Below are 72089 nucleotides of genomic sequence, written 5' to 3'. Positions count from 1 at the left end.
ATGGCTAGTTAGCCTGTGTCTAGAACTAGAAGGTACAGAATATCAATGTGACACAAACTGGATATTTTTGCTTAAAAAAAAGAAATACATATGTATTTCATGGCAATAGTTTGACAAAATTCAGTGTTTGATGCATAAAACATTGCTGATATCCTAAGGCACCATAATTTCCATAACGTTGAATCTACATGCCACTATCAAGTTTTCAAATACCTTCTCTCTAGCTTCACCACCTAATTTTGCTGTGAGTGGTAGTAGGATTAGAATAGTCAAACTCCATACTTTCATAATATGTTAAGATAGACTTTTGTAGATTTTGGTGCCTGCTTGATCACATACGCTTATGATTATTGTCCTGTGAAGTAACTATTGCCTTGAGGACTGGATCCTTACTTGAGGAGATGAGCAATTATAATATTTACTTTGTCTGATAGATTCTGCTGGTAAATGTTTCATGGGATTCTGGAAAGGCAGCTCAAAATTATGGACGTTGAGATTTGCAGTTTGTAGATACATTAGTCTTGGTAGTTTACTCATAACAATTTCAGTTCCTAAATTATTCAGGATTTCAGATAACTTTATCCAGTAAGCCTAGAGTCTCTTGAATAAATACTCAGAAAACTGAAAGGGTATGTGGAGACCTGAGAGTTAACAAAGAATCTATAATAAAGCACAAGAGCAAATTGTCTCATTAAAAAGAAAGAATGAAGCATAGACGTCTTCTTTTTTTTTTTTTTTTTTTTTTTTCTTGGAACCAAAACTGTATGAACAGGCTGAGAGAAGATTGAAGACATTGTTTACTTAGCATATTGTTAGAGTTTAAACACTAAGAATTTACCATTGTAGAAATACATATACTTACCTTGATTACAGTGAATTTATGCTGAGTTGACCAGCAGTTCTCATCGAGATGTATTTACCATTTGCTCTATCATGGTCAAACAATTTGAGCTTAGGACATGCTGCTGAATCTGACAAAAAAGTTGCCATCAGCTTGGCTGCGCAGCAGAGGGCAGTTTACAGGCACTGTGGAGTGTGAGGTCCTAGGCCGAAATGAATGTGCTGTTTGCCAGGTAAGTCTACTTCTATAACCTTCCTTTATTGAATGTAAAAGCTAAACATATATTTTGTCTTCTAGAGAAAAGTACATCATGTTAATGTCCTGAGCCTCCCTTTTACAAAGAACTGTTCTTGTAAACTGAAATGGGAAGGGCACGGATCTGGTAATGCAGTTATTCATCCTGTAACTCGGTCCCTGGCACAGGTTTAGCCTGTGTAAGCTAGCAGTCCTCCAGACAGTGCTTGGGCATCATCCCAGATGTTAGCATGGTCTGGGAACTATTTCTGACTGACAGCTGGGATGTGGCTCTGCTGTTTTGGAAGAAGAAATCCTGGTTAACTTATGGATACAAGCCATGTCGTTGTGGACAGTCTCTGGTCTGGAGAACAGTCCCGAACCCATTTTGTTCACTAGGTAGCAGTTGCTCTAAAGACAAGAATCTGAGATTCCTCCTCTATATAGTTAACTCTAGGTTATTGGAATTGGAATCCTCTTTTGAGGACAAGAGAGAATCAAATTCTGCATTTAAGGTTTTTTTTTTTTTTTTTTTTTTTTTTTTTTTTTGGTAGCTGGTAATGCAGTAACACCTTGCCAAGAATTGGATTTTGAAATTAGATTCCAGTCCCTTACAAACACATATACTAACCGTAAAGCCTAAAATCAATTTTGACTTAGGTTTTTTGTTTTGGTTTGTCACTTCTTGCGCTCTTAGCTGCAGAGCTGCTGAACTACAAGAAGAGAGAGACCACTTTCAGGCCAAGCTTTGCATGATTTAGGGATGAAGGCACTGTCATAGGCTGCCAGGTCAATCCCATCGATGTGGCGAAAGCCTGAGCCTATGTTTCCTGCTTGCGATGTACAGGCTATAACCACTAGGCTGTTGCATGTAAAGCAGGCTGTAGTATTGTCCATGGAGAGCCCGTCAAACAGCCTGAATCCCAAGAGCACAGAGACTTCCATTATTTTCCTGTACTCTACAAAAAACGAAGCAAATGCGAGCTTGGTCAGAAGTTCTGAATCTGAAATTGGGACATCAGTGTCTCCCTGTTTTGGTCATCAGACACCTCTGCTTCGTTCCATTGATTCAACAGTGATTTGAGAAGAAATATTTATGGGCCTGTAACGTTGGTAAGGCATTGATGGAGTTAGGCACCTGAGTTAGGCTGACTGGAATCGCTCTGTAGGTTTGTTGTTTGTAGTCACTCTTCAGCAGAGGCAGCAGAAATAGTTGTCCTTGTTGACTCAGAAATCAACCTGTGTTGTGGTCCTTGTAGAGCTTTTCAAAGTCCCGTTTCTCAATAAAGGTCATGCTTGTTGATTAGCACGGCTGTCGGCAAAGCTCAGTATTTCTCTCCTGCAGATACGATGAGCTGTCCTTCTGACAGGTGATCTATGCCTATGGGCAAGAGCAAAGGTTTTTCAGCTTTTAACAAAATGAAGTGAAACTCTGACAGACTTCTGTGAGAGCTAAGGAAACAAATGATGTTGGGGGAAGCAGTAAGAATTTGCTACCATTCATGGAGTATTTAGGATCATTAATTTCCTAGTACTTTGCAGGTGGAGGTGGTCCTTGATTCCATTTTTCTACATGAGGTATATGGAAGGAAGACTTCTCTCATGGAAGGTCAGGGAATATCCCATGCCTCAAGAGAGGAAGGAAAGAATACAGCAAACCTTTTTGTGCAGATCTCCACTTGGTATATATTCAATGTTTTCTCCTGCCTGTGGGTGAGAGTTGAGCCATACTGGCAGAGCATGCCGTGGTGTTTTTGGTATGTATGGAGTATATTCTGAAATTTCCCACTACGTTTCCACGGAAAAATTGGGTGCTGTCAAATCAGTGATTGCCTTTGACCAGCACTGTACATTCCCTAAGTAAAATGTTCATTGAATAGACTACTTTAACAACAACAAGAACAAGAAAGGTTGTAATTTTTTTCCAAAGGTTTCATGAAGACCCGGTGTTCCTGCAAACACTGCATACTCTAATGGAGTGCTGTATTTTCTTTTCAGAGCAACAGGAACAATTTGTATGCCACTTTATTGGAAAGCACTTACGTATTTGTTACTTACTGTTTATCAAACATTGAGAGCACTGCAGAGAAAAAAAATGAAGTATCAGGAGATATTTTAGTAGTTAAGTACTGCTTCTCTTCTAGAATAATGTTTCTAGGACAACAGGGTTGTTGATGGAGCTATAGAGCTAGTTTATATTTCCTTTCCTACTCCTTTATTATTAATCAGCAAGGTAGGAAGAYCTCTCTGTACTACAGTATTTATCATAAAATTATTTTACATCAGTTATTTTTAATCTACATTCGGTTGTCCATATAGCTTGTTTTTTAGCTAGCAGAGGTTTAGTGGTATCSAAGAAATAGTATTTGTGTTGTTTCATGTTTTAAATCTATCTCTGGACTACTTAAAGTTCTTTTAATTTAAAAAAGTTTATGATTTAGATTTCATATTCATCTCATATGGCTAGTATGTCATCCACATATGACTTTCTTCAACTGTTAGCACAGAATTTTTCCTCTGTTCATATAATATGTATTTTTTGTGTATGCTGGTGACATGCTGTCATGCAARTGAATTTAAACTAAATTAAGGGAAATACTTTTCCCCTAGAATATATTCAGCTGTAAGACTGTATCTGGAGATGTATTTTCAACTGGAATTTGGAATTTGGCCTAAGAAGCCACCAAATTAACTATCATTGCCAATTTTAAAGGGCCCTTAGCTGCGCAAAGACACACCCATCTCCAAAATATCATAATCTATTTAAAATCTGGAGGAGTATGGTGAAATCTGCTTCTGTGTTTTTACTTCATATATTTGATTGTGCTTTGAATTTAATTTTTTCTGGATTTTTTTCTCCTCACAACAGCATTTTGAGAAAATGTCATTTTTTTTCAAAACCACAATTGCTGGCTGTCCATTTTGGAGACCAGTGTAACAGAAATACTGGCTGGGTCATTAGTGAAAAACATAGTTCATAAAACTGTACTGTTTCTTCGCTAAATTAAATAACTTGAGGTTTAATGGTGCTTCTTTTAAGAGAGCTGAGCAGTTTAGTACCTGCTGATGATGTATATATTTGTTTACTTCATGTTGAGATTTTAGAACTTAGCTTGATTAAGGCAAGAATCAAAAACATTCCTTCTCAGGCATAGTTTTCCAATGAATTAATGAGGTATTCTGTTYTCTTCTGAATGTGTTAGTTTTCTCTGATGCTAAGGGTTGGGTACTGTAAGCTAAAATCAGTATGTAGTCACTGTTGCAAACCTGTAATAGCTTTATTCACTGAATATATCTTTCCATCCAGTGTTCACTTATTCTACAGTAACTCCATGAAGACCACACTTCCTTTATTGATTTAGAAGGTGATACGAAATACAGTAAAAACAAATGTGCTGAAATCAATGTGATGATTACTGCACCTTCTCCGTATCTTATGGCTTTTTACCTTGTCAGAAAGGGAAATTAAGCAGGCTTGTTATGTTTTCTTTTCCTTTTTTGGACAAATCCATTTGGCATTTATTTGTTGATCTTTCTATTATTCCCTCTCAACTGAAAATCATAATCAGAGTCGGGGTGTTTTTGGTGTTTGGGGTTTTTTTTGTTTGTTTGTTTGTTTTTTTGTTTGTTTGTTTTTTTTTCCATATCTGGGGTTTTTCTGTTTCCATGTCTCTTTTTTGCTTTACATTCCCGGTTTCAGCGAAGTAAGAACAGTGCAGAGATGTCTCTATACTTCATTTTCCACTGCAGCCCCTGTTATTTAGTTATTCCATTATGTGGAGCATAGCACTACTTTATAGCCCTTTGAATAGCGCTCTCAGGTCAGTATTTGGCATAGGATGGGAGACGTGAGGAGCATTTTGCTGCTTCTGCTAAAGATTTAATTGCGTGGCTAAATAGACAATGTAGCCTTAGAGTATCCTTTTTTAAGGACAGTATTCTCATAGTTTTACTTTTAGTGTGGGGGGGAGGTTTTTTAATTTAAGGTTTTTTTAATCTGGAAAATGGTTTACAAATGTTAATGAACACCCAGTAAGGGATACACTTCCTCTCTTTTTTAAAGATGTGAATCCCAAGTGTAGAGCAGGACCGATTTGCTGATCCATTCATGTTCAACACCCATTGCAGTGCCTCAGGTTGCCTAAGGCATCTGCAGGAGCCTGGCAGATATGACACAGGGCTGAAGGAAAAGAGTTTTCTGGAGCAGGTGTTGGGTGATTGACAGGGAGCATTCATAAGAGTCTAAAATGACATTACATAGCTTTCCTTAAGCAATTAAATCCTTCTTTACTTTTCTTCCTTTTTCTATAGCTATGTGGAATTTCTTTGGTAAAGTCTGCAATGGAATTTAGGATATTTCTAGTTCTTCAGTGCCATACTCAAAATACGAGGTGGTCTCCACAATCCCGTCTGGATAGAGCTAGTTCTTGTAGCAGAAATACTCTCAGTCATGTTGTAGAAATATAAATTAATAATGGAAACGTTTTCCAGTGCTGAATAAAAAGCAAGCAGTAAGTGTCAAACCTTAATTAACAATGTGATGAGAAACTTCAGTTCAGGTGTGTGTTTTTAACAGAGTCTCTCTTCTTTGGTGCATTGCAGAAGTAAAAATGGAGACTGAGTTGTACAGGAGGATGAGGACAATCCAAAAAGTAAGTCAAAGATGACTACTCAGTTCTCTGTTCTGTAAAATAAAATCCATCTCCATATATATATAATTAGGAAAGCATTTAGCTTTCCTCAGCTCTTTGATTATGAGTGTAGCATATACGATCTATGGGCCACTCGTTTCAGGGCTGGACTAGATGATCTCCAGAGGTCACTTCCAACTTCACCAATTCTGTGATTCTATGATTCTATGTTTTGGGTTATCTGATTTCAAGTTGGACTGTTTAAGGCAAGTTGCAATAGGTAGATAATTCTCTCCCTTTCTCACTACTATGCCTATGCATAAACTTGCTCAAGATTGTATCCTGATGTTATCGTAGCCTTGATGGTGTGGGTGTGGGAAGAGATAGGTTTGTAGGGGAAAACTTTATCTCTTCTTAGACTGTCTCTGATAAAATCTGAAGAATCAGACCATCTATAGCAACACGAGAAGGGCTGGAAAGGATTTTTGGTCTCACAGACTTGTTTATAATCCCAGTAACACCAGTGGTTTAAGGAAAGCTTTAACCTTTCTTAGGGCTGCTGAGTGATTTTGAATATCTTTAGAACACTTACTCAGAGTACTGTGCACGTTTATGATGTAGCTGAGTTTCTTCTGTTTTGGGCAAGAAATACTGAGATGTTTTTCAGTAGTATTTTAGATAGCAAGCCTTAGAGGCAATCTTCTCTTTCTGACACAGTTATGTAAGACACTGGCAAATTTTAAAGATATAAGCTTTTAACTGTCTTGAACAGACCATTTCATATGGGGTAAGAACATCTACATCACAATTGTAATAACAAAACTTAATATAATTCTAAATTCAGTTTCACATTGGCTAACAAGTGGACTCATTAACAGATTGTGTGAAGTTTTCTATATATTGTTGTCAGCTTTAAATTATCTATTAACTCTCAAAATTGCTCCTCATTTTACTTTAACTATTAAGGGATGAGTATGTTTTTAACACTTGGGTTTTGAAATTATTGAGAACTCCAGTTTGTCAAACAGTCTTGATGTGTAGGTCTTTATTTATCATTTTTCTGTTACTTACATTAATGCCACTTTAATTTATACCTATGTTGCTTTGTCTGAAAAGTCTTCATAATTTTACAGACTCACTTTTTTAAGAGGCTTTCTATTATAAAAAAAAAAAAAAGTGATAAAGCATATGTCGGGCATATGCACTTCCTTCAGCATCATGTTTTCCACACAGTCTTAATAGCTATTGAGTCTCCACAAATACTCTTACTTCCAAGACCAGTTTTATGGCAATAAGTCGTCTTTGCTATGAAATTCTTGAAATGATTCATTAGGATGGTTGTGTCTCTTGAAAATTCTCTGAGAGTTCATAGTTAGAAATGCAAAAGTTCTTAACCAGTTTAGTTTTCTTCTCTGTGATACATGTTTCATAGCTCTAGTCAAGTTAGTTCTGAAAGTTATAATCAACTAATTGTCAGTATTTGTCCTGGCAAACTACTATTGCCCAGTGCCGTTTTCTATCCTGATTTCTGTCTTGGTTTTATAATAAATAAATACATACATTTTTTTTTTATTTAAGAATGCCATTCCATTACATTGGATGTATTTCTAGGTACCATACTAAAGTTAACTGAGTAGTGCCTAGTCAGGCAAAGAAGAAAAGCTGTAACACAGTGCAAGACAATGCTTTCTTATTTCTTAAGAGAGAGTAGCTCTTGCTTGAAACTGGTGCTGAAAACATTAAGGAAATTCCATATGAGAGTATTGGATGGCATGGTATGCACTGTAGGCTTTTTGTTGTAAAGAGTACTGATGAGAAAAGATAGCTTCTGAACAGCTTTTAGTATCTTCCTTTTGTACAGTGAGGAATATTCAGAGTTTGGCGATTCTCAGGATGCATACATTGGTCAACATTCATACTGCATCAACAGTTAGCTACTTTAATTATGTAGTCTGCGTTTCCAATTTGTATTTCTTCGAGTTTGTCATCAGAGATCATTTCAGAAATGACAGGATCTTATGTAGAAAAAAAATGCAAAATGAAGGCACAGTCTCTGATGTAGTTCATGATTTATTAAACTGCTAGGTATGCAAGGACAATTAAATTGTATTACCTCTGCTGTCAGTCTCTGGAAGGTGGCCAAACCTTCCGTAATCCCCGTGGCATTATGACAACTGAAAACGGCTGTTAAAATTGGACTTTTCTTTTTAATAGGAGTCAGATAAGAAAGGAAATCTTCATGCAGTCCATAATGAGTACTGTTCGTCTGGAATATCATATATACTGAGAAAAGGGTTCTGTGTATTTGCCAAAGCCTTCTGCACAGATGAGTTTAAAAAAAAAAAAAAAAAAAAACTCTGTGATATAGCAGAACTACTTGATCACCCTTGGTCTTAAAACTTCCACTTTTGTTAAATATTGCTGTTCTCTTTCCTTGATGTTTTCAGTTGGACCTCATGTATTGCACATAACTCCTTAGGTTGTTCTATATGGAGAAGAATGAATGAGTTATTTTTGTTTTGGCATCGGCAAGGTAGTTCAGGGGTTAACTTTAATAACCCGTCCTCCATGGGTAATTGAGGAATATCCAGGCTTTCTTAAAATATCCAGGCTTTGGAATCTTAGATGCCTGATCTTCTTTCAATACCTTTGGGAAACTTTCTTTTCTATCCAAGGTTATTAGTAGATTTATTTAGGCAGTCTGGTCCAACCTTTGCTGTGGAAAAGGGAACCTTGCATAGTTCTGGCCCGGCAGAGAGATCTCTATTTATACCATGCATTTTAATCAGGTGCTTTTCTTGCATAGTATAAACCTCACGGTTTTGGATCTTGTACTTCAAAATTATCCAAAATAGCTTTGGTTATATTTTTAAATACTGCTAATCATAATAGAGAATTTCTTCACTTAAAAGATAATCAGAGATTACCTTTTCTCTGTTAGATCTTAATGTGATTACATTGTGTCATGTCAAAATGCTCATTTTTCTTAATGTCTTAAAGAAACAGTAATATTGAGAACTATTCTATACATGCATGTGCATGCACAGACATTTTTAGAATTGGTGGAAGTCTCTGCTATCGTAAATGTATTGGAAATGTTGGTTGGCTATGTAAAGAGCATGGTGGTCTAATAAACTCACCAGATGAGGGGAAGTTTTAACTGGCAACTAAAATTCTTTTAACTTACGTACCTGTGGGAAGGCCACTTAATCATTTCTATTCTTCACTCTCTTATTTGTAAAGTGAGGGTACAATATCTACTTCAGAGTTTAGATACAATAATTCATACTAAAATTCTGAAACTTTCAAAGTACAAGCCTGATACCTGACCTCATGAGAAAGTCCACTCTTTGCACATATGTATAAGCAAATGGATTCCATGGAACCATTTTACCATTCAGTTTGGCAGGTTAAGGAAGTAAACGATGAAGAAGCTGTGCAGAGAAATGTAGCCAGCAATTGTTACGAAAGCCATTTTCCTCTTCAGATGTCTCTCTTTTCCCTCCCCGTCAGGATGGCAGAAAAGGAGGCAAACCAGCAAGAGGTCAGTGTTGCTGGATGTGCGTGAAGTGGCCATTAATGCAGGCGGTGTACTATTCAAAAAGAAACTTTTCATTTGACAGTGCAGTCTTCTAGATGACTTACAAAGATGAAACCACAACTTATTTTTTTATAAAGAGTACTTTTAATTTTTGTCAGATATGAAAGTACCTGCAAGTTTAACATGTGCTTTGCAAAGAGAAGAATGTGCTAAGTGTAGTTTTCAAATTTCCATTTAATGATGCATATGTTTATATTTTAATCAGTCTGTGTATGTTGGCTTCATATATGAAATTCTGGCATCCTCACAACACTGGGAAATTTGTGTGCACTTTTTAGGAGCACTCCTCTTGTCACATGAACAGGAGCTATATTGCTTTAGTGATCTCTGTTGGTCACTGTACTGCTCTTCATTGGGCTAAAGAATGGAATATTTATCAATTTTTTACCTTAAAAAAAAAAACACAATTTTTCATTTATCAGGGTTTTTTTAGGGGGTAATCTTACGGTTTACAGTGGTGCTTGCTGTGAAGTCTCTCTTAATTCTCTAGGGCAATGCATTCAAATGGGCACACACACACAGAGAATAGGGGAATGCAGGGTCTTAAATCTGCTGTTGTTTCTACCTGCATAGGCTGCAGTGATGTTGGTCTCTTGGTGCTGAAGAGTATCAGGCAGAAGCTGGGGTAATGATCTTAAACATATTTTTGTGGTGATTTAAGGTGAAAATATATCTTTTTCATTATATTAKTATTTTTGCATTGATAATACTTAACATGAAACTCTTTAGACTAACAAATCATCATTTGACATTGTTTAGATTGTATTTTCCCCTATCTGAGTCTAGCTTCTGTAGCTCAGGGTATGGGAATTCATATTCTGAAGGCCATAAATGACTCGCAACTGTTTCATACAGCCCTGTGTCACATTTCTTTATGTTAGTACTGAATAGTACTAACATACATGTTAACACACGACCTGCCAAATACGTTTAAAAGCTTTAGCCCTTAGCTAGAAAAAAAAAAGAGTTCCTGATGTTGCTGTGAACTGTTATATCACAGCCCATTTTCCCTTGTGAGGACACCAAGTCTTTGTGAGTAGCCTTAGCCATTGAGTCCCAAGTCAGTCCCATAAGGCAGCATGGTATGGACAGAGATAAGTCACTGTTCTAACAYTTGGTCTGTGAGAGGTGGAGGCTGTGCAGCCTATTTACTTTGAGCTCTGAAATCACCAATTCAACCTTGTGGTTTTACTTATCTATATGCATATATCCTACAGGGTTTCATTTTCTTTGGACTTTCTGATCCTTTATAGGAAAGGAAAAAATTCAAGATTAAAAAACAGTTCTACTTCAAACACCAAATTGTTACAGATCCTGGAAATGATGAACATGCCTGAAATGCACTCCTGCTTACTGTTCTGCACCCATTCTGTGAGACTGAAGTCTCTCTGGCCTTTCAGATGGGAATACTTTTTGCCTTTTTCCCCTTCAGTGAGGCTGCCATGTTGTAATGATAGAAATACATCTTCTCAAACAAGCAGCCTTCTTAGCTAACCAGCACAAGGACCAGACAAATGCTCAGGCTGGAAAATTAAAACCAGCTCTGAGTCGTAAGTAGGGCAATTGCTAAGTCAGTCTATGTCTGTGGTTCTTTCTAACTGATATTTGTATCCAAGATGCCTTACATACTTTCTGGGTGGGACAGGTTAGAATAAGCTGACCTTGTGTGAAACGAGCTATCTTCTGAATATGGATCCAACCTCCCAGTTAGAGAACAAAATGAAATACAGGATACAAAGAGGAAGTTCACAGCTTGATAAGTGTGTCTGTCACAAATTAATCACCAAAATCTGTATTACGGATTTAGATGTGTCCTTGAAACTTCAGTGTAACATAGAGGTTTAAATATCCCAGGTGGCTTTGAAGATCTCTTTAAGTTACCTTGCATGCAAGCACCTATCTAATTTAAAGCTTACCTTAAGAAATTTAGGAAATTATTTTAGTCCAGCTTTGGTGGTGGAGAGGGTGGACCGTAGGGAGAGTACTTTGGTGCCCCGTGTGAGCTCTCGTGGCTGGTGTACAGTAGAGCAAGGACAGAACCCAAGGATGCTTTCAACAGCTCCGTGGTTGACAAAGACACCAGAAGCCGTGTCACACTCCGCTCAGTGCAGTGCTCTGTCCAGTCGATTTAGTGTCATTGGAAAGCCAAATATATTCGTCTGAGCAAAGCACAGAGCAGGTGTACAGGTGCTGCTTCTGACACCCAATCTAGCTTATATCTGTGAATGCTGCTGTATTAAGTTATGCAAATACTCAAGTCCTGCCCCTCATTGCTCTATTTTACATGCGAAATGTCTGTATATTGCAAGAAAAATAGATTTATTATTAGGGTGATATTCTTAAAATTGTCCTTATCCCTATAACTCCCAAATAAAAGTGTAGCCTTATGTGACGGTTCTGTGTCAGTATTCTGTATTTTTGTTTGCCTATGAAGTGTAGTTACAACAGATAATACATACAATATACTTACACATGATATTGACCCAGGAAATCAGAACATCTTAAATTACATACGTTCAGTAACATCTTAACACTTTATTTTCCTACTGTTCTTAAGCAGTGCTGACTTTCCTCGGCGCGCTCACTAAGATCAACAGAATAAGTGTTTTCCTAATGGAAATTACTAGTTCAAACTTGTATTCAGTATGTTCATATGAAAAAGAATGTACTTTTGGATTCAAATTCAGGACCTTGCATTTTATTTATTTATTTTTTATTTCCTGATTTCAAAAAAATAAATCTCCTTTCTACTATGTATGCATAGAGGGGGAGATAATGGGCCAGATTATCTCGTTTACATTAGATAAAAATCTACAGAGATGATATTTAGAATTAACACTTAAAGCCTCATGGAAAATCTTGTAATTCAAAATACAATTTTTAAAAATCTTTGAATAGGGAAAGACGGTACAGATTTGGAGTTTAGAGGGCTGCATTCTGGTTCTACTCCTGATCTGTAAGCTTGTGCACGTTGCTTTGCATTTCCCTGCTCACTTCTCCACTCAGAGAAATGTATGCTTTATTTGCTCTGTGTAAAGCATTAAGATAAATGGTTCTAGTCTCGTGTGTAAAAGCTAAGAACTACTGTTTTTATGGATTTCAATAAGCTTGCTTAAAATCCCTTTTCCTCCTCACCCTCGTCTTCCCAAAGTATTCCCACAACAACATGTAGACTTTGTTTCTTTTCCAAGTGATGTGCTTGACTGATACTCTGTAGCTGTCTAAGATAGGACCACAACCACAGAAAGCTTCAAATAAAGAACACAGTTGTGCACTGTTTCTAATTCTGTTCTGTATATTCTTACAAAAAATATTCTTTACTCGTTTTACCTTACTGGGTGAGATTTTAGAAAATGTTGACATTGTGGACCTCTGTGGAGTACTTTACATTAATACTGGCTAATCTTACACATTGACCAACTGGGGCTTGCAACATGATGGACAGATGACTCTTTACTTATAGCCTGATGATGATCAGGGAAACATGATCTGTATCTCCAAAAACTTACTGTCAGGCTATCAATAAAGTACTCTAATACTGTCTTCAGAAGAGAAGACCTGACGTGCCAATACAGACTGCTGTCAGGGTTAGCAGTTMGGGTTGCCACGTTTGCCGCATAGCACGGTAAGTATGAATCTCTGCAGAGAGAAGTTCTTGGGCTGAAAGTCAGCCAGTGTTCAAAATGTGAGGAGTTGATTCAGACACTCATTAGACTATGTGGATGCAGTGTTCGAGAAGGAAAATGCGTTGACCTTGCACAGCTAAGTGGTGCAGAAGCAGTTTGGTTCAGTATAGTTAAATCACTACATTTAGAGGAAACAACTATCCAGTGAACATTCTTGCTTAGACACAGCTTAATACACTGATCTGTGGCTCAGTAACCTCCATTAACATTTATCAACGTCTGGCCAGAATCCCACAGATGGAACTGAGGAAGTAGATGATAGAAAAGGTAAAGTCCTTGGGCTTTTTGTTCTGTGCTGGTCCGTCACCCATGGTGATAATAATCAGATAGGTTCCTCTGATGGAGATTCTGTTCCTAGAAACCCAAAGTGAATGTGCTCTTTGACTATGGCTTCTGAGCACTGCTGTGTTTCAGTACAGGAGTCTTAAAAGCCTTGCAGCATGAAAACAAAATGTAAAAGCTACGTACATACTGAAGAAAGGATGGGACGAGGATTCCTTGCCTTTAGTTTTATCCTTTTTCTACGTGGATTTCTTTGTCTTTTGTCTGAGGCATTTGCTTTCTTGGCATCAGTCTCTTCCCTTCTCTGCTGTTAGCAGTGACATCCATCTTTTGCAAAACAGTAAAGTTTATCAAACCTCTTATGTTACTAAGAAGCTGTTCTTGCTGTATGATATCAGAGCCATCCTTGACCTTCCTAATACACACACCAACATTGAATTTGTTACAGAGTCCTTCAGGAAGTAGAATTTCCATCCTGTGGAAGAGTTTTCATATCTGACTTTCATGTTTTGCATTAGGGAGCTTGGGCTACTCACCCTAGGGCTGGCTGGCAGCCTGGCAGGAAGCTAGACAGACTGGCCTGCCGGCCAATCTTGTTGCCTTTTATAGAACATTTTGATGAAATCAGCACATTTCCATGCAATTGCTGTTTTGCAGTGTAAAATGATTCCATTTGAAGATTGCTTTTTGCAGCTCTGGTTTTATTCTGCAACTTCCTACTTCTGGAAAACTATTGACCAATTTTAATAATTAGTGTCGAATGCAAGACTTGCGTTCTCAAGAAGATAAGTACTCCAGGAGCAAAAGGATAGGGGGGAGGCCTGCTGCAGTCTGCTTTCTACTCTTCCTCTCTTCCCCCTCAACTGGTAATAATTTATTGAGTCTAATTGCAGTTAGCTCCCGTCACAGTGCCAGTCAGCGTTTGGTGGTCGAATCAAATGGGAACGTAGCAGTGTGCACCGTCTTTTTATGTTTTTCAGTTTTCAGGCCCCAAAAGAGTTCATCATTCAACTAAATATTTAGAGCCAAATCCTGTGAGGACACTTTAGCTTCTGAGGCAGTCTTCATGTAAAACATTTTTAAACAGTATTAGCATTTACTGGCTTACTTCTAGCATCTCATCTAAAACCCTCAAATCCACTGTTTCAGTTGAATTGAGTATCCAACACTTCAGAAAGATTAGACGTGTGTGAGACATTACTTCGTTTGACCTCCTTCTTTTCAATAAATGAATCCGTCTCTTTGGAAGATTCTTTGCATTCTGAAGCGCTTCGAGGTTTTGAATTTACAATGAACCACCAGTTCAGTGAAAATAATTTCAAGCAAGATTGTACCATGTTTAGTTAAGTAAGTGCTGTTTTCAGGAGAAACATTAATACAGTGTTGATTCTCAGGAGAGCTCGCGTTAGAGTGGCCTTTGAGTACGTCCAGGCTGTGGATCTGATGTTTACACACAGACTGTACACCTCATCAGTGTCATTTAAATGAGTTGGTCTTAAATGGAAGTCCATCCATTAGGGAAGTATATATTTGAAAATGCAGAAGACTTCATATGCTGTTTTTCTGTGGCTCTTGTCACTCCAGTATTTGCAGAGTTGCTGTAAGAAAGTTACCTGTGTAAATTACATCAGAAGCGAACCTACAAAATACAGACAGTGCTAACAGAAGAATAAATTCCCTTCATGTAATTAGTTTGCACAGGTTTGTTTTTTCTTGTGTATATATAACGTAACTTCACTGGAGCCTATCCAGATTCACAATAGAGTAAGTAAGTCCACAGAAATCAAAGGAGCTACAAGCTTGTAAAACTTGTACAATAGGAGAATTTAGCCTTTGTATCCAGAAGCTAAACTAGTTAAGCAAACATTTAATGTTGACTTGATTACTGAGTTTGATTTGACTTTGAGTGTAAAACTTATCACCAGCAAAGTGAAACATATCCTTTCTTTTAATATGTTTAGTTTTCTCTTTAAAAAGCATGTGTTCCACTTGCTACTTTTTTTCAGAAGGTAACTATTTTAACTCACTCTGTGCTTAATTTACTTTCTCTACTTCTGTTCTCGTGCTCAAAAAATATAGGGAACTAGAGGTCAGATAACAGCCGTTACTTGCATAAAACTCCTGTAGAGATTCAAGAGGAGTTGCAGCCTATGGGAGTCAGCTCTGCAAACTGTTTTTTCCATACCCGAGAAACATGAGTCAGATTTTGCGAAGTGAGTCAAATCTATCCTCAGATTCATTTGAAGACACTGTAAGGGATATATAATTTGAAACAGTATTATGCATAGAAATAGCTTATTAAGCTAATTTAGTTTACAGTATTAAACTAGTTTAGTTTACAGTATACTCTCTCTGAGTGGAAAAGGAGTTGAATGGATCCCTTTCCAGAAGCAAAAGGGAAATGTGGAAGAAATGGCAATTTAGGTGTAGCTCAGTCCTCAGAAACACTGCATGGTTTATTTGCAGACTGCATACCCTTTTGGGGAAAATACAGAAATAGTTTCCTTTTTTCACTATAGTTGTGGGGACTGCGAGGGCCTGAGAGATTGTTAACTAAAGCAGGTTTATCCTTGGTGATGTTGCTAAACTGTGGGCTTTAGTCTGACAGCAGTTCAGTGCAGGGCTTTCAAAATACACCAAAAGCACAGGCCTACCCTTCCTTTGACATACGCACCGAGGACTAAACATCTGCCCTCTCCCACAAGAAGGACAATATCTTCCTAACATCATTTTTTAAATAAACTCATCTCCCTTTGCTTTGCATTCCTTCCCTTTATCGCACCTGGGCAGTGTTCTGGTGCATTAAACTGTCCTCTTCCGCCAGATATGTCGGAGTGCAATCCTTTAACAGGATGTGACTCTTGCATGTTTTGCTGGCTGTGTCATGCAGAAACACTCCCTTTCCTCTAAAGGAATTAAATGACAATTAAACTTCGAAGCACAGTAGCCTTCTAAGTCTTAGTTTCCCCTCCCCTTCTCTGTTCCTACGTTTAACCCCAGCTTTGAGAAGTTAGTCTCTCTAGATAGTGAATTTAGAGCAGGAAACTAATTTAATGCCTCCATTCTTAAGCATCGGTCTTCGACTGGCTGCAGTCAACATCCTAATATTGTATTCAGAAGAGTGACTAATACCTCCTGTCTGGCTTACATCTTGAATGAACTAGTAGACAGCCATGAGTTTATTTTTTCCTATTTCTCTGTGTAATCAGCCCAGAAAGAATTTTTAAGATTTTCTTCTCCAATTTTTGGTGGAGACTCTGAGGAAATGACAGTGGAATTCAAATGCAGCAGTTCAGGGAATATATTTGCCATTACGTATTTCTAGTACAAAGATGGAAGTGGCAGCATCAGATATGTAGTTCCCTGACTGATAAGTACGATCCCTAGCAAGAGTCTTGCTACTTCTAATTTTGCCTRTAAATCAAACAGCTCTGTTATCTCCACTCTGAACAAAGAACATTGTGTTTTTAGAAATGTGCATTTTTCTTAGGTTATTCAGGTTTTTCATAACCTTTTCTAAAGGTCTTTGTGCTTCAACAAGTGGTGCCTGTAGAAGGCTGAGATTCAGGAATCTTAACAGAAATTATTTCATTTTTTTCTTTACCTAGTGTAAGTTTCTGCCAAAATTTTGTGAAATGTGTATTTTGAAAGTGCTCAAAAAGTGCTGCATGAGAAAAAGCATTTTTAATAAGCCTAAGTCTTAGTGTATCTGCACAGAATGTACGTGGTGTCAGCGCTGCTGTTTGTTGCATGTCCTGCTCAAACAAGACTTCTCACTTCTTACTCCTTTTCTATCCAGTTCCTCACTTGAATTTCTTTTGTACAGACATACGATTCCATTACCCTTCTGCATCTCCAAGTCTTCCAATAACTAAAAGGTTAATCAGCAAGAGACTATAAGAGCAACAAATTTGAGATTTTTGAAACTAAGATTTTTTTCCAGAAACCAATATATTCCAGAGAAAGTACCTTGTGCCCAGAGCAATTAAAAACTTTGCTTCACTGTGATGCTCACCTGCAAAGCTGTTTCTCTCCTTGATGTTCATGTAAGTTCACATTTTTAAGGAATTTAACAAGATTCACGGTTGGCAATTGCCTCTTTCTGACAGTTAAGAACATAATTTTAATTAGACTTAATTTTGGGGCACCTGTGGTTGACTAAGATACAGTCCTGATAGACACTAACTCACCAGTAAACTAGTTGCTGTTGAAGAGTCTCTCGGAAAGTGATTCCTACGTATCTGACTGCTATATCCTATTCACTGTACATGGTTAAGGATCCTTGAGTTCCTACCGTGAAAGTAGGTTTATAATTAAACATTCCTTTTTGCTTAAGATTTYTCACTTTCTGCACTGTACTACAGACAGTTACTATTCTTTTGAAATTATTTTGCTTTGTCTTAAATCTTTCTTGGGGTTGTTGTCACATACGCTGGAGATAGATCTAACACCTTTGAAGTACAGGAAAACACCTGAAGATCTTGTGTTTAAAGGATATCTAAAAACACTTTACAAACTGCCAGCCACATTTTCAGCTACATGTGTTATCTGTCAGCTGTTCGCATTAGTACCCATGAAGGAAGTGTTCCCTGGGTTCTCTTCAGACTGTGCCTTGCTGCTCAGATTTCTCCATGCAGAGTTTTATAATAATTTACTTTTTAACATTTTTTTTTACTTGTTCACTAAATGCYAGTGTAAAAAATACTTGATAATATCATAGAGACCTATGTATAAAATTAACCCAGTTGATTCCCAATCTGCTGCTGTATAATGTAAATAAACCRTAAGTTGCTTATGACTCTAACCTAATAAAATCAATTGTCATTTGTGTTTTTAATACGTGTACATGTAAATACATACGCTTATGTATGTATTTCGTGTTTGTCAAAAAAGAATAGAGTCCTTCACTATTCAAGAGATTCGCTATTTAAGTCCTTCACTTACTAAAAGTGAGCTTGTACCACAGAGCCTTTTTTTTTTTCCTCCTCTTTTCCTTTTTAGGTCAGATGATTCAGATTTTCCTCAGTGCTTTTAACCCCTTGCTGACTGAGCTAGCTTTTCTAGGGACAGCAATGCTCCTAGTCTGTTACTGAAAAAAAATTACTGCCTTTGATAGGATAGTGCTGTCTCACTTTGGTTCAGTTATTTTTTCTCTCAAATTCTCATTCCTTTGTTACTTTCCATTTTTCCTTAGCACTCAGGTAATACCCTGATAAAAATCCTTCTTCAGTTGTTCCTTCAGCTCTCCAGTTGCCCCTCCTAGCGTAGAGGTCTATACATAAGATACAGAAAAAGATGAACTGTATCTCACCTCATCTGTCTGCTTTCCATGAGAATCTAGACTTGCTTGCTGGGTCTGGGGCTGCTGTATTTTGTTCCCCCAATAATAAAGTGAGTGTACGCTTTGATCGCACAGGGTCACATTCTCGACTCGGACTTGCAAAGCTGCTGCAGTGGGATACAAACATAATTCAGGTTAGAGTGTCTGTATTCACTGTGCTCCAACCTAGTCACATCCAACGCCCGTAGAAGCTTCTGTTCCTGGAGAAGTGCTTTAGATGTCAGCAGTGATTCTGGCTTCCATATTACACCAATAGAACCTAAAAATGCAGCAGAGTCCAGTACTTCGAACAAACGGGCTGTGCTGAGTATCACAGTGTCACGCGACACTGAAATGGGGTGGTCTGGACAGTCCTACTCATTTAGATGAGCTGTTGTGCTGCATATATATATGTTTAACCATGCTTTATTGCACAGAACCCTTTTGAATTTTTCCATTATGAAACACTGACTTCATTGAATTCTGAAATGGCATAACTTCCTTTACGAAGCAGAAGAAATAGTTTCCAGTGCACTTACAGACTGTCCTGCCTTTAAATACTTGAGACAGATTTTAAAGCATTCATAGGAGATGAGAATATATAGACTGGCAGTAGGTGGCTGGATTGTTTGAAGGAAGAATTATTAGAGGAGACATGGCAGAGCTGTATTTAAAAATATTCTACAAAAAGATTCCTGTGATGCTTGTCCGGTATGGCAATTCTGTACCAAACTGACCTTTATTGAAACAATTGCTTCGTTCATAAAGTACAGGTTAAATTCTAATATAAAATTGCTCTATGTCTTTCCATGGACCAAATACTTTGTTTTGAACTGAGTAAATCTTCCTAAGTCAATGGAGTTGCACAAGATTTGCATCAGTATAAACGAAGGCTGAATTTGGCGCTTTATGTTCTGTGTTTTTTAGTCATGAGATAATCTTTCCATAAATCATGCACTTGAAAGGTTTTCTTGCTTCCTGCTTTTATCAGTCAGATAATATAAAATGCAGATGAACTGATCTTCTGATTTATAAGCATAAGCAGAACACCCCCTCTAAATTCCCATTTGTCACACCAACCCCATTTCCCTTATTTGAAAACAAGATAGCAAGAATGACAGACTTTGACTAACATAGCGGAGTTTTYTGGTCTCCTCCCTTTTTCATTTTGACCTGTACTTTGCTTTCGTTATAAAGTGAACATAGAAATTACCCGGTGGGAGTGGTGAAACTGCAGCAGAGAAACTAAAACTATTTGGATTCATCTGAAAGCTATTCATTTGCTTGCTCTTCTTTTTATTAACGGCTCGAAGCATGCAGTTTGTCTTGTTCTGACTACGTATCTTTCAACAAGAATGGAGGTAACTCTTTGTGTGTTTCTTTCCTTTTAATGGTGCTTTATTTTTATCAGAAATGCTGCCTGTATTTTTTTATCACAATTCATTATTTCGGCTACTTTAAATGTGTTTACACAGCTACACAGCAGTCTGATGGGCATGTTTTTATCTTGCTGTAAAACAGCGAGCTCCTTTTAAAATAGCTTMTTTTTTTTGATTGAGTAGAAGAAAATGAGGCTTTAGATTCTTAGCCAGGTTACGTAGGTGAAAATTAGAACTCTCTGCACAGAAGGTTGCAAAGCTGCTTCCAGCAAACATAAGCATATTTGCAACCAGAATGTAGTCTGTAGTGGGTTTTTGTTTTAATCATCCACACAGTACAGAGATGTTCACCTAGGATACTGGTATCACCAGCATTTTTTAGGTTTGGGAAAGTACATTACTGTAAACTGATGAGCAAGTTCTCCTCGCTATTTTCTCTGAAGAGATGAGATATTTTTAGTAGGTAATTTCAGAAGTGTAGGGCTTCCTGATAGTTTCATTGTTAATTCCTACAAACAGAAAGTGCAGGATCGGCAGCATTTAATTCTGAGAGGATGGTTCTCACAGAGCATGAAGTGTGTTTTTGGTCCCTCACTGCAAGTGCGCGTTGTTTTGGTTATGTGACAAATGGTTTGTTAACCCTGTTACGTTTGGCTAGTGTCTGAAGTAGGAGTCTTAAGAATGTCTCTTAAATATTGTAAAGTTAACTTTAGCCTCCTTATGGCTTTACAAGATCTTTGCACAGAGAAGRGGGAGGAAGGACAACTAGAAATCCTTTAGATCTTACTAAGTTTACTAGTAGATAGCCACGTTTGGAACTCTTCCAGAAATCCTTAATTCGATGTATTTCTCTATTTTTTGTGGGAAAGATTCCCCGTCCTCCCCATGTGAAGTCTTGATGCTAGGAAGTCTTCAGCATATCCAGCACTAACCATAAGCATGGCTACTGCAGGTTCTCAGAGTCAGAATGTTCTAGTTCCGGGTTCTGGATGGGTTCTGGGTGAGTTCTAGGTATGCTTCTGAGTGGCCGCCCAGTGTCTCCTAACATGCTGTGTGTATCTGCAACAGGCAAGAGGAAGCTGTGCTTTTATGGGAAAGGGCAAAATGATGAGTTTCAAAGAGACACAGTGAGAGAAAGACAGACTTTCTGGTTATGCTTCTTTGCTTTAAAGATGTTACTAAGTGTTTAATAATACTTGTAAACGTAGTTTCTAATGTTTGTATTAATTTTTATGGTTGAAATACGAGTCATTAGGTCTCTGAAAATTTAGATTTCTGAAGTGCTCAGAGTTCATTGTATGCTGCTCAGTGGAAGTTGTGTTTGTAGCAGTATTGAGCATGGAAAAATTGCATGAAAACCTCAAAGTTGAAATTCCAGGTCTCTGCTGTGATCTTGGGCATATCATTGCATTCTTCTGTGCTGCAGTTTCCCATCTGGAAAATTATGATTAAGTAATACTTACTTCTCTCCATTTTCTTCACACWATTTCAATTAAATTTAATTAATTGATTATCACCGTGTTGTGTTAAAAATACTCGATAAGAATTGAGAGTTATTATCAGCTAAGAATTCTCAATTCTCCTATGTGACTGTAAAAATCTGATGGTTTGTTATAATTAATGGTTAAGCTRTATTCCTGTAGTAGTTAATTCCAATTCCTTCCATGGAGTTGCAAGCAGGTTAGATCCTAAAATTAGGCTGGTTGAAGAATAGGGAGAATTTACATCCCTTATAGTCATTAACATCAGCTGAGTAAGATTTTTTAAATTAACAAATGCAGTAATGCACTATTGTATATTCTTGCATTTCTGTTACTATATTAATTGAAGCACTCAGTTAACTGAGCAACCAGTTGATCTGACCTCAGTAGGACTTGGACACTTTCAGTGTCCAGCCCAAGATGAAAAACCTCAAAGATGAGTTTGCCGTCATCAATGTTCTGTTAAATGATTTTGTGTGTGKGTGTGTGTATGTGTGTGTATATTTTCTTCTTTAAATGATTATTTCTCTGGACTTTACAAGTGACTTAGCTTTTTAAAGGYTAGGTTCTATTTCAACCTGTTTAACCAAAATTTGTAAATGTACTAACATATCTTTGCTACATGTTGTCTGAAGCTGACCAAGTAGAGATTCAATGTACTGCAGGTAAACAAGGTCATATTGTCCTTTCCTACTCTATTTTAGTTGTTTCTGCGAGCAATACATCAGTGAATTATATATTTATATATATATATATATACATATATATATATATATATATATATATATATTTTACTGGCAATCTCCCAGTAATTAAAAAAGAGAGAAATTGGCCTGCTTTTAAGGCAAAAAAAAAGTGGAGATAAGAAGGCTGGCCGGATAGACTTCTGCCCTTGTGTCTCTAACTGGCTTGCTAGGTCATGGCTGATAAATGAAGCTTCATGTGCTTCAGTTCTACTGTCAGTTAAAAGAGGTTAGTATTTGGAATTGCTCATGGGATCACAAATTCTTCAGTAATTCTAAAATCTTAAAAAAACCTTAGGTGCACAAATTTTTGCAGACGTTTTCCAGTGTTTCTGCGTCAATTGAGAGCAGCTTACACACATGAACTAAAATTTTGCAATAACAAATTGCACATGCATGCAAATAATCTACCTCTTTTTTTGTCCTTTCTTTCAACTCTCTCTCTTGAACCACAGCACACATCAAAGTATTATCAAAAGTTTGAGGGCAGGAATTTATATTTGGAGAACATTATCCATAGATGACTTCATGTTTGTTCCAGTCTTCCCTATTCTCAGGTTCTGGAAAGCTTTTGTCATTTTTTTCTGTTCAGATCCCTCCTTTGAATTGAAGCCATTTTGAAACAGAAAATTATTTTGAATTCTTYACTGAAAACTTTCAAAATTTATCTCCAGTTTAAATAAAACTCCTGTAACTCTCCTTTCTATACTGCAGAACACACAGAGAATGAAAATAAATAGAAACTGGCATGTTTCTTGTTTTGCATTTTTATTGATGTACATACTTGTTCATTTGTTTGTTAACTTGTAGAATTCCATGATCTTATAAAGTGGTTTGCGGTTTGGTTTGAATTGATGAGACTTTCTTGTTTTTCACATTTTAACCATTACTGGCTTTTTCATGTAGAAGAAACAATGCAGCAGCAGAACGGTAATTTTTTGAGAATCGCTATGAGATGCTGTGGTGCTCTCTGTCACTGTTTTTACAAGATTTTAATTGTTTCTTGTTGGAATTTTTTGGCATATTTTTATGAAGTGCTTCAGAGGCACATGATTCCTTTGTAACTGCATGCCCAGTTGCCAAAAGTATGCGAGCAAATTGGATGACAGACACATTCCAAAACATTTATTTTATTCGCAACTGATTTATAGGAGTGGCTACAGCACTTGTGGATTTTTCAGTATAATACATGGGTTGCTGCTTTGAAGAGTTCACCCTTTATATCCATTTACAGTTAAACATTGCATCTTCTCTGCTCTTAATATTAAAATTGAGACGAGATTGGCTAGTGTCACAAGTGCGAGACTGAGTTGCCGCACAGTGGACTAGGTTTGATCAGACCTGTGTGACTGCTGGAACATCGATTTGAGCATGGTGACATATTGACAGCTGTATTTTCTTCTGAAAAGCAGCATTGCGTGCTGTACACGCTGTAACAACAATGCTGCTCTGAAGCAAGAGGTCACATTGATCTACAGCGGAGTTTGCTGGTACTGAGATTTTTACTGAGGTCAGTAGTGAACTGAAACAACCTTTCCAGCATTTGCTTTTCCTCTTAACAGTGCCAGCGGAGGAGCTGGGAACGGCCTCCTGGAGTTTTCAGGGAAACTCATTGTTCACGTAAACCCTGAGAAGGAATTTCCCTCCTTTCTTGGCCTGCTAATGATGCAGTGAACCGTACAGTGTGTTTTAGCTGCGTGCCATCTGCATTTTATTTTTATTTTGTTTACTGACTTTCCACCCATGTGTGTACTTCTTTATAGTGTCAGTGTAATGTTGTATATTCCACCTTCATTAATGGCCTGGGTTTTGCCACCCCTTTGTTCACGCTGAGCGCTATTGTTTCATGCAGGGAGTTCATGCTGGGAACAGAGCTACCCATAGAAAACACTGAAATTGGTGGAAATTTCACCTGTATTGTGTCTGCAGGATAATGGGCTTTGACTGTACTGATTGCTCTAGGGCTGTTGCTGTTTGTCTGGCATATGTGTAAACTATGTACTTTGTACTTGCACAGCATTGTGTGCTAGGACCTGTAGTCCCTGAACTGTATTGCTCTACTGAAGATGAAAGTGGCTTGCTTCTTCCCTACCAGTTGTAGCTCTGGTCAGACCCRGCTTCCCCCTCCACCTTTTTTCCCCCCTACCTCACCGAACAGTAGGAATTAATTTCTTCCAGAGATGATCCTAGCTTCAGACACCACTGCGCTCATGAGGATCCGGACTTGATATTGCCAAAGGGAAAAACAAAACAAGCCCCTCAGCCCTACAATGCCAGCAGGGGTTTTCTGCTCTTGAAGCTAAAGGAGTCTTGTTATATAGTCAGTTGTGTGATGTCCACAAACAGACTGTTCGGGTGCTGGCTTTACTGTGGCCAAATCTGAGAACAGTTATATTGACTCTGGACTAAGTAACCCTCGCGTTGGAGGCTTTACAGAGCGCTGTGCTCGGACACATAAGCTGTCTGCATGAACCAGCAGGGCTGAAGTGCTGTATTGGAGGAATGTGACCACACAGCTTTGGGACCCGGCTGGAGCTACGTGTTTACGCAGTGCAGCGGCCAAGCTAATAAAACCACCCAGAGATTCCAGGAGCTGGCTTTGCAAAGAATGGTATTGTTATTGATAGTTTTTCATTAACTAGRTTACCCCAGCTTCCTGTTATCAGACATATTTGAGAGTTGACTATTATATTATATTAGAGTTCCTTACTCCTACTTCATGGTCTAAAAGTTTGGCTTTTTCTTCTGAAATAGCATTAAGACATGTATTTTGTGTCATTTGTRATCCAAATTTTGCAAGATTGTTTTGATAGACAAGCCTTTATTATAATTGTAACTAAGATACAAGTCACCACTTCTTCAAAGCTAGGTGAGAGTGAAAAACAAGTTAATGTTCATTGAACAAAATTTCCTTTTTATGTATAGAATTTGCATCCAGCACTAATGTGATCATGGGCTTGCACGACCACATTTAGTAAAACAGTCTCCTACCAAGAGTTTTTGCTGTTGGGTAAATCAAAATGTGTTATTCAGAGGGTGACTCATGGAAAACGAAGTAAAAGTCTTTTAATTGGATCTCCTGCAAGTGTTAAATGGTACATTGCAATAAAACCATTCACGTGTCCTCATATAACTCGTTTATGTGCTGCTAATCCATTAGTAAAGTGAAAAGAGCATTCAATGAGTATTTAGTACAAGAAATTCATATTTGATTACATATGAATTTCTGGCTTTTTTGTGATTTGGTTGGGTTTGAGTGTACTATCTCATTTTAAATCTGAAGATCCAACCTGAACCCAACAGGAAGTTTCTCATGCGGAATACTTGTCAAATCCTCCTCTGCCATAGCTTTTGAATATTCTGGATGACATTAATTTTAAAACAGAAAGAAGCTACAGAAAATGCATTTTGCTCTAGTTCTTTGGAGTGAAATTCGGTCTGTATTTGCAACATGCAGTACTTTGGTCCCCAACATTATGGTCTTCAGTTTCCTGCTAATTGATCTTCTCCTTCACATGTGCATCAATTCCAAGTCCTGAATTTTCRTTCTTGAATACTTACATGCTGAAATCTGGGAGATACCTTCTGCAGCTTTTAACATTTATCAGTGATGGAGAAGAGCTGACATATAGCAAAGGACTGGTGAGGAGTTTAGGATGAGATAGCTAATCTGCTAGCAATACTAGGAATGAAATGGCTGGATTCARTTGGCAGAATCTAACCTGAGAGTTTAAGGTCTGTTTGCTTTACATATAATAGAATTGTCAGCTGTAGAAGACAAGAAGCAGATTCATTGAGGTTACAGCATTGTATATATAACTATGTGAGTTAGAGTAGGCTGAATTACACACTAAATTGAAGTTGGCTGAAAACAGAATTTAGGCTCACCCAGAATCTGAACTATTACTCCGGGGAATATAATGACTTATTAAGAGCAGTATGTCTGGGAGGAAGTATACAGTCAAATCTTCACTCATACTCAAACACATTATTGTRGATAGTAAATAAAGCAAGCACTGTCTTTTTGAGTGACCTTTCTTTAGTAGCGCTCATCTGTCTGATCCATATTCTTACTCCTTTCAGAAAAGAGGAAATAACAGGGAAATAAGGAAGATAYCACTAACTGTGCCAGAATAAATTTGCTTATACACATGTAAGCATAAATGGTATTACGAAATGGAACAAGTGGAGCATAGGGAATTTCCAGATCCCAAATTGAAAATAATTTCAGGGAAGTTGAGACAAGTTTGAAGCATTACCACTATAAACAAAAGTTGCTAGGACCTTCTCTACTGCCACTTATTTCTGCACCTTTTGACAGGAGAGATGCATTTTTTTAATAAGACACAAAAACCATGAACAAGCCTGCATGTGTTTTATTGGACGCATTATACTTGTACCATGGGATCAAAGGATAATTCAGGTTGGAGGGGACCTCAGGAAGTCTCTAGCCCAACCTGCTGCTCAGCGTAGGGTCAGCTCTGAGATCAGACCAGATTGTTCAAGCTTTATCTGATCACATTGCTGTAAATAAATTCTAAAAAGTAGTTGTGACTATAAATAATAAAGCTGCCAGTCGGTTAATAGTTGGGAACATTGTTCAAACACGTGTTGTAAAAATAACATTTCAAAAGCAGGTGTGTGTGTGTTCTCAGTGATACAGGCAAAAAAGGCTAAAAGGAAGAACAGACACACAAATAGTGAACTTACTTTGACTGATCACCCCAGTATTGATTTTTATCACTCATCAAATTATGTCTTCGGTTAGATTGTAAGTTATTTCAGGCAAGCATTGTGACCACCTTCTGAGACTCTTGTAGAGTTCCAAAGTCTGTTCACTTAGTTAAAGGAGCCTGATCGTATGGGACTGCTGCAATTTGAATGATAAGCTTGGCATATGGTTTGTCTCTTAGTTTGCAAGATCTGTGAGTTCCATTAATGAACCTTGTTTGAAAATGTCGTATTTCTACATAGCCTTAATTGCCAGGCTTTTCCTTCTGACATGGTGGTGATGCGAAGTACCTTCTACATTTAGGCAAGGTTGCATGTTTTACCATGGGTTCATACTTGTGTGGCAGGCTGGCTTTGTGCCACTGCCCTCTTCCGGACAGACTGTAGCAAATCAGTTTGCATCCGTATCTCTCGTTCACTTCATAGGCCTTCCCCTTTTTTGGTGTCTTTGGCTGCATCTTCAGAGTCATCTTCATCAGGCATAAGTCCACACTGCCACTGAAAGGGATCCAAGCTTGTGCTGGCTCTAGGATTTGTGTAGACGTGCAGCCTGATGGAGCAGGAGCTCATCTGACTGAAAGCTAACTGAACACTAGGGCTGGCACAAGAGTGTGGATGGCAGGAGAACATGCCAGTAGGCCCCTGTCAACAGAAATTTGGGCTTAGATCCTATTAAAATAACCCCAGTGGAAACAGTGAATTCAGAACTTCACGTTCGCTGATGATGTACATTAGTTTTATGCTGTAGATATGGCCTAACAAGCATAGTTGAAAATAAATATCAGAAGCCGTGGAGAAATTATTATTATTTTTGATCAGTTTCCCTGCCAGCATGTTCAAGTGGAATTACAGCAGCCTGGAATTGCCAGAAGCATTGGATATCTTGTTAGTCCTTACCTAGCACAGCATTTTAGGTGTATCAGGAGTCCGCATGAAGTTAAAATGTCCTTCTTTCTAAAAACATCTGTTTCTGAAATTCCCATATGATCCGAAAAAGAAAATAGTCACCCGTGTTTCTTACGCTGGAGTATGATTTTTAAAATTGAATACATATTCAGATGTAGTGGACTAACTTCAGAAAGTCTTGAGTACTCCCAGAAAATACAGAGGAGCATTATTACTGAATTTAAATAATACTTGAAATGGGAAATAATGCAACACAAATAATGGACTCTAGAAATAAATGGGAGACTGGATTTTTCATGTATCTAATGGAGTTAAGGAGAGGACAGAGTAATCTGCTGAGGCCTGTGGAGGGACATTGATAGACTTGCTTGAAGGAAAGAATTACATGACAAATCTTAGAAAAATCCAGGAAATTTGGAAGAAGAATATAGATAAGCGAATTGGAAGGTGGGAAGTCGTACATGTTAAAATTGGTCTTTGCTGTGAGTTGCAGTTCTCGAAACTACTTGGCACTGCTACTTGGCCAAGCAGTATCTTGGCACTGAAGCTCAGGTTGACCAGGAAATGGTTCTCTCTCAAGTTTAACGTGGAGGGGAGGCAGCTTTACTTCTGTTTGAACACAAGCCTGGTAAAGACAAATTTTAAAATGATTCTGCTTGAGCAGGTTTATAAAAATTTGTTTGGGTGACAATAAAAGTTCTTCAACTTTGCCCTGAACAGCCGCTTCCTTTGAAGTTGTTGCAACTTTGTTATATGATGTTTACATTGTTGGGAGAAATATGTCAAACAGACTTGCAAGGCAACTTCTATGTTATAGAAAAAGTTGGAGGGGAGGAGAAATAAAGTTTCATATAAAACAAGGACCCTGATCCCAAAACAAGACTTAAAAGATAGAATCTCATTTTCCTCAAGATTTTAGACAGCATTTTCCTGTGTTATCTCAGTCATTTTTCAATCTTCATAAAACCTTTGTCCCTCCCTACTCAGATTCAGCCTGCAAAGGATTTTCTATTCTTGTTCTTTTCATTCTGCTGCAGTGGAAGAAAAGGGGAATATCTAAAACTCTGTATTATGACCTGGTTCTGGGGTCAAATAGAGGTAAAAAGGTGCAGCTGAGARAGAGTAAGGTTTTAATCTTAAACAAATTGCAGCAGTAGCTAGTAAAAAAGAGCTAGGAATCAGGCCTTCGTTAAAAGATACGCTCTGGTGTCCTGTTGGTTTCAGTTGGACCTCTAATAGCAAAAGTGGTTGAAGAGTGAACAATACAGAAGAGATTTAGCAATCGTCTTTGGGATCTGAGACCTTTGTAGCCAGCTAGGATCCCAGCCAGGATCCCAGCAGTACACTGCTCGGATTTTGGTGGTTTTTTTCTTTAATTTTCTTACCTTTTTTTCTTCCCACAGTGTATCTCTTTGGCAGACTCTAGTTCAGGAAAATATATGATATCCTGGAATTTAATCCAGAAGACTGGGGTATGCATTTGCTGGAGTTTTCAGTGATAAGCACTTCCAATCATTCATGGATAGCTGATCGCACCAGCTGATACCTTTTGTTATTTGACACATGAATACAGCAAGGATCAGGCTGGCTAAAGGGGATTTTGTTAGAATGGTGTGGAAACAGGTACCTGTCCCCTGTTTACGTTTCTAAGTGTGCTGTTGCAGAACAATAATGCCAGTGCAGGATTGTTAACAAGGTGTTCTGCAATTAAAAAGAAAATATTCCCTGAGGCTTTCACTTTCTGTTGTGAAATAGGTATTGCAGTCGTGAGGAAGGGAGCTGCGGCACAGGCATTTTATAGAAACTATCTGTTCCTATAAACAGCTTTTGGAATCATCTGAAATGTCAAATGTTCAAACTGGATATAGCGTAATTGAGCAGATCAAGTAGAAAACTAGCACTCTGGAGATGTGGATCCTGCTATTACATTTGGCATTCATTTTGTTACTTAAGCACATTATTTTCTTCGTGCGTTAGTCTCTGTTCTGCAAAGTGAATCTAATGGTTCAGCCTGTAACTGTGGCTGAGGAAAGCACAGTACAACACGGGAATGGAGGACGTGGAAAGATGGTGTTGACTGAGCACTCCTAAATAAAAAGTATGATGAAAGGTTGCTCTCGGATACTGCAGGTGTTAATGATCATTAACAACATCTAAAGATCGAAGAAAGACACATTTTAAGCAGAGTTTTGACTAAAAAGATTCGCTAAAGATGTCACAAAATTGAATGAAGACTTTACCTATTCCTGTATTTGTATAGGACGTGATTAGATGCTGCAGCAGCTGTTAGGTGGGAAATTTTAGGTTAGAATTGTAGGTAGATAGATAGATAAAAAGGACAAAAGCTATAATTACTAATTTCTGTTCGGAAAGTACCATCATATTATAAAGGCCTCCTCAGTATAGCAGAGTGATGCCAAACAACTGCAGTGAAGCCACAGTTTGGTGCCAGTAATTCATATCCATTTTGTGGAGTAGCTTTGAGATCTACAGATGATATAACTGTTAAGTATTATTATTAATGATTCAGAGTTTCTGGCTCCTTTTCTTATACATAGATCATCAGACTGTCTTTCCCTGCCATTTTAACATAATAGTCTGAATAACCTGAGAATCTTCAGAGTAGCTTGAGTTTATGTTCAGGCTCAGACTTTACAAATGAAATCTTTCATCTGATATGCTTAACTTTAATTTTGCTGCTCTAATGGGATTCTCTTTCCCTAAATTTACATGATTGAGCTTGCAGTCTGTTGAACGCGTTCTTCTCTTCTAGTGATAAATTTGCCTGAGCATCTCCAGTATGTGTAGAGAAACACGTAGGTAGCTGTTTGTGTGGCATTCGTTTCCACGGGCAGATAAACAATGAAGGGCTTGTGGGCCTGTAGCTTGAACAATACTTCAGAAAAGCGCTGTCCCGCCTGGCTGTCAGTTCTGTTGTTGTACTTTGCTCTTGGTGACATCATTGATGGCAGCTAAATGAAGTGCATCAATTGTTAGATGCTCTTTGACCAAGGATGTTGACTTTTCCTGGCAACTAGTCATGTTCTACAGCCAGTTTTGTATAAGAAGCTGCTAATCTAATATAATGCAGTAATTCAGTAACAAATAGCAGAAGAAACGGAGTTGGTCTGTTTATATAGGTGGGAGATAGATAAAAGCAACTAAAGGAGCCATAGGAATTATTTTAAAATTCTTGAAGTCTGATTGAAATTAAAACCTTATTTTATGTTAGAAGTTACTTGTGATGCATCTGAGGTTAGGGGGGAATAATGCTTTATTACTGTATAGCTTCTCCAAGGTGAGGATTTTGAAGCGCATTAGTAACATTAACAAACCAACACTTGTAATTTGCCTGTTGTGCTCTCCCCGTCAGTGGCACAGTTCTCTCAAGATTTCAACTGGACATAGTCAGGCTCATACCATGGCCCAGCCACTGTCCTCGGGACACACTCTCAGCACTCAGATGAAAAGTTCAGGATCCTCCTGCAGAAGTGGTTCCTTGTGGTCTGTCCAGTTTCTTCAGAAGGCTGTGTATATAAATGTGGCTATCTGCTGAGAAGATCAGTTTGGGTGATGAGGTTAAGGAAACTCTTTTTGCTAACATTTTCTTACAGTTACTGAGATAAGGAGAGCTGGCCAGGGAGTTTCCAGTTGAGATACTTCAAACGAAACAGGGCTGCAGAGGCCAGAGCAATGTCATGAGTTTAAATTCTATGAATTAATAGCCACAGCCTCCTAATTGTCCTTCGGATCCATCTGCTTGGCAGTTAGCCCTCCCATACAGGCCGAGCTTAATCCCTCATGTTATGCACCTGAGAGGTCTCTTCAGCAATGCACATTTAATCTTCCCTGGAAGATCTCCTTCCATGATCATGTCCGCTCCAGAAATCTAAGTCTGAGGGAGTCTGCAGTCAGTCATGGTCTGTTTGTCGTTGGGGTTGGAGACTAACTGATTAGCGAAAGTAGGAAATACAGTCCAGGTCTGGTAGTGCACTTTGAACGTGTTACCCTTAACCATAAGACTATTCTTCCTTCCTCACAAACATCCTTTTATTAAAGCAGAAGGATATTGCATAATCAAGTCTACTTTCTGCTCTTTATATTACTGTGTTCATTTTGAAATTATTTGAGATTAAAAGTAATCACTTTCACTTTGCACATTACCTGATTTTTTTTTATTCTCTTACCGTATTCTAGGCCAATGCTGCAGTATTTCATATGGGAATGTGAACAGAATTCTTAAATGAAAACTAAAAGAGGAAACATTCTTACCTCTATTTTTCCACTTAAATGAGAAGGTGGGAAAAAATCTGTGCAAYAAGTCAAAGACCTCCCATTTTATGTGTCTTCTTTTAAAGTAGCTTAAAGCAACATTTGAAATTTGATTCCCTCGTTATTCGTCTGGCAGGACTGCTGAGTTCCCAGTTTCCCCTTTATGAGGGAAAACATCCCCAGATAACTGTCTAAAATAAGCCAGGTGAATCATGTACTGGAAGTGCTGGTTTCTTTTCACTAACTGTCAAGGGAATGCTTGTGGCTAACTTGGATGCAAATGTCTACGCTGGAAGTAAGCGCCGTCCTAGGCCCCCATTTGTTAAGTCCGCCTCTCTTCCGCTTGGGAGACAGAATATTAGGAGATCTCAGCATCTTACAAAAAAAAAAAAAAAAAAAAAAAAGACTCTGCAATGGACTTCCAAGAATTTTAACTTTAATTTATAAATATCTTTCTATTCTTTTTTCCGAAAGATTTTGCAATGGGGATTGTAATTAGGCTGAGAAATCAATCCAGCTGTCAATCATGCAGTTCTCATTTCAAAGCAGTCAGAATATATTGTAGATGTGTATTTGGAAGAGGTTCAATGTTATCCAGTGGAAAAAGTGCAGTCATACTTTTCAATAAGTCCAAAAGGCTAGCTKCAAAATGCAAAAATTGTCCTAATTGTCATATTCTTCCCAGACTGCTGGCTTCATAGCGTTGACATGTTCTCATAGTAATAGGAGCTGCACTTAAAGTGCAMACGGAAGGGACTGAAAAGATAAAATTGTTGTTTGAAATTAGTTTTCCTTGGGTTGTTTGTATATTCAAAACAGAGTGCTTACTGGATGATTTCTGCAAGATACTGCAATTGTGTGTAGCTGTGTTGGCTGAGTCTGTAGACATCAACACAGAAGTGTACTCCTGTGCTTTTGTGGGAATATTTGCCCAACAGGTTGTAGCTCGGTAAACATGTATACGCAGCATGAATATGTAAATACAAAAATAGTGCTAGATTGACAGATCTAGAAAGAGCCAAATTCCCAAAGAGAAAGTCCAGGATGGGCTGTGTTACTTCAAGCTTTCGTRTGCTGCTTCATGAATAGCTTTTGGTCCCTGACTGAAGCTGATCTTTGTCCATGAGGGCAGCTCAGTATCTGCGCTGTTTAGTTCTTGGCATCCTTTTGGAGTCAAATCCTCGGTACTGGAGGGAACATGAAATTTCTTCTTGTAGTGCTGGGGTTCAGCTCTTTTGTCTTGGAAGAAGGAAGACATTACTRCTTCTTCCGTCCCAAGAAGTAGTACTCCTTGTCATTGCCCTTGGCATTTGTGAGTGAAATTTCTTTCCTGTTCCAATTTGAATTGACAGTTGTTTTTTCGTTGGTGCTAGTGTTGGTTCCAAGGCCTGAGTTGGGTGTTGAAGTGATAACAATAAATTTTTTAATCCTCTTCTATTAAAATTACACAGGCAGGGAATGTGGGGTGCGATGCCATGACAAGTACTGTCTCTGAGTGCCCAGCGATCGTTACATTGCTGCTGAACTGACTTGTTCTTTTTTCAGGGAATGTTAGTTGGGGCAGATACATGCTTGTGCTAACGCACTTTTAAAATGGGCTGAGTTAAATTAAGCAACTGGCAGCGAGAACAAGCAAGAAGCCTAAAGGAAACGGTGCTGCCAAACACTGGCGTTTCTGCCAAGGCCAGTACATCAGGGCACAGCGAGGCACACTCTGAAACGTGTCCGGTGCAAGAGACGGCTTGCCCGTGAAGGTGATTCAGTGGGTCGTGGACTGCTGCTTTTGCGCTTACCTACTGCTGTGAAGTGCTTGAATTGGCTTTCGTAGGCAGCAAAGTGCTTGACCCTTTCAGAATAGCTAGTTCTTGAAATGGAAAAATACTGCGTTGTGGGTTAGTTAAATCTTCATCTTTTGTAACATTGTGCCCTGAAAGACATGAACACCCTCGCTTCCATCACATCGCTGCAGTTATGCTAGTGATGTATTTGAGAGGATGTAAACTGGCTTTGTGTCTGTGTTAGAGCTCTATCAGAGTTGATCTTTCTGTCAGTAAAGCAATCAATGACTCCATCATGCTCAGGAAAATGGAGTGAAAATATTTGAAATTGTATTAATACCAGGTGCCTGTGGTTCTCAGAGAGCTAAAGGCTCYTCAGTATTTTGAAAGCCTTAAAACATGCAGGTACCACAGAGGTACACGCTTTTTGTATTCAGCTCATCATATACATCGACTTCCTCCATAATTTCAGTTCTGCGGGCTACATTCAGGCTTACAGAGCAAGAAGGAAGGGCGCAGCAGGGTGGAGAGAGGAGCAGAGCGTTGCTCAGGTTGTGGTGGAATGAGATGCTGTGCCTCCACGGAGCTGAAATCCCTGAAGAGCTGAAGCGTCAGGCTCCTTTCCCATTTCCCACCTCTTCTCTCCACTTGCTCCCCAAATACACACAGAGACTCCYCCAGGACCTTGAGTGATCTGCCAGGGCCACACCAAGATCAGAGTTAGAAACGTTAGCTCTCGGGACTCCTTCCCTAGGCCTGTGCCCAGGTCACCTTCCTGCGTATGCACATTTTCAAACGCAGTTGTCCACATATTTCAGTCCTTCAGCTGTTACATCGTTTTACCTGTCTGTACTTTTCCACCCCAGGTGAGGACATGCAGCAGGATAAACATGGTGTGAAGCAGTGCAAAGTCTTCTCGGCACTGGAACCTCACTGACCTGCCAAGAGTTTCAAACCTGCCATCTAGCGGTGTGAACAAGGAAAATCCCCAAACCCTCTTCCCCTGCAACACTCACRCTTTCTAAAACACTCCCTTGTTTTGGACAGAAATGGATGCTTCTGGTCCCTGTTCCTTCCGGGACGGAGCTAGTAAAGATTTATTAACGAGAAGAATGTACAAGATTTTTCTTTTTCATGTATGTCATAAAATAATGTGCTAGCTTAAGAGGCCTATACCTTGATAGCAAGAAAATACAGTTTACCAATTTTATGTTGCTACTGCCTCCCCTTTGGGGAATTGARTGGGCCTTGAAAACACAATAAATCTAAAATTACAACACCTTTGCTTTGAGGGAAGAAGGAGATAACAGTTAACTTTTCTGTARTCATGCAGTAATTCATCAACAGAGTCAAGAATAGAGCCTTGTCATGATAACGCCCTGCATTTCTAGATTAATACTAGGACATGCTCCACACCAGCTACTAAACTGAACTACTCTGTTTCATCTTTCTCTGTGCTAAAGAAGGCTACTTGGAATGGCTAAACCAAATTGTGAAAGGTTTCCAAAGTCTGACTAAAAACCTACATTCATCACCAAGATAAGAGTAGGCCTTACAGCGAGGAGTGTTAAAAGGCTTGGGGTTTATACCGCAATTTGGCATGTATGTGCAGTGAATTATGGTCTGAATTAAATCTGTCTTGAGTGTTTGTCCTTACTGTTATCTTCAGTTCAATTTCTGGCACAGAATTAACATTGCTCAGGTTGAAGTTTATATGTGCTTGCTGTTCCTAGGATTTTTACCTAGAGGTCATCGTGTCCTTTTCTCTTATTACCAGGAAACTTTCTTGCTGTTTGGACTAAACTGTGTGATCTGTCTGTTGTAGCTACAACAATAAGCCAGGAGAGCAATTCTGTACTTCCGCACATGCCCCTGAAGTTGTCTTCTTCGTATCAGTATTAGAATGCAGCTTTTTCTATCAACTCGTGCAGCTGAAGACTATTTGTGGATAGTCCTGAATGCAAGCATGTGAGAGCAGATCTAAGAAACCTGAGATTTTCAACACTGTAAATGCAAACTTGAAATAATACTAGAAAGAATAAGGAGAGTTAAAAATCTTAAGAGTGGCCAGCAAGCTAAATGGGAACAAAACTAAATATGCCAGTATTAAATGCCAAAGAAAAGTAAGTTTATCTTTTATAAATTAAGGTCTGCTTATACAGTTTGGATAAAATGCAGAAATAACATTAAGAAGTCAAAAGCTAGACTTTGCACTGTTCAGAGAATTCTTTTTCTGTATAGGATACAGTCCTGTAATCTGATACTCCTCTTGCATATGCTCTGTTGTATATGTCAAAACTCAGTAAGAGGGGCGAGAGAGCCACCATTCAACTCTTGAAAGTCTAACCTCATGTGCCCCACAGCACACTGCTCGGCTGTGGGGGTTATAACTGACTTTCCCAGTAAGTGATTTAGGAATAGAAAAATACTCAAGTGTTGAGCAGCATCTCCTGAAAAGTTTAGTGTAGTGCTTCGTGCTTCTTAGTACTATCTGGGTGTTTTAAGCGTGCTTGGAGCGTGCAGCACAAYGTTCTGAAAGGTCTGGCTGAGGTATGCCGTGTTCATGAATTTTGGATGTGGCACCTGCAATACAGTCACCTGAATGCTTGGTCCAGCTTTGCTCCCAGGTATGGATGGCAGCAAACCTTCCTGTACAAGGGATGTTTCTGGCCCAAACCTCTGTTTGTACAGACTTCAGGTACATACAGGATCCCTCCCATAATAATTTAATCTTAAACAAGTTTTAAATTGCGCCTGGTTTAGTCCTTGAACCAGCTGCTTCATGCTTGCGCAAGATGTAGGTGTGAGCACAAGGGACACGGCCAAGAGAGAAACCCTGGCRTTTGTCAGTGAAGTGCTGTGGAATGTGGCAGACCGATCTATTTATTTGTACGTAGACACCTAAATGTCATTGAAAAGGGTATTTTCGTCTCACCAGCTGTGTTTGGAGCTGCGTATATATACTAACTGTATCCACTCCAGGGAGCAACACTTAGTCCTCAACCCACATCAGACAAATTTTTTTTTTCAAAGTAGACTGCCTGCGTTAACACYGTATATCATTTAGACTGACTCTCCTCTGGGCCACATGAAGGCCATCATAGGACAGTATTTAAGCCCGTATATACGTCTTTCTGTTTCCTTCTGTATTGTTTCAGTGTAAAGTACCTGAAGTAAAATGAGTGTGGTGCTACAGTCCACCAGTTCAGAGGTTTAGTACTCAAAGTGGTGAGAGCTTGTGTTTTAAGACCTGCGTGTTCAAAGAGCTTGGTTTTAAGACCAGATTTTAATCCTAAAGCCTGTGTTTGTGTTTTGTGGCTTGACAGTATCTGGGAGTCCTAGAAAGCGTAGCTCTTGCTACAGGGCTGTCGGAGGACTGTGTGAGGCCGTGGGAAGCAAACCGTGCCGCGTCCTCAGGAGGAGCGATCCCTGCAGCCACACCTGGGTCTGGCCCTCCTGAAGGAGAATAAGAGAATAATAAACTAGCGTCGGTGTCATGCGGACAGTCACAGGTCACAACACAGAAAGCTGTGTTGCCTGGCAGTGCTGACATACCTACCAGCAGGGTGATCTAGTCCAACAGAACAGGAAAACCAACGTACCTATGGTTAAAAAAAAAAAAAAAAGCATTGAGAAAGTTTGCCTCTTGCACTTGAACATATATATATATATTTTTTACCAACATTAAATCAGATTTGCTGATAAATATTATGGATATCCCGCTCAGACTTAGGCAAGGATTTAAGACAAACCATTCCTGCTACTATGTGATTTTTTCTTTAAAGCAAGTATTTTTGTATCAGAACAGCATCTGCTTCTTACCTATCGTCTTTCCACTTGCTGAGTAGGTTTTGATTTTATGACAGGAAATAGTTGAATGTTTGTACTGGTAGGATGCAACATGTGACTTTATGACTGCAATGCAAAAAGCCTTTTATTAGTAAAACTTAATGTGTAACAGGATAATTCCGTTGCACCTATTACTGTACTGGCTTGATTTTTTACAAAATAAGTTTGTACTTCCTTGAAGGCCTTATATAAGCTTTAACTGGGAATGAATCCAGCGTGTTCACACACAATAAAAGAGCTGCTTCAGAACTGGCTCTTTTTTAGAAATAGTCATAAACAAGTTTATATATAGGTACTGTTATCATGTACAAAACTTGGTGAAGAAGCAGTTCCTAAGAAGAAGCAGTGGTTATAATACATGCTAACGGCATGCTCTTCAGCCCAAGTCACGAGCAAACCTGTTGTAGTAACGCAAGGCAAGTTTTAAAATATTCAGACCTTAACGGCTCCCAAATCCTTATGTACAAAAAGGGCTGAGTGTTGAGCAGCTCATTCCTGTTGATGCAAGCAAGGCATTCGATAAAAAGGCTCAGAAACTTCAGCTGGCATCCTACATATGCAAATGCAGGTGCCGTCGTGTGTTATATTTGGATTTCAGTGTTTTTTCAGATCCATTTCAAGGCGATCTGTAACAGCCTTGCATGGTTTGATCCCTCTCTTTCATCACCCGTGCCCAGTTATTACACGAGGTCTGTCGGCCCCCTCTCGCTGGGAGTCCCTGCGGCTGGACACCGGCACGTCTGGGAACAACGAACCGGCCGGGACTCGCTAGGTTGTTCTCTCTCTGATCAAGCAGATCCCCAAATTACTGCTCGTCAGAGCTCACTGATCAGGCCTGCGTCTGGAGCAGGTACGCTTATATCCGACCGGTGCCAGGGTTGGTTTTATTAAGCTTTGTTGCCGCTTTATGTTCTGCATCATTTTTGTGTGTGTGTGTTCTTGCGGAGTTTAGGATACGGACCGAACAAAACGCAGAAGTCATGCTTTTATGCTGTTCATTTTTAAGGATAATTTTTAAGGATAATTTGGCATTTTGTTCCTCGCCTCCTTCCTAATGAGCTGAATTGTTAAAATATGTTAATGTGAGTAGACACATGAGAAGGGTGAAGCAATATACTGACACGTTGAATAATTAGATCATCTCCTGCGCAGCAAAAAACCCAAGTACGAAACAGGAACAAGAAGTCCCTCCCTCCCCCACTATAGAGGCATCAGGTCTGGCTCTTTCTGCACACAGAAGCAGGTTAGACAATTAGATTTTAGTACTAATTCCTTTTTGTGAAACACCTGAAAATTCTGGGCATTATGTATACTAGTTGTTTGGGGTTTTCTTTTCAAGAAGTTGGAATCTTGTTTCGGACGGCTGAATTTGGGAGCTGCGTATCCGTGATAAAACAAAAAATGAACGTAGCTGGACTGAATTCTTAAATACCTTAGTTGTTAATCAGCCCTTCCTCTTAGCAATCGTTGCGGATTTTGTCCTCGGTAGGGATTAGGTAAAGGGAATTTTATAAAGAGGTACAAGACATTGTGACTGCATTTCTGATAGTATTTGTCATTTTGACAAAGCAATGCTTTGTAATTCTTAAAATACTTATTTCTTAATAGCTGCTTAATAATCAGTGAGATTATCAGCCTCGTGACTTAAACCAGCTAGGAAGGCTAGTGACAGCAATGCACCTTGACTTACCTGAGTAACCACTCACAGGTTAAGTTTCCGTGTTTGAATAAATGTAACGCTTTGCTTTTGTTCTCCTATTTAATCATTTCCTTCGAAGAGTTAACTTTCTAAGCAGCCACAGATTAGTTCTCTCAGTTGTTTCAATTATTTTTCTTGTCACGCACAGTGAAGGTCTAGTGTTTGTGAAATGTCTTCTTTTCTTTTTTCCTGTCCCCCCTTCCATTGCTGCTCCAGTTATGCTGGCACTGAAAACTAAGCTGAAACACTTTCTGCCGATGGTCTTACCGTTTTTACGGATTTCACTTTTTTTTTTTTTTTTTTTTTTTTTTAATTGTAGCAGTATGGATTTTAACACTTGCCTTCAAGACAGTCTGAGTGCTCCAGAATTTTTTATTTCTGAAAGGGATATGTGAGACTCCTTAGCAGCTACTCGCTACCAGTGGGCTTCCATGTGCTCCCAGCTGACTAATTTCCTTTTGTATCACTGACAGGTGACTCAAAGCAAAAGCTAGCAGATGGCTACGTCGTTAGGCTGTGGCCAGAGCCCTCGGAGATGAGTTTTGGAATTTCCATCAAAGCAGGGATTAGGTTCAGGATATACCAGTGGCACGGAGCATGCTGTGGGAGTGTAAAACGAGAGGAAATCATTCATAGCGAGTCATCTTGTGGTTGGGTGATTCAGGGGTCTGCTGTTGGTGGTCAGAAAGGCACGTGGCTAAATCTACATCTTTGTCTGCTATGCAGAATGCAGGCTGGCTCTCAAAACTGATTCTGCCCTTTTGATTTTTGTCCAGTGAGTTATTTCCAGAAAGGGATTGCTCTATTTTCTGGAATGAGTATTGTGAAATTCTTTTTTTTTTTTTTTATAGTGGGCAAGTTTTCAGATGGTGATTTGTCGACAAAGTATTTTAAAGGATCATAGCTAAAAGTTCTTAAAAAAAATACATATATCCTGTGCAATAGGGAAAGTAAAAGCATCTCGGTTTCCAAGTGGTGGAGGAATAACTGAAAAAGCTCGTTCTGGGAATAGTAGATCCATTGGCACTAGTTGGTGATTTCCTGTGCATTTGCTGCAAGAAACATTCTGTGATGTGAGTAGGTGGTACTAAAGGGTTGTTACGAAACCAATTTTCAAGCAGACGTTTTGAGTCATGTATCGGGAAGAGGGATAGCAGCTTCAGAGCTTTCTCTTTGTCTGAGCAGAACGCTTGCAGTGCGCATGCAGTATATCCTGTGTTTGCATGGAACARGGCAGATTTGGACTAGATCTGGTGTTACGTGCAGCGCACTCCTGCTTGTCACTAACCGTTTCTGTAACTGGAAATGAGAGCGTGGGCTAAAAGAACTGGAAGCAGTGTGCAAGGTGCATAAGGAGCAGTTTTCCTGACTGTGTTTTAATTGTAAGTATTTTCTCATAGTTTTTCCCAGACACGAGAGACAAAATGGAGTTTCATCAATGACTGATGTCTGCACCAGAACAAGATGGTTATTGAAGCAGTTCGGTTCTGTTCTGAAAGCAGATGGGCTGCCACTAGCAGGAGACAGTTGGCTTTTCCATCAGGAAAAAAGAAAGGGGGGGGGTGTTTAAGGGAATTGGTCTGGCTCCTAAACTGAAGGAATTGTTGACCTACTGACTCAGTTACGAAGAGTTAGGGAAACAGTCTTACTGTGGTTTCTTTTGTTGATGGCAGATTCAGAAGACGGCTGTGATCGTACGGGTATGGCTAGCAAAGGAGAGAGGGCTCTAGTGCCTGCTGCCTTGTGGATTTGTTTTGTGCCAGGAAGAAGCCGAGCTTCTGACTTCCAAATAATGCCCAAACTTTATTTGTGATGCTTCTCCTGGTAACGTGTTGGTAAGTTTATGTACTTCTCATTTTCAGTGCTGCCATCATACCCTCTTTACTAGCTGTAACTGCAAGGTTGTGTTGGTCTTTTCACCGGAGCAGCTTTTACAAAGCACACTAGCTGGCAGCCAGAGTTTAGGAGCAAGTAAATAAGGGGCCAAATTTTGAAGCTTAGGTTCATCTTTTGACAAAAGCAATTCCGAATTGCTGTTCTCTGCCCCTTTGCACCTGCCCTGGTTACAGGCAAAGGGGCTAGGCCAGCGTTCGCTGCCCCGGGCTCGGGATCTTACCGTTGTGAGTCACTGTTGCTCTGTCAGTTCATTCAGCGAAGAGCAGCAGAGAACACGGCTTCCGTCTTCCTGCATTTCACATTAAAATCTAGTATGTGTGTTTGATGTTAAATCTAATGATACTTTTCCTAAAATATGCCTAGGATCTTCGCGATGTTGTTTTTAAGTTGCTTAGTATTTCCAATGGAAAAAAAAGGTATCAATTAACAGGAGCTCAAAAACGACAAAATCATTAATGTATTGTTGGCTGCAAGGAATTATATTGGCTGATAGAGCTAGGTCTGAAAGTCATGCGGCCCGAATCCTGCTCTTGCCTCTGCTCCTGGTTTCTTTTTTCTCTGGGAGGGGATGACAAGGGATCTTGAGCAAGGCATGTATTATTCTTAGTTGTCTGATGAATAAAGGGAGGATCCTGATATTCAACCTCCCTTTAATAAAAAGCTTTCCCCGTGCTCTCACTGTTTTCTTTCTAGAGAGGAAGGTGGTTTCCTGACATAGGATACTGTAGCTCTTTGATTTCCAGAAAATTGTTTCATATGCATAGATGATGAGATGATAGGGAGAGCACAAGAGCGATTATTTTATTTCTCTTCCTCAGCGACACGTCTCCTTTCTCCSTACAGCGCTTGTAGTAATTGTGGAGGCTGCGCGCTCGTGGTCCAAAGCGAAGCAGGGAATTCACGAGGAGTGGTTGTTTTTTCCTCTCCTGGGTGGATGACACAAGGAAGCCTCATGTTTCCAAAAACGCTCCATCCCCTCCTCGAATTGTGGCAAGGCGATTGGGAATTTTTTTTTTCTTCTTCTTTGAAATGGCAACCAAGAAGGCAGTGCACCAGGCATCCCTGCAGAACTAGGAATAAATCTATCACTTCAGGAAAAAAAAAAGGGAGGGGGAAGGTTTATCACTGTACTGTATTTCCTTTCGGTAAATGCTTCCTTTGGATCTCAGGATGAGAACTTTTAAGTGCTTGGTAACTTTCTAGTGAAGCAGTTTTACCAAAAAGAGTGGGCGTCAGGGTCAGAGAAAAGTCACTTGGTTGTTAGGTGGGTGTGAAAAGCCTAAGAAAAGGAAAGGGCGGAGGAAAATATTTGACTTGAATTAAACAAATAAGGGAGAATGTTACATGAATTAGATATTGATTTTGCCAAGTATTTTTGTGAATTAACTACATGTCTTCCTAACATCCTTTCTCTAACTACAGGCTTATCAAAATGTTCTCCGTAGGAACTGTATTAAAAAACAAAACAAAAACAAAAAAATCATTGTTTTCTTATCATTTCAGATAGAGAGAAAGGAAGTTGCGGATTTTTATAGCCCCTAAATTGTTAACTGCTAAAGCTAAATTGAAGCAATGGATCAAATTTTCTCAGGCTTACACTAGAACAGTTTGATTTACTAAGAAATTTGAAGCAGGCCACATTTAAGGAAAAGGAGTTTTAGATCGTCAGTTAATTGTCGTTTAGCCACCTGCAATCCTTTGAAGAGCCACAGTTCTCCTGTGCTAAATCACCTGTTTTGGGGAGAAGGCTGTTGCTGTTTGAGTGCATAAGGATCTTTTGACAGTGGAAATATTTGAGAAGAACATTTCATATTTTGAAACCTGGTGAAATTTGTGTGTGTGTTTGTAGTATCTCCATTTCCATGGTAGAGGAGAGAAAATCTAAAATACTTGGTGTAGAGGTTACTTTTTTCCATGCCTTTTGTGATTATTTTGACAAAAAAATTGCTGCACATGGAGACAGTTTTTACAACACTTCATCTTTGTAGCAGAAAACTCTGTCTCTTTTTGCATTAGTAAGTGAAAGAGATGATTTTATAAAAATAATACATCATAAACTGCAGCTTTTTAAACACAAGCCATAAATAGGATACAAGGAAAAAATGACATAATCTGAAGTTAGATACACAAATATGTAATACACTGTCTTCTACTAAAACAACATCAATACTTGAAATTTTAGGTCTATAGTGTGTCTTCATTACATTTCATTTATGCTTATTTCCAAGGGATTCCTATTCTTAGATGAGGAATAGAAAAATCGTTTGTTTTTCCTTTGAATAGTCTTGTAAATTTTTTGCATTAAGTTCTTTCTGACCCCTAGCTATCCAAATACAGATTTTGCAGCTGAAGTTCGCATACATAATTGTGAGTGGAAAAATTTGTTCTGGAAAAGAACAGAGCGTACACTTTCATAGTTCTACTGGGCTTTTAATGCCAACATTAAAAAAAAAAAAAGGTTCACTGAGCCAAATAAAAAATGCATATATACCAGCATCGTGGGGAGCGAACAGAAACCATTTTTATCGGCGTGTTTTCAGGACACRGTTGTATTCTGCTGATCTCTGATATCTACACACTCATTTGCTTCTTCCCATGTTTGTGCTGACAAATTGGGCTGCCCATAGCCAGCGCTAGCTGGCTGTGCTTATGTATTTAGAAGTTCATTGACACAATAGAATGAAAGGCATTTTGTAGTTTCAATTAACGTTTAACATAATAAAGGTACCTGAATTGTAACTTTAAGGACCTAAGAGGCTACCAAAATTCCCCATTTGACCTGTTTTTACAAGCTTCTATGAGAATGTATATACAGGTTTATTGCCAAAACATTGGGTTGGCAGAAGTGAGTCATAACTGTGAGGATCTCAGCTTTGCCCTTTGATTTAGMTTTTTTTTTGCCAAAAATAAAAATACATCCAAGAATACAAGTAGGTATGTTCTGTTCTCCTGTCAGGACAGAACTCTCATGGGCTCTTAAATATATTTACATAGCTCATAGGATATATTTCCAAGAGCTGTGTATGCATTTTGTCTACTGTTCAGTGCAGTAGGCATGAGCAGTTCTTGGAGAAGGGACCAGAAAGTAGGGCTCTGCCCCTTCCCTTGGAAGTCTCTTTCTCATGGAGTCATACTTGCCCTTCAGCGCTTTCTCTTCAGGGCTCTGTGGGCTTTGCGTTCTTTTCTGTCCCGGCACAACTCRAGTGCGAGGGGTAGAAAGCAGCCTTAGCTTAAACTCTGCTTGAAGTCTGGTGATGAGAGGACTTCTTACGAAGTGGAATCGGCAGGGGGAAATGTGCTTTACTTCTCAGGTGAGCTCTTAGGCAACAATATTACCTTATACGGAGATGTTTTTGGATGACCGTGAACACGCCGGTTACATGTGTCTTGCAGTCAGTGGTGGTTTAGTGTGACCAGAGCATAGCTAATGAATTGAACTGCTCTGAGGATTTCGTGCTCAAATTCAAGGCTGGCTTCTTCCAAGGTCTGCACTACCGACCACGAGGCCTTGAGGTGACCGAATCAACTTGCTGATCTCGAAAACTAGATCTTTTTCTCCTCCCCCCCCCGAAAATTGGGTTTTGACTGTTTAAAGATACAACTCACTGGATGACTGTGGAATTGCTAGTGCTGACAGGGAAATAGCAGGCACTTATGGCCAGAGGGAAGAGTAGGAGGTGAGACCATAGCACTCAGTGGCATCTGCATTAAGTTCAGTTTAATCTGGTCAAGAAACTGCACCACTGCTGACTCCTAATCCTGGTGGACTTCAGGCAAAAACTGAGTGCCATCTTAGTCACGTGAACAGTGCCCAGTACCTGAGTCTGGGTACTTCGGGAACCTAGTTAACCAAAATGGAAGCATCTGTTGATTTTTAATCTTTCCTGTTCTCCATCACTGTCTGAATTTTAGGTGTCTACATTTCACTTAAGTATCAGTGGGCATACKCTGACATCTTCATTCCTTTCGTTCCATCCTGTGTACTTGAAAACAGTCATTAATAACATTGGACACTGTCAAAAAGGATTCCATTCCTTACTAAAATTTCTAGTCATCAGTGTAAATCAGTAGAATTCTTTATGCTCTAAAGGATTAACTTTTTATGTTCTTTTTTTTCCATTCTCCTGAATTTACAGTTTTTTTCATTTCTCCTACATTTTCTTAATCTTTATGCCCCTTAAAATTCTCATTGTTATAATACCTCTTCCTCCTGCACATACTTTAAACATAAAAGGTGGGCTCATGCCATATGCCTTTGTGTGTTTTCTTTTTTCTGCATATATGCTTACCTAATAACTTGAAAATAGCAAACAAAACACATGGTCTGAGAAAGAATCTGGTATTTTACCCTGGGGGAGGATTTCCTAAGTGTGCAAATCAGGAGTAAATAGGTAGAAATGTCATACAGTATGGATTCAGTCCTGCAAAAGCTTATTTGCATGTGTGAGTAAAGTTGCTTGCATGTGTAAGTGTTGACAGAGTTGAACTCTGTATTATCAAATCTACTGTCAAAAATTGACCCCAGGCATTTTACAAGAAAGAGGATGATTGTCTCTCTAATTACTTAAATAGGCAAAACAAAATTTGAGAGAGCTATACAGAACTCTGTAATTATAACAAGCCTGCCATTAAGATCAGGTTTTCTAATAGAAACATAAAGGCACAACTTTGAATAAGAGCGGCATAGTTAAAACATGCAGGTACGGGGACATCCTCTTAATTGAACACTTTGATAATCACCTTAGTGTCAGAAGGTTGAGTGGCTACAAAAGTTTGCCAGCCCTCTGTTAAGTGCTCATATGGAATTACAGAATCATAGATGTTAGAGATGGAAAGTGCATTAGATCATCCAGACCATCTTCTTGCCAGTACATGTTTTCTCCTATTTTTTTTATTTTCTGTGGTTTATGGCTACAGATACTCTAAGAACTTGGCCTTCCACTTACATCTTCTGGAATCTTTTCCGCAAATTTCTATGTCAAGAAGTTTCTTTGCCTGATATTTGGCCTAAATTTTTCCATTTCTTTATTTCACCACATTATTTCAGGTCTGTGTTCTCATCTTTTATTGACTGTTCTCTCTATGATGTTACAGCCTATAAATATGAGCAGAATAGTAGTATGTGCTCTTGTGGCTTAGCTGTATCGCTTAAGTACTGCATATTCAGTTCTTTAGGATTTGGGAAAATTATACTGATTAAAGATAGGTTTTAAACAGAACTGCTAATGGTAAAATTTCTCAGATGCATATTTTGTTCTAGTATAAGAGTGGTCTGTTCAGGTGTCACTTGAGAACTTTTGGAAAAATTAACTGAGAAAGCTAATTTTATTCTGAAACGGAAATGTTTTTTAATGGAGGAGTTACACTAGTATGAGAAGAGTAATTTTTAACTCTGTTGCTGTTAAACTGTAGGGAAATGATCCTATGCAGGCGATTTTGTAGAACACATTACAGGGCAAAATCTATAGATTTCTGTTAGTGGCACAAATTGTGGAAGTTATAATGTAGTTATTTGTATGTTTGATCTTTTCAACTTTCCGTTATCTTCTCTGTTTCTCAAAGCCACTTTACTTCCTAACTATCCTTGTTTCTTTTCATAGTTTGGTTTGTTTTGGCGAGGTTTTAGGGTTGTTTGATAGTTGTTTGCTTCTAAATGCTTGGTCTTTGCTACCAGAAGACTGAGGCATCTAAGCAAGATTGAGTCCAAAATTGTCTGTTGTCTTGACCGCAAAGAGCTGGAATAATGACCCCCCAAATAAATACTCCTTAGCCATAAAAAAGACAGATAGGCATTGTTTCTTCTATCAGCCCATGAGAGAGAGGCCAGTTGGAGTGAGCTGGCTCGTGGCCACCCTGCCTGAGCCAGCACGCTCACACGGTTGGCTCTATTCATACTCCCTAGCCCTTAGTCTAGATCTCTTCTGGTTTCTGAAGCTTTATTACTGGTTTTCATTCCAGAGCATCCCAGATAATGAGAGGGTTGTCTTGAAAGCCTCCAGAGAAAAGTTTTGTAGTGTGTTACTCAAGGCCTACATTGTATGCCCCTAGCATGGCATGGGGGCATTTGAGACCCAAAATGCCCAGAAATTTGCTAAGATAGTGGAGAGGACCGTCCCAGCGGAGGAAAACAAAATTGATGTGGTTTTTGTCCAGTCTGCCTGTGGGAGGCCATCCTGTGAGCAGCAGTTGGACCTCCTCTCGGAAGAAACTATTCAACTCATTCAAGAGAGATCCCAGGAATGAATTTGCATTTGTGTGGTGTGGAGAATTGGGAACACGCCTGAGAGTGAAGCTGGAGCAGGCCGGCCTGACTGGGCAGGCGCGCATCGCTGGATGCCTGAGAGCTTGTGGCGGCAGGGTTGAGTCAGTTGTCTTCCTTAAAGCCGTGCAGAAGCTGGGAGGGATGTTGACGGTGGGAGAAGTGAGGACAGGCCTATTAGGCCTATACAGGAGGTAAAGTACTATTAGCGAGTGAATTGAAGGTASTTGAGGATCAGGTTGTGTAACTTGACTGGGGAATGAATGAAAAACATGTAAATGGGTGGGTTAGTGAGTGAGTAAGAGAGTATGTGAGTGGGCGGGTAATTAGACTGGCAAGTGAGAGAGGAGGTAGGTGTGGGTGAGTAGAAGGGTAGGTATGTAGCTAAAAAGTTGAAACAGCTTTATGGGCCAACACCGTAATGATACCTGAAGGAATGGTGAAAACCAGCACCCTCCAGGTACGCGGATAGGGACCAGCCTGGCCGTCTCTGTTACAGGCGGTGTAGTGTGCTTAGAGAAGAGGACAGCAGAGACCTATGTATACTATCCATCCTCCATTCTGCACCCAACTTGTTTTAATTTAGGCAAATAATTTACTCTGTCTAAACTTCTTCTCTGTTAATTCAGTAGACTAATCTTCACCTTGGTCAGGCGTTTGTTTTTTGCTAATGATCCTGTGGAAATATATCAAATTGTAATTATTATTTGCTAGGTTTTATTGGCTCTAACCAGATCAAAGACAAACCAGGTAAAGCAAAAGAGACTTCTGGTCAAGTCTTTCTGGAGCACTGTAATTTGTATTGCATAGTCCCTAATGCTTAAATTACCCAAGAGCTAATGATGGAATGAATTGACTTACAAATCAAAGGTACAAAGATGAAGGGTACATACAAAAATGAAGGATATAAAAATGCACAAGACATCAGCTTACAGGCATCTCCCAGACTTCAAAATCCTTTCATTTTAACAAATGAAATATGAAGTTGAAGTAATTTTAAATAATTACAGAACCTTGACTGACTAGACTTTCATTAGGATCTTTTCTAATAACTGTTGTAAGGCTGGACATAGTTCACTGTGACTAATCCATAATYGTTTTGAATTTACTATGGCAGAGTTACAATCCTAGCTGTGACCTTTTTCTGAGCAGGAATAGTTGAGCTATTGTTTAAGGTAATTGCTCCACTATCCTGTTAAGTTGTATTAAGTTGTGTGCGGTACATTTTCAATATTTATTGTAATAAYGCAAGTCCTTTTGAAGCCCAAAGAGAGGTGAGTGACTGCTGCAGGAAGTTACAGGCTTTATCTTGGCTGCCAGAAAGGTGTGTATTTACTAAGGAATAACTAATAGGCCGTGTGGTACTGTAAAATTCGACTAGAGGCAAGATCTTGTACTTTTTAGCTTGAAGGTACCTTCAAGTGAATCTTCACTTGCTGAACCTGCTTTTCGATGAAAACTATCTTGCTTTGTCTGCACGTGGATTTAACAGCAGAGTGAAGATCTAGCATTACCTGTCAGCCTGCTGTACAGAACGTGTTAACGATCTTTCTGCCCTGTCAATATACGTAGGTGTTTCCAGGGCAGGTTGTAGCAGTCGGATGGTTGCAGGCCACATCGTGTCCTCCTGCAAGCAGTAGAGGATGTTGAAGGTTCTGGGAACGCGATGTTTCAGCACATTTAATAACTCTTACTACCCCTGTGTAGTATACGTTTTTCATTGCCAAAATCTATAAAATTGGGTTATACTGATGTCTGGATAATTTGGGGGCAGGTTATCTCMGTTGAGTAGAGTGTGGTGCTGCTAATGCCAAGGTCATGGGTTCAATCCCTGTATGGGGCTATGCTGAGGGTTGGACTAGATGATCTCCAGAGGTCCCTTCCAACCTTACCATTCTATGGACATCTATGAACAACTGCTAGTTTTTGAGGGAAGCTTTAACCAGTGAGGAAGATCTTTCTCATTTTGAATATGGTCATCTGCTGTAAACTAAAGAAATTACTATAAAGTTTCTAACTGTAACCAGGGAAACTTGTTCAGTAGTCAGTATTTATTCATTTTATCTGGGACAAATCCAGAAATCACTCGCTGCACTTAAGCAGTGTTTCTTGCTKTTACAGCATATCAAATCTTCTGCTGATGTTCAAATGCTATAGTAACTGTGACAAGTAAGATGCAGAGGAATGTGGGGGTATGTTTAATATAAGCCTGCTGGGATTTAGATCTGTCAGAGCTCCAAATTTGCATTACTTGCATAAGCACGAATCACGTTAGTATTTACACATGCTTTGTCTGTGTTCAAGGAACAGCAGGGTTTGGATTGCTGGGTCAAAAATACTGTTCTTACTTGCTGGTAGTGGGATTGCGTGGAGGCTTAAAATMTTTACGGTTGCAACCTTTACTAGAATCTTGTTTTCTGTTGTGCTTAGTGTTAAAACTTACCATAACAATCTTAGGAGCAGCACGCATTTTTGATAGAAATATGGATAATCAAAAGATTTCAAGACTACATAGGAAAGAAAACCCTCAAGTTTCCCTTCTGTTTAATTAATTGTTTGTTTTTGTTGGTGACAAGGTTACAGAGCATTTGTAATAAGTATGCTTCATCTTTTGCATTTTTTTCCATATGGGTGTGTGCTTCCTTTTCATTATGTTGTTTTTCTTTTTTTTTAAACACAGCCGCTCCTTTCATTTTAAGAATAAGAAATGAGCTTCTCTCTGAGCGCGGAAAAAAAAAAGCTTCATAAACATTGCAATTCTGATCCTTCTAATCCTTTATTACCTGTAGGGGCAGGTGGCTGCTGGGAAGCTGCTGCGGGAAAGGAAGGAGGTTTACTAACATGTTCAAGGCCTGGGATTACGCAGTGGAGCAGTCTATTTTAGAAGCTGTGGAGAAAGTTCAGAACAACATGATTAAAAGGTGCGTTGCTCAGAAACATATGCCTTTCACTTAGCTTATTTCATTTAGATTGTGCCCTATGGAATTCTAACCCTATAAACTGTCATTTCCAATGCAAAATTGAAATAGATTGTCCGAAATCCACATATTACCCTTATTTTTATTTATTTATTTTTTGATGTTGTAAAATTGATTTTATTTCTGGAGATACTATCTCCTACTTTTTTCATTATCTAGACTCTTTTGTTTGTTTGTTAAAGGGTCATGCTCAAGAGAAAGTGAAGGGAAACACTCATTCGATCTCAGAAAAAAGAAAGTAATTAATGTTASGTGTATTGACTGTGTAATGCTGAGATAGTGTCTGTAGGAAAATGACCAGACAGCTTAAAGAAGAAGTAAGAATATTTTTAGCATTCTGAAACTGTTCAAATGCTGAAAATGGGGGAGGGTGAGGAGGGCAGTGAAAAATATATCACCCTTCCCTTGTGATTTTGTGGTTTTGTCTGCATCTTTTTTTTTCTCCCTACAATCAGCCATGTGTTTCAGTTGTGATTGCTGTCACTGTAGCTGCATGTAGGTTGTCTCATTTGCCTAATATCAAAAATATGTATGTATAATAATACTTTTGTAATGCTTTCCATCTGGGGATCTCAAAGACACTTTGCACACTTTTGTATTAAGATTCATGACACCTTGTTTGCCCGGTACTCTGTTTTATGGATGGAGATTCTAGTGCATGGACTTGTTAAAGTATAGTTCTGATACGAAAAATTCTCAGAATGACTTATTATTTACTGCAAAAAACAAAGTTTCACTATTCATCTGTCTTGCTCAGCCTAGTAGAACCAGTCTATTTGTGAGCGAGTAATTCGTCTGTTTAAAACACTTACGGTTGCTTCATTAGAAGAACTGTTAACATGCTGACAGACAGTAAGAGATCSGAGTACCTTCCTCTTCTGTTGGTTCAGGAGATACCTGGAAACTTCACGGTTTTGATCTTAAATTATATGTGCAAACCAAATCATAGCCATATCAGATGGTGTAAATTTCTGTCAAAACCATCTCATAATAGTATGTCAGTTAAAAGGTAGCTACAAGTAATTGGCACGTTGTCATTTATATTAGCAAGGCCACATGAAGCAATTCGATAAAATTCTGTCAAAGAAAGGCATAACTGCTGTATGGAAAATAAGAAATCAGCCTCTTTAGTCTTAAAACTTTATAACAAAGGTATTACTGCATAAGGAAAAATAACAAAAAGGAAAAGAAAAAAGAGCAGCTTTATTTTCTGCAAATACTTCTTGGGCACGGASACTGTGATTTGCTGTTTTCTAGTATGCAGGAAAGTGGACTTCTGAGCTACTTCCATCTTCCAGATACACTTGGTTATTATTATTACCACCACACTAAATAAGGTATTTCCATTTTAAGAAGAGAACCATCTTCTAAAGATGAGATTTTCAAAATGCTCAGCAGCAGACAGCATCAATGTACTTAATTCCAGCTTGCGGTGACAYCTTCTGGAGGCTGAGCACTTAGAAAACTTCCCTTGCCGTTAGGTGACCTATTGAAAGTTGAGTTCTCTCCAGAATCTGGCTAATACTGCATGGTCAGTGGCACAGTAGTACAAGAAAAKGATGCAAATCTGCTGCCTCCCAGGCTTGTACTCTGAACTCTTATGAAATGTTTCCTTTCAAATTGCTTCTAAAACTAAAATTTTACATTAAAATCTCCTCAGGTTTGTCCTGTATTTATATTTGCCTGTTTGTAAGAAGCCCACAAAATTATTTCCATGTTGTCTTCAGTAAATCTCTAGTTTATTGTTATTATGCTGAGGAAAATTTGATGCGTCTGTTATGTGCACAGTTTGGCTTTCTGATACGCGGATGCACATCCTTGCRTATCTAGTCAAATCAGTGTAGCAACTGCTTTTACAAACTACGTGACAATGTACAACCTCCTATCTGAGAACCAGATCAGACTAAAATTGGGACTCAGTCCAGAAAACAATCAGGCTCCTCACTCTGTCAGCATTCAGATTCATTTCAGTTATATATATTATGCGCAAGGGAAGTAGAAAACACACTGTAGCATCCAGAAGCTGATCCCTGAGTAATGGAGGATGATTGAGAGGGGCGTTGTTGATGTGAGTTGCTTAAAGGTTCCCATTTTTAAGGCTGCTTTATGGGCTAATAGATGGGAACGATGATGTTCTAAGTGTATGTGACACTAAGGAAGTCACTGTATGACGCTAAGGAAGCCATGTGACCTCCCTGCTTACACTCAGCCCTACTGTAAATACATGTAATAAAAAAAAAAAAAAAAAGCTATCTACTTTTTCACCAAAACTTAGCCTCTGTGTAGTGCTCAGCTTTTGCAACTACCTCTTTATACCAGCAGGCATTAGAGGAGTTTAGTCCCTCAGAAAATCATACGTTAGAAGATGGTAAGTTCAAACTGGATTGACCTCTTGCTTAAGAACTTGTGTTTCTTTCCCTTCCGCCTTCTCTGCTGCTATTCTCAGCAGCTGGCTGGCACCTTTCGTCTGTCCAGAAAGCCATCTGCTGTCCTGACTGCTCGGTGCTGCGCAGCCGGTGGGGCTGGTGGTCTTCCTGTGCTGAGTCATGCAGCCAGCCTCATGACTCAGGAATCCGTTCCTGAGTGCTTGCACTTAACCCTGTTATTGCCATTTCCTTATCCTTCTTTTTCTAAAATGCCAGTGTGCCTTATTACCTCGAGCAAATCATGCACCGGTGTTACCGTAGCAGAAGATCAGTGGGCCTGCATAATGCTTCTCAGTTTGCTGTAGGCAACACTCAAGCCCATGCTCTCATTTTAACAGCCTCAGAATAGTCTGTGCATACGTTTGACCTGATTTTTCCTTTTGTTGTACCAGTTTTTAATTGTACGGCTTGCATTAGCATTGCATACACGAAAAGAGAATCAAGCCTAGGCTTTTTGYACTGCTTATGTGTTACTATTCTTGGGGAGGGAGATTCTTCCTCTCCGTGAACTATTACACAGCATACTGCACAGCAGTAGGGTTACTTTGGGGTTACAACAGTAAATCTACTAAAAGTAATCATGCTTTGGAAGTGATCTAAGCCCTTACGTTTCTGGGTAAAAGCCAGTTGCTAAGATCAGCACCTTAAAGTTCTGCTGGCAGACCCAGTTTGGCAACTGTACCTGCCTGTGGATAGAGACATTCTGTGAAAAAAAAGCTCTTCTGATAAAGTTCAGTAGAACTTTTCATATCCACACAAAAATAGAAACGTTTTTAAGTGTTTTTTTTCTTTATTACACTGTATGCATGCAGCAGGCTACATGGGTGGGATTTGACTCTGATACGAAAACCAGATAACTTGAGATAYGTGCATATACATGTCTACAAGTGCACAAGGATAGGGTTCAGTTGTTTTCAGAGAGGTGTCTCCTGCCTTTGAGACACCTTAGGCTATTTGGGACGTTGGGACGGATGCTTTATACCTATCCTGTATAGCTATATAGTAAGTGCTATGTCTGGACGAATAAGCCTTAGACTAAATATCCAAGTGCCTATTGCAGTTGCTGSAGATCCCAATAGAAGAGTCGCTGGAGTCTAGAGAGTGATTCTGCTCACCCAGCCGTAGACACCTCCGTTTGGTGAGCCAAACTGCTCTCCAGATGCCACCGGCTGTATTGGCTGGATCTCTAGGTATGAGAACGCTATTTTTTTCCTCTCTGACACGTCAGATGAATCGAACATGAATAACAAGCAGTTTAAAATTAAAAACATTATAAAAAGTAGCACAGTTTCACATTAATTCTGACAGTGAACGTCACCGAATTTTGTAACAGTAAACTGGAATGCACGTGCACATGCGCAGTAATTTTTTCATGAGGAAGATTACAGCTTATTGCTTATACTTGTACAACTTTCATCATCAAGAAAAGGTTTATCTACCCATTAAGTAAGTGTTTTTGTAAATTAGAATTTTTGGTTATTTTTTGCCATTGCTACATAGTAGGTAGTGAGTTGTTCTTTCAGGGAAGCAAGGGACAAACATATTTTGAGCCAAAATACTGCAGAACCTAAGAAAACTGGGCTTCTGTTTTTAATTGCCAGCTTCTTCCTGCCTTCTATCCTGGTTTGGTTTTTAAAAAAAAAGAAAGAAAAAAAGAAAAAGGAGCCCATTACGATGCTTTTGATTAGACTTCAACAGAGAGAAAGGTTTAGTGTCCCTTTGTGAAAGGAGTTTTTAATTATTGTTAATTATACTTGCTAACTTCATTTCTGAAGAGAAGCAGAGGTGACCTCATTCTGAGAATTGTCAACCTCATGCTAGTGTCATTCACCTCCTAGAAAAGATTTTTTTTTCTTCTTATGTATGTTTGCTGCTTTTCTTTTTTCTTTTTTTTTTTCTTTTTTTTTTTTTTTTTTTATCATGAGGTTCTGTCAGCTGGCCTAATGGGCCGTGCTGCAGTGGAAGCACTTTCCGAATGCTATTTTAGTAGCATGCTTTTTTCTAAAATGTTCACCTTAAGCTGCAGAACTGAATTATGTCAAAGGAACGCAGGACTGGCACAGGAACTGAGACCAGTTGTCCATCAACTCTGATAAAACGTTTCTAACAGCAACCAGCCTCAAATACTTTGGGGAAAGGTGATGGAGGCCTTACAAAGAACAGCTATCAAAGATTTGAGTGCTTAGGTACTTATTCTTTCATACTAACCAGTCTAACAATCTTGGATGTTCCCATTTGGTATACAAAGACTTGTTTTCTGAATCCTTCTGAGGTCTTAACTTTGGTATATTCTTGTGGCATTTAAATTTTCTGTACATTTAAACTTATACCGGAGAGTATTCCCCCTGCCCTTTGGATTGTAAACTATGCAGGTCAGTAGTTATTTTATATATGTTTGTGCGGGACATAATACATAGGGACCTCGACTCAATATCCAGTTATTCAGCTGTGATCATAATATAATAAAATAATTATAATCATTTTAATTCTTTAAACATCTGGGTATGTCAGGAGAAGGGTGAAAAGGAGGACTTCTTTGTTTCTCCTTACTGTTCTGTATTTTCTACGCTATTACCTTGTTTTGTCTTGTGTYAGCTTCCCTGAAATACCCCAGACTTTTTGGTTCCATTTCTATTCATCCAGCATGATTCTGCCACTGTGTCTGCTGTGTATTTCAGTCCTGCAGGAAAAAAAAACATTTCTGGTCAGTACGTCCATACTCTTTTATAAGGATGATGTGAAATGGTGAGCTGGCAAGTTGCTCCAGCTTTTTTTTTTTTTTTTTTTTTAGCATCATAAAGAGACAGATCCTGAGAACCTGTTCCTTTAGAGGTATTTAAATTCTTACCTCCCAGTGAAATCACTAGCAATTAGGTTCTTCAACATCCTTGAAGATGGGCTGGGGTCTTTGCTCAGTTATGGATAAAGTAGTCTGCTATTGGCTTTAATCATTATTTTTTTGTCGCAGAGGTATATTTAAAGCTTCTGATCTTGGGTCTCACAAATTACTGTTGAAACTGTGGTCTTTCAAAAAATTTCTTAAACTATTAGACTATCTGTTGCACAATTTTCACTCCTAGATTTCAGAAGGGATAACCTGTTACACCTAAAGGCATGATAGTACAGGAGCAAAGCTACCTGGTTCTATTTAAAGGAGGTACCGAGAGATTTCTTACGGGTGTCTGCCTGAGGCAGGACATAAGGCAAAGCGGTGTTTTGCATTTGGGCAGAATATCTTGTTTTCCTGCAGAGGAACTTTTTCKTTTTTTTTCAAGCGCAGGAGAAGTGGCGAGCGTGGATGTTGTGGTAGCAGATGCAGAGCAGTGCCGTGGGAGAGCAGGGTTTATTCTTGTCTTTCACATCTTTATGGCTTCCCGCACTGCACCACCCTGCTTTTCGGCTGTGGGTATTGTAGAGCATTTGGCATAAAGACAACAGACATACCTAGGATTTCCAGGCAGCAGAAAGTATAGTGTAGCTCCTTCTCTCATGCCAGACAAGCTTCAAATGGTGAACTTCGAAGGCATATATTTCATGTGGGCAAAGCTAACTTTTGATTAAAAAAACCAAAACAACTTAAACCACCCTTGAGCAAAAATAAACGACTGTGAGAATACYAGAGGATTGAGCAACATGCTAAGGACATGTTGTTTCCTTTAAGGGTTCTGACTAAAAATGACGTCACTTAGATAGTTTGGATGTTTGTGAGCACTACAGGGCTTGGAAAGGGAAAGCAAATCGGAAAAACACTGGGGAGCTTAACAATTTGTTTTGTTTTATGATTCCCTGGTAGTTTAATGAGGGAGCTATTACTCATGCACTGTCACTGCACATCYAGAAAATTCCTCTGGGTTTAAAAATTGGCAGGAAAATGTAATTTCTTCCCCTCCCCCCCTCCAAAAAAAAAAAACCAATTAGATAAAGTGCATTGCTTGGGAGTCCTTAACAGGAAGGGGCAGAGTCTAAGTTGTGCAGGACTCAGTGTGTTGGACATCTTCTCTGTAGGGCGCTTCAGAGAACAATTAGAACTGATGTAGAGGACATTTTCTTTCTCAAAATCTGCGTCTTCTAGGATGTAGTACTATGGATTTTGTGAGAGAAAGACTGATTTGATTGGGACATGGTAGCAAATACTTTGCCCTCTCTTCTCTTACCTGCAAAAAAGATCTGGGATGAGGTCCTGGACCCTTCCTAAAGAGCTGAGATTTGAAGAAAGGTTTTCTTACTCATGGAAGACAGTACAAGATAATGTATTAGGAGTACTGAAACGCTGAAGAGAAGGAGAGGTACTTAAGGTGAAGAAAGAGAAGTATTTTGTTGCATCAACTTACTTAGTTTTCACTGAATCCTCGCAGCTTCCTAATCCATGTTCTTATGTATCTCAGACCTCTGACTTCCTGCTTTCTGTGGTTATTTTATAAGTTCTGTGTAGCACGGTTTGCTTATTTACTTTAGATACTTGCGATTATTTTAATCTATCCAGTTGCATCCATACAGGATACATATTACCCTCTTCTTAACTGGAAATCTAATGTGAATTATACGGCCATAGAAAGAGGGATGAGTGCTGTTTCGATTGGATGTTTTGCAGAACATTGTAAACAGAGGACTGTTTYAGTCTACAAAAGCAAGTGAATGTATTTTTACACCAACACAATTAGTCCCTAGTAGCATAAATCACTGGAATTCTTTTACAAAAAATATAGCTTGGTCAAGGGATGTTAGGGGATGCCTAAAGTGTGGCACAATGATTAATAATAGAATTAGCAGGCCACTAGGTTACAGTTTRTCTTAAATTACAATGCCTCAAACTTAACCATATACTTGTTTTATTTCAGTGCCATATAATCTGAATCAAGCTTGTCTTTCCCGTGTGGATTACTATCTTTGAAATTACTTCCAAGATTATTTTAATTATTCTTTTTTTTCTCCCACACCCAAACTTTAATCCAGGATATTACCTGTTTTACAAGGTAATACAGCAAAGCTTGTGTATTTTAAGCTTTGCATCAAAGAAGTGCTTAGCTGTGTACATGCAATATATGCTGTCCTTTGAAATCTGGTTTTGTTTTTACAAACACATTGATGCCAGTTTATGTCTTCGTGCTGGATTTTTGCCCTTGGGTGTGGAACACACTGCCTTGGACAGAATTATGAAATACTTCCTATGTTTTCTCTGAAAAAAGTGTTGGAACATAGAATAACTAAGTTTTCATCAGAACAGGAATGGGATTTTGAACTGAGGCTGAAAAGGGTTTGGGGAACCCTTCATATATTAGGAAGATAGTGGTGTGGGTGTGCATGTGATGTAATCCTGGTTATTTTGAAATCAAAATAGCTAGGCTAGAGGGAGACATTAGGGAGGGGAGGAATTCTGCAGGTATGTGTGCACGGCAGCACGACCTGAGGGATGCTCACGTGAGCTCCGAAAGAGCTTGTGCAGGTGCCAGGAGCAGCATGACCGTGCTGGAGAGATGTTCAGCCTTGAGCCTTGAACCTGTGCTACTCCCATAATCCAGGGCTGATTGAGTAGCCCAGTGTGGCCCAGAAGATGTGAAACATGGCTCTCCTGCTTCCTGGGCAGAAGCACTAACATCCCGGTTATTGTGACAGCAGTGTGTACCGGCGYGTTCTTGCCTTCACGCTTCGGAGAGAACTCGGTTGCTGGCACTGGGTTTGGTGGGTTGCACCCAGGAGACTTTTCTTAAATGCAGATTGCAACAGAACCTAGGTGAGCAGCAGATTTCACTCTTTGCAGTTGGGGGCTCCTTTAGTCGCGAATGGCCGGTAATACCAGGCTCTACAATTGCACGTGTTGAGGCCCAGGCAACTACAGAGTAGATGGTTTATCCCTCTGGAATCCAGGCGCCGAGGTTCTGCCAAAATTTTGGCAGAAGAGAGACAATCTGGCGCTTGTGCACTCTGCTTTCTGYTTGTCTGTGATACCCTGCAGCAAGYTCTCTCCTTAAATACCTTTCCCTTGGAGTACGCTGGAATATGAGACGGGAAGGGAGAGAATTTGCTGAGCGTGTGCTCGAAGGCTCATGGCAAACTCGGCTGGCCGCGTGTTGGAAATCCACAGCCCCGCAGTGGCGGCGCGAGGGGCGCTCGCCSTGCGGCCGGCCGGCAGCAGAGCAGCGCCTGCTGAGTCACCGCTGAACCAAGACTGCGGCTTTCTGAAGCTCCAGCCATGCGTGTTTTCCACCAATAAAAAAGAAACCGTTTTGGGTTTGATGCTGCCTGATAGAAACCCAACTTAATTTTCTCATAAAAGAGGGCTTAATACAGCCTATTAATGTTATCGTGGTTCTGCTGATTTCCCTTCTTTGTTCCTTGTGTGTCCTTCACTGTTTTCTCCTTACACTGAAGGAAACTGCTAAAATCTGCTGCGAAGCAGATTATATCTTTAAAGATCTACCGTTCCCATCTTCTAACTGGTCTGCGTGCAATTCTGCGCGTGCTGTCTGCTACCACAGTGCCACAGCCACTTAATAGCTTTTCTCTTGCAACCTGTTTTACATTTGGACTTTCCTACGCTTATGTATGTACATGCTGTGTTCAAATTATCATCAGGTTTTGCATTTAAAGGGTGGTGTCTCATATACAATTTTTTATAATCTTATTTTGTCAAGCCCTTTTCTGAAACTGGCTTTCCATAGGACAAACTTGCTTGTCCAAATCATCACTTTGACCATTTTATCTGTTTAACCTTTACAGTTGCTACATTAGACAGCTGTAGGCATTAGAATTAATTTATTTGGCTAGTATTAAAACCACAAAGAAATCTAAAATAATTCTGGGCAGAAGGAAGCTCCTGGTGAAGTTATTTGCCAGGGACTGAAAGGGGGAATATAATATGAAAACCCAGTCCAATTGTAGCAAAATAGCGATGGAGACAGACTTGTTCACCATCCCAGACTGACAGCTGCCAAGGTCCAATGTGTATCATGTCAGACCTATTTTAACCACTTAACTGCAGGATGCTCAGTACTATTGAGTAGGGAGGGGGCTTTCTAGACAGTTTCCTTAACACCTTTCATATTACGCATTACCGAAGTAGAGTTTGCGTCTTTGTTTACTACAATTTCGTTTTCTGCCTTTGAGTTCTCATCATGTCTGATAAATTGAATTTGTAAATTACTGCGAATTAACGGGGGGATGTGCTTGGTTAGCAGATCAGACTATATGAATTATATTCCAGAAAGTAAAGGAATTCACGTAGTAATTCAGGAATTAATTTAATTATCTGACTTTCACGGATAGGAGAACTCAAATGCAGGGACAATAAAGACTTAACTCTCAGTAAGTCTTTTTTTGTCTAAGTGTTTTCTGGGGAGTTGTTTGGTTTCTGTAGTCTAGTAATGGCCACATTTTTAAAAGTAGTAATTTAAGCCATTGATCTGCTGTTTGGCATTCGCTTCTGGGATTATATCCTGCACCAGTCTGACTTCTACCTCTTGAATTCATCTGAAACTGAAAAAAGTCTGTAGCTATTTTTTTTGTAGACGAGTATTAGCCCTAGTTCTTCATCCCTGCATATTTTCACTACCAGTCATTCGTGTTACCCAGTTTTAACTTTCATGATAATTTGATGTCCATAGTTCTTTTTTTTTTTCTGATCTGTTAATTCTATTTTTAATGCATTTGTCAAAAGACCTTTTACACAGTGACATCCTCTCTGTACTCATTCTGCACCTCTCTTTTGAAAATTTCCACCTCAAGCATGCATTTAACTATTGCTTCTTTGCAGTCAAGTTCCAGATCTGCACCTCTACACATCATTTTATTTGTTTTCTAACTGAAATGTTAGCTTGATTTTTACACAGGTTCTTGTGATTTCATAGCAGTCAGCTGCATCTCAATACAATTCTAACAGAAACTTTCTCCCATGCTACTCCTGAGGACTCTAAAGGAAACTACTTATTTAAGTCTCCCTTAAAAACTGAACTTCCCTATGATACCTACAGTAGATGGGCCATCAGGCTGCTAATCAGGCTGTATCTCAGGCTTTATTGCTTATAAATTTTTATATTACTTAAAACGGTGTCTCTTCAGTGTTCCTTGTCTCAGACAATAAAGTAGAAACCAAATTCCTTTTATTCTTTTTATATAAAGCTGCTAGGTCACTGTGTCTTGGTCCATGGCAGGGACTCTTCAGTACTAAAGTAGTAGTATAGGGCCTCCCATGGGAATCACTGCTATGCTAAATGCCTGTATAGCATCAAAATGTACTCAAACTTTGAGTTTCTCTCGTCCCCCCTAGAATCAGACTAGAACCAGAAAGCTYGGCTTCCTTGTTTTCATGGTTAGATTAGGAGATCCGATTTAGTCTGTAGCTTCAAAGATGGAGTGTTTCCATCTGGACATGTTTTTCTAATACTAAACTAAAATTATTCAGTAGTTTTGGTAGACTAAAGCAAAAAGTATTCTATAAAGGAAAATTATTTTCAAAATTCAACAGCTACATTTCCCCGTCTCTAGCTTTGCTGTGTTTAATATGTTGTAGCCACCTAATCAGTTCTGTGCTTTCCATGGCGTGCAGCAGCGTCAGTGTGTATTATTGAAACACAATGTCTGTTTTTATCATTATGATATGTTTTGGTCTGTAACAGTAGTCAAATACATGAACTGATTAGTGAAAGAGGTTCAGTAATAAGGATCAGTAAATTTTGAAAGCTGTGCTTGGTGAGGTAGACACAGTCAAATCAAGGGTTTCAGTACGCTCATGCGTGACCCAGGTGACAAAGGACTGCATCCTTTCATCCTTGCTGTCGCTCAGTAAAGACCGTTTTCATCTCCTGCCTGTTCCAGTCCAGCACAACTCCTGGACCACTGATCTGTCCCTCAAATCTGTTGGTAAATCTGCCATCCCTCTTGCTTCAAAGCCAGAGGAAGCAAGCTCTTTAACTGGATTGCATTATCTGGCATAACTGAGAAGCAGAAATGAGCAGCAACGTGTAAACATTAGATGGTCCTATTTATCCTGCTGGTCTAGAAGACCCTAGAGGGTCCGTGCCACTCTTGGTTGGAGGAGTCTAACCCCTGGAGCAGCAAGAGGAAGCTGATTTCTGTGACCTCCCCTGCCACAGTGGGAAGTGTCTGATGTTTTGGTGTGTACAGTGCCATTTCATTTTGTGATAAGACAAGATGATGTGAGATGGAACATAACCAATAAAAAAGGTATGATAGGAATGTGGGGTTTTTTTTCTGTTTTACAAGGAGAAATAAAGTGAAAATAAAAGTGTTTATTTAAATATACCCATTTATAAATTCCAGGTGTTGATCTTGTGACAATGCTTTGCCTATGCCAAATGAAAAACATGTTGTTTAAGGAAAAACCTAATTACAAATGTGTACAAGATGAAATTGTTTTCAGTAATTTGATGGAATGTGCTGTCTGCATGGAGTTTGTTTCCTGCGGAGAAGTATGTAGTGCAAATACATCTGCCATATATTATTTTTGCCACTGTACAGCAAAGTATGTAGGAAAGATGCATCTTCAAAAATTCAGTATTTAATTTTTTGTTCCTTCAACATAACGAAGGATTCAAAAATAGTTTGTTTTGCTCTGAAAGTATTGCTGGTTATAGAGTTTTGGGGCTTTTTGCAGTGTCATATCTGATGACAAGGGTAAAGTATACTTGAATCTTCAGCTAAAAGATCCTTTGCAATCTGTTTATCTGCCATGAGAATTCAGTTGGGATTAAAAATAATCACACATTGAGCAGTCTGATTAAAATTCCTATCCCATTTAATTGCATATCTTCTTTTCTATCTGAGAATTTTCATTTTACTATCTCTCCAATAATCGTGGAGTCTTTCAAAAGTAGTGAAAACTTGAATTTTTATTATACCAGAAAAAATTACAGAAAAAATAAACATTTTCATGTTTGTTTATTACTATTTTTAAATGATACCTGAGAGCATTTCTTTTCAGGTCACCTTTCATCCTCATGACAAACAAATTAGCATGATTATTTATATATCAAGGTAAATGAATCCACTACTAAAGATAAGCAGAGGGACAAAAAAAAAAAAAGCTTGCCTAGTTTTAAGTGCTCACTTGGTAGAAACATAAGTGGATGTGATACAATGCACAGAACAAGAATATAAACAGTAGGTGTAGTTTTTGAGTGCTTCATGACAGGGGCATTTCTGTTCAGCACTGGGATTAGCACTTCTATTGAAACTTATATAACAGACACTTGGCAGGGTGGTTTCTAAAAATGATGCTCAGCACGCTTTAGATACCAAAAGCTTTAAGTCAAAGAAAATATTTGAAACTGAAGAACTTCTTTTTTCATTGGTTTCCTCCCAGTTCCTAATGAGATACTCCTGCAATGCAAGTCAGGAGTGGGAATGAAAAATACTGTTTTTATAATGAAAAGACATGGACAAGCATTTCAAGCGTTGTTTTGATTAGTTACTTGGTTAATATATCTTACAAAACAACAGGAAATTATGTTGTCCATTAATGTCCCGTACTCCTTTTACAGTATAATATTTGCCACTTTTGTCCAGCAAATCACAGTACTTTCTGGAAAACAAAAACTTACACTCCTCCCTTTGCTGCCCCAAAGAATGCTACATGACAAAAAAATCAGTCAGCTACTATCGTAATGAGTAATAGTATGAGAATATAATATGAATAGAGAGTGATGAGACTGGAGCCAGAATATTCCTGCTTCATTATCATTTCAGGAGCCATTTCCGAATTCGGTGATGACTGATTTCAAGGAATTAGTGGGTTATTTCACTGTTTTCTGCCTCAAATTTTCCACACCATAAAATACTACTTAGGCAAAAAGGATAGTGAGATCCTCAGATTGATAATATTGCTATAGAACTGCATATAATTGCAGTACAGCTTGTGCCTGTTATATTTGAATTAGGGTGCACAGGATTTTTTTTTTGCCCCATCAGAATATTAATAGATTTTCAGTAATGCATAATTCATATACTAAAGCCTTTGTCACAAGAACATCTTACTCTCTTTTTTCTCTCTCAGCTTGATAAGCCTGCTTTTGTATTTTTAGGATATCTGTTTTCCTAGTAATCCCAAAAAGCCAACCTGAAGAGGTTTCAAAGAACATAATTCAGAGTAAGTCTGAGATAAATTTTGCATTAAGAATATTGCTCCATGCAGCGGGTGATTCTGTTGATACCTACTATTTATGAGCCTTTACCTCCAAAAAGCATTGTTTTCCAGTAGAATGGGAGCCACTTTGCTGACACAGAGTGAGTGTAGAGTTGGACTGTGCCTCAAAGGAGTCATCCAGGAGGTCTGTAGGACGTACTGGGTATGTCTTACACGGGCTGTCTGTCCACATACTCTACATGCGCGTGAAAGAGTGACAACAGTTACTCCAATGAATTTAAAATCTCTAATCCAAAATTACTCCCGTAATAGGAAGTATGGTGTCCGTATTACAGTCAGGGAAAGTGGTAAACTTTGTCTAACTCCTGTCTACCCTGTTTATCGTAAAAATAGTGAACTAAAGTCCTACGTAAGATGCTTCTGGAAGAGAAAGATGGATTATGATGTTGCATTTTAATTTACATATTTGGAGGATGAAAGAAAAAAGAAGACTAGTTCAAACAGCTTCTGATATTTTTTCTTCCAGATTCTGAGGACAACCCTTTCTGTCAGTACTGAATTATTCCAGAAACGTGGAGAAAATGGTACATAGTGGAGACTGTTTTTGCTGAGGTATTGAACATCTGTGTCCCTCATTTGTATCAACTGATACTCTAAATGCCTAGCAACATTAGCCATCAGATCTTTTATGTTAGGAACCTTGAGAATCTTCTGAAATTACAAAGGTAAATATATTGTGCTTATGTAACAGATAAATTAAATGTTTGATTCTTAGGAAATAACAGTCAGAGGGCTGGTTTTGGCTTGTTACAGAGTCATGTTTCCCAACCCCTTAACTGATAGCTCTTTTCAGTACAAGTAAACATAGGACAGGAAAGAAAGTGAGATATATGGAATACTATCATCAGTGTAGAAAATTTCAACAATAATGGTTTATCACAGTTAATTTCCTCCCCAAAATGACCCAAATATTTTTTTTTTCTTACCTGTCAAGCTGATTCACGGACCTTCTTACTCATAAAAATTCCAGCTGTGGAGGCTGCAGTCGTTTCTTGTACATTGCTAATTTTTAGATAACAAAATGTTCAGCAAAAAATTAACCAACAAAAACTTGGGCACTAGCCCAACAGTGAAAGCTGAGTTTTATATAAGGACCTAGTAAAACTTGAATAAGAATCTCAGTATTGATTTTCATATAAGTTCAGGAACTGTGTTTCACTGCAGGCGGAAACTCTCATCTCTACTCCTCCTGACCAGCTGAGGAAGGGATATAAGAAAAACAGATCACTAGAATAACTTAGTCAGAAAAAGAAATGTTTTTTCTTTGAACTGGAATCATTTGAGTGATCTTAATTACAGCAGGGCCCACAAACAGTGGTGTCAGTGCAGCTGAAGGTGACATGAGCTTAAGCAGCAGAGGCAGCAGCGAGCACTGGAGAGCATCTCAGTGCTCTTCAGTGACTGTTGCCATCAAAGCAAATGGGCTCTGGGACTATATGCTCGATGAAAGGGTTTCAGTAGCCACAGTAATTTTTATTGAAATGTTTCTCTTTGTTTTGTTTTAGAATAATTAACATCATCTTGCTTGAGCAGGTTTTTTCTTGAGGAGATAAACCATCTCTGTGTAAAGTAAGTCAGCTATGTGGACTGCCATGAACATCAATAAAATCTTGGCAAACACAGTAGGTATTTATTCAGCCTTGTAAATTAAAAACATTTTTCCTGCTTGTTTTGTGAAAGGAACAAAAAAGACAAATTACATAGTGGATGAGCTCTCTTGATAGTTGGAATTCATTAGTCTGGTGGTGAAAATGCTAGGGATTGATGGTGCAGAGAAATAAAAAGTGAAACAGCTTTTCCCCAGTAATAGTGTTTTAAATTCAAGTTGAAAATGACTGGGAAAAACCCTTTCAAAGGCATTTGTAACTGACTTTACAGTCTCAATTTCTGCAGTTAGTATTAATCGTTTTTTCAGCTGAAGGGCAATTTCGCAATGGTTCCTCAGTCTTAATGCCATAGAGTATCTGAAGCAGCTCTTAAATAAGATACATGACCAAGCGTTAAGTAAGGAAGTTCACATAATTACTTCCCATGCTATAGCTGTTCTGTGAACATAGGATTTCTGCAAAGTTGTCAATCTGTCATCTTTCACTGGCTCTACGTTTTATTAAAAAAGAGGAATTTCGAAAGTTAGAATAAGTTGAACGGTTTGTCAGACATAACGCACTCACAGGCTATTGTCTGCAAATTACAGGCTGACTCGATCTCTCAGACTGTCATGGAAGGATCATAAAGCTGTCATAAGTAAAGCTCTAACAAAATTCATTTCCACAGCTCCTGTTATGGCGAAGAGTGGAAAGGAAGTAATAAGACTAATTTTTTAGGAATTTCCTGTACATTAGTCCATTTGGAAGTCTTTCCAAGTCATTCCTAGTGGAAATTCTTTCTGAATAATACTGGATTCATATATGAAGTGCATACAATTGTCATTTTCATTCAGAGATGGAATCATAGTTCACATACTATTCTGAGTGCTTAACCACAGGAATTCTTCGTTGGAGAAGAGAGGGTTACATGATAGGACTTTGAATGCAGCTTAACCACATGTAAATTACTGGAATTATTTAACAGTAAAACAAAGCCGTCATAAACTCTAAACTGGCAATGACTTAAACTTAATGCAGCTTTACTCATGTGAGTAATCCCGCTGATGTCAAATAAAATCATGTGGATGCTCAAGCGTTTAAGATCAGGGCTTAAGTCACTAACATTTCACTCCTGTAATTTTTCTCAAAAAGATTAAAGAATAGTGTTAGTTTATAACTACAGAAAAAAAATGTAATCAGAAACTCTTCCATTCCAGAGGTTTTTATCTGAGTCTGTGAATCCTGTGTGCTGTTCTCCAAGTTCTTGCTTTTCTACTAAGTATGTATGTAAATGAAAAGGGGTTATGTCTTTCCTTTTTATTCTCCTTTGTTTCCAGCTAAACAAGGAGTAGTCTCAGCTTTTTACATCATTACCTCTAGAAAGGACCAAAAAGTCCAACATTGGAAGACATTTTAAAACTTACAGGACTTAGAAGATAAAGGACGTAATTATGAGGAGGCATCATGGAGAAGTATAATACCTCTCTTATCTACAGACCTTTTTTTTTTTCAATTTAGAAATGACAGCTTTCAGCCCTAATGTGAGAGTGGTTTTCATTATCTCTACACTAGGAACATACAGAGTTATTAAAAGTTTTAAAAGATTGTTTCTTCAAATGTGCAACTATATTAAACAGAAAAATACGCTCTCAGGATACTCAGATCCAGATGTTGTGGTCTGAATACATTCCAGGGGTAACAGTAGAGACGCAGCCACACAAAGTGGACCTACCTTCAAATCCTCTGTACATTGCAAATTTAGCTTTGCAAGAAGACCTGCCATAATGTGATATAGCCTTACCTCTATCAAAGAAAGGTAATGGTTGTTAAGCTAGATTGTTTTCCTTGTTTCACAGATTGATCTCAGGTTTTTTTGAAATTTCTCATGAAGGTATTCTTGGGTTGGCATGTGTTAGTTAGGCTGTTGACAAATATCCTCTTGGGAAGTGTCCACACTAATTTGAGATCCTTTTATTTTAAGCCATCTAGAAGGTTGGCTTTCCAGTGTAAGCTGGTTGTTTTGGTTGTTGTTGTGGTAAGTGAAAAGAGATAAGCATCGCTGGAGGTCATTAAATCTTACAAACAGATGCAATTAATTATGTTTTTGACATGGTTTCCTGCCCACTGAAGAGAGTGATTTTAAGAACATTTGGCTGTCCTCAGGAGACCGGAGATGGGTTCATCTAGGGTCATGGTTGTAATTAGCTAAAATAAGTWTTCACAGAACTTCCAGAAGCAGATACAGCACATGCAGGCATTACACTGCAGAAGGGAACAGGTAAGATATTTTGATGTTCTTGACTTGTGCTACCGCAAGGCAAAGTTTGAGGTTTTTGTGTACCTAAAGGAAGTGGTTCCATCCTGCCCRTACTGTAATACTGCTGTAAACAGCGTTAGAGCAGTAGCACTTTTTGTGCCTGCATGGCTCAATCCTGCTGTCTCTAGCCAAGTTGTTCCATGACTTCTCTGCTCAAAACAGACACTTCCTTGACAGCTGCATAGTAAAACTAATACTGGTGTGGCCTGGCATACTTATAACTCTTCCAGTAACTGGAGCAACTGCCTGCTTCCAGAGGCCCAGCCTACTCCCTTTGGGTGTTTTCCTTAAAACAATGTTATTTTACATCCACATGGGACACACTGTCTCATTGTGTATCCCGTCTGTCCTGTCAGCCTGTGCATCAAAGCACACTCTGCTTTTTGTGCCAGTGCTGCTGCTTTGGGTAATTTGTTCCTTCCTAAGACACTAGATGTACCTACGTAGTGTGTCTCAAAATGTGCCTCTGTGAACATGGTGAAGTCTTGTAGTCTGTGCAGTCTAACTTGTTTGACATTATTCTGCAGGTGTAATTCAGATATGTATGTTCTATCAACTTAGATGAGACATTACAGACAGATTATAAAAAATCCATCAGTTTGAAGGGAATAAACTGTCTATGACACAATTTTGTAGTAGAATTCCAGGAAAGTATCCTGTCACATTTCTTAATAGTACTGGAACTTGTTGGTAAGAGCCAGATCTGAATAGTCCATAATTAACACTGTCCTTAGATTTGGGCACATACCTTTTCTATAATGTTGCAAATACCACTTCTGCCAGAGTTAGCAGTGACAGGTATGTGGTTTTGGGAGTTACCTGCATGACCTTTTTAATGAATCGTCAACATCTGATGATTAATAAGCAGCTTCTGTAACACACATTCAACTGGAGACATTTCACACATGCTTTTCCTGTCACTAGAGGGAGTTTGCAGCAATGCTTATATTGCTAATTTTTTTTTGTGGTATTGGTGCTGTGGGTAGACATAAACAGACACTGTGTGTTAGTAGAAGACAGAAACAAAAGTAGGATGAAGGTCATTCTTTCCAGGTTAAACTCTTCAGTGTGTTGTCCGAGTCTGACTAACGAAATTCTTCAGCATGACGCTGCTGTAAGCAGTTATCTTTCAGTTGATAGCACTACTCTAGGTTATCAAAAGTTCACACTGCTGACTCAAACTAAAAGGTAAGAGTGAGGAAAAAAGCATCAATTCTTTAATAGGAAAAAAAAAGATAAAAAACAGCACAGATATATGTGCCTTTTCAAATTTGTTGTTACAGGAACATCATCTCATCTAGAAACAAGCTCCCTCAGGAAGCTGGTTTCATATGGTGGTTTAGATTTAACTATTCATTGTCTAGCACCATTTGAAATCAGTGTTCTTGGAGGAAGAATGTCTGCGTTCATCGGTGAAATGGATCCCCAGATACCTTGGTGGAAGAGGAGAGCAGCTTGAGATCTCCCTTGCGTGCTTCTGATGTTACACTTAGCTTCCACCACTGCCTGAATTACCTCGTAGGCTGAAACGGCCAAATCTATGGCCTTGGGAGAAAGATGCAGTGTGTGGTTGCAAAGGCAGAAACTTCAGTAATACTGCTAGGCAGCAACATGGTCATATTTGTAGATTGCAAACCAAAACTTTGAAACAGAGAAGGACTTATGTAATCAATGCAAAAAAAGCATAATAGAGAATTACAGCACACCACTGGAGACAGTACTAATGCACCAACTATTAAATCACCGAGTTACACAGTTTATATCCCAGGAGGAGGAATGTGGAAGGGAACGTTGTTTACTCCACTTTCTTTTCAACTTGAAGATTGTTTCAGCCCTGTGTAGATGTGGTTTTGTTCATTGGTTCTTCCCTGCTCTTGCAGATACGTTGTACCTTTATCATATAGAACATGATAGAATTTAAAACAGATACATTTAAATACTGGAAAACGTAGATGCTATTTTCACCTCTGCTGCATATTTGCTTTTTCATTGTGGCATACTTTGCAGATTTTAATATGCTTATTTCTTCTGTGTGGCTTTTCAGTATTCAGGTTGCAGGTAGATAAGCTAATATGGTAGTTGTAGTTAATGGAAATTGCCAGCACCAACATCTGTGAAAATCGAACCACTCACGGTAGGTCGTACTGCGTGAGAGTACTCGGATTCAGAGGATTTAAAGTGTTTCAAGACTGGCTATGCAGTTTTTAAAAAGTATGTATCTAATAATTGATTTCTTGAAGTCTTCACCTTCTAAATCTTTCTTTTCATTTAGGTATTGCAGTAATACTTACAACATTTTTCTAATGCATAATGCCACAGAGGTAATTAATTAACAGTTATCAAAGATTTGGGGTTCCTCCAGTGTAAAATGCTATCCAGTATTATCCAGCACTTACTCTTCATCTTTGCAGATCTCAGTAACCCCTTTAGAGGATGACTGATTTCTTTTGGTGTTCAGAGTCAATAATATTTTCTAGCACCATTTGAAATCGGTTATAGTGATTGGGGAATTGCTCCTTGTGAATTTTATACAAGAGGCTTCAAAGAGAATCTTTTACGATATTACCTAGAACTGAGAAAAGGAAAGACTGTAATGTTAGTGAACAGAATTGCTGAAATATTACACATGTAAGCTGTAGTGTTTTAGATGTCTTTATATAGCTGGAGATTTTTTTCTAGGAGAGATACAGTCTCTAGTATTAGGTAGAATATGTAAAATATGTAACACTAGCTTTTGATTCAGGTCATTTATGTAGAAATGTACTCAAAATTGTTTGGAAAACCATACAATACTGAGAGTGAAGATAAAGGGAGATTATTTCCCCAATGAGAATAATCTATATAGACCTTAAGATCCAAAAAAAAAAAAAGAGAGACACCATAAAAAAACCGCCACTATTGGCTTCGTAATCTGATCAAGGGGTATGAGGCAACAAAAACTCAGCAGCAAAAAGCCTTCTGATCTCCAATTACTCTGTTCCAGACAGACTGAGAGATTTTGTGAAAGGTATCATTGCTGGCCTAAGAGCTTTTTGCATTCTCCTGTCTTAACTCTGTAAGCCACAAAATAGAGTCATCTTCACAAAGATGTTGTAATATCTTAGGAACATTTCCTGAGAATTTAGCCCTTCAAAGAAGCAGAACTGGCCAGGGATTGAGAGTCCAGCTTGGGCTTTATCCCCAGTTGCAGCAGACAGCCATGCAGATAAGGGATCTAAATCATTCTTTAATCAAATTCTAGTATTTCCTCTAGCTTTTGGGGAGGCAGTAATACAGAGCCCTTTTTCTAAGGTGTTGGTTGGCTGCAGCAGATTTACCTTTCTGCTCCTTTTCTTCTGCCTCTTCATCAATGAATCCTCCCTTTCACTTATCTTTATTTAATATCCCTATTCTAGGAATATAATTTAGGATTATCTCTATTTTATTTATTCCTAAGAAGGGATAATCACTACCCAAAGAAACTAAAGTAGCTAAAATAACCTAAAGGAACTAAACAAAATGTGAAAAGTATGTGGCCTCTTTCTAGTCTCACTTTGATTCCTGTGTTAAATCTACCCTTACAATTTGTCTGTCTTGTTAAGATGAAACTTTTAGAAGCAGGTGGTGCCTACTACAGTGTGTGCAGTTAGAATAAAGGAYTCTAGATCAGCTCTTATATTGCCATAAATAATAATTACTAAGATACTACAAAACAGAACAGGCAGTAGCTTATTTTTTGCAATATGATGCAAAGAATTGACACCTCCCCACATACATACTTTTGGAGAATAAAGTATTTGACTGCTGAAATGTTGCTTGCAAGTTAGCAGTGTGATTACGTTTGTAGCTCCTATACAGACCTCCACTATGACAATTTCTTGTACAAAGTCCTTGAATGAGCAGATGTTTGGTGTCACGCTGCTTGTACTGTGCTTGTCAAGGTAGGATGTTTAGGCCTCTTACAGTTAAACTTGTTAGCACAAAGGCTCATCTTAAGTATCAGTTACAAAATAATTGTTAAGTGATCGCAGTAGTAAGTAATTAAAGGAAATTATTA

The 72089-nt window shown here is 38.8% G+C and overlaps 1 long non-coding RNA gene across 5 annotated transcripts; it reads left to right on the top strand.

Annotated features, from left to right (window-relative positions):
- Positions 1-19656: 19656 nt before the first annotated feature.
- LOC146601885 (uncharacterized) lies at positions 19657-65945 on the top strand. 5 transcript variants are annotated; one of them, XR_014895189.1, is made up of 6 exons: positions 40527-40815; positions 41107-41268; positions 50378-50509; positions 64029-64093; positions 64617-64674; positions 65681-65945. It is a non-coding gene; the product is annotated as an uncharacterized LOC146601885 (long non-coding RNA). The 5 variants fall into 5 exon arrangements; XR_014895200.1 differs by lacking the exons at positions 64029-64093; positions 65681-65945 and adding an exon at positions 65315-65664 and having other exon boundaries at positions 64617-64815; XR_014895187.1 differs by lacking the exon at positions 65681-65945 and having other exon boundaries at positions 64617-65664.
- Positions 65946-72089: the final 6144 nt, after the last annotated feature.

This window comes from Rhea americana, unplaced genomic scaffold (genome assembly GCF_003343005.1).
Source record: "Rhea americana isolate MKP2758 unplaced genomic scaffold, rheAme1 scaffold_1, whole genome shotgun sequence".
Lineage (NCBI taxonomy): Eukaryota > Metazoa > Chordata > Aves > Rheiformes > Rheidae > Rhea > Rhea americana.
The sequence above is the reverse complement of the archived record's forward strand: the minus strand, read 5'-3'. Positions and strand labels throughout refer to the sequence as shown.